The sequence below is a fragment of the Oncorhynchus masou genome, chromosome 22, assembly GCF_036934945.1.
Source record: "Oncorhynchus masou masou isolate Uvic2021 chromosome 22, UVic_Omas_1.1, whole genome shotgun sequence".
NCBI classification, from domain to species: Eukaryota; Metazoa; Chordata; class Actinopteri; order Salmoniformes; family Salmonidae; genus Oncorhynchus; species Oncorhynchus masou.
In genome coordinates, this window is record NC_088233.1 from 18,150,586 (window position 1) to 18,211,533 (window position 60,948).

Sequence of the window (60,948 nt, forward strand, 5' to 3'; positions counted from 1 at the left end):
GCTTCTTTAGAAAAAGGTCATCCCAGGATGAGCCTTTTTAACCACTAGGAGATTGCACATAATCTTAGAACATCATTTATTTGAATCTCCTAGTATGTTATACTAAAAGTATTAATTTATTTCAGGCTGCAGTTATGGCTAGGCTGAGTGTACAGCGTCTCACTGTGGAGCCCCAGTACTACAGAGCTGCACATTATCCCAGCCTGCATGACCAGGCCCACAGTTCCTCGGCCTGTAGTAGCACTTTTCCTGCTGACCTCAGGTCAAAAAGTGCTCCAGTTGATTTCCGCCTAACTATACCCTTCCAACGCCTCTCAAGTCCACCGACAACCTCTACCAGTAGTCCTGGCTCTAATCAGAAAGGCGGCACCCCTTGTGCTGGTCCTGCTCAGGGGGGACCAAGATTAGTCTGCCCCCAATGGCTCTGACACCCAGAGAGAAGTTTCCCATAGCCCCATTGGAAAGTTCCAAGGTGTAAAGGGCAGTTAAAAAAAAATCCCAGATAAGATTGAGCTAACTGATTTGCCCAAACCCCAAACTGGAAAGACCAGCAATGCCATTTACCCTATTCCCTTAGCCATTGGTCTCCCCCAGTATGAGACAAATCGCAGTGGCTATTACTCGCATACCACATCTTTCCCCATGTATTATTCAAACCCAACTTCTTCAGTTTACCCTGTTCCAATGTGGTATAGTCCCACTCAGGATGTTAAGTAGTTATAATTATAACCCAGGTCAGGTAACGCCTCCCACTAACTTTGGCAATGGACCATTTCTCCCAAACCAATCACTGCAGCTGGTCCTGCACCGGTTGGCTCAAGTACCCCCTCAGCCTGGAAATGTTCCCAGTGGACATTACCAAGGTCTGAAGAACCCCACTACTACCCAATTTGGGACACCTTAGACTGGAGGAGGACAGGCTGATAAGAAATCCTCTCCTGTCCAGACAGGAAATAAACCTGATTCCTCCAGAATGGAAAGCTCCTAAAACCTGCACTCCAGCGATATACCCCCAGCTATGGCCCTCCTTATAGTGTAGGTCAGTCTAAATATAAACCCCCAACTCCAATCAAACCTGACCCTGTGCCCACCAATGTTGGCTATGGCCAAAATGGAGGAGCTCCTAGTGGTAACTACTAACCGGGTCAGGAAAACCTCTCCCCGGGTCATTTTGGCAAAAAAATGACTGAACAAACTATGCCTCCAAAACCTACTGTTGACCCTGTACCAATACCTCTGATCCTATCCACTATGGAAACTATTTTCTAGTTCAAACTAAACCTTCCATCTCAAATTCAGGAATAGGCCAGGCTGGTAAGAAACCTTCAGTCCAGAAAGGTAGTGAACTTAGTCCACCAAGACCCCAAATAAGACATGCCCCCCCCAGAATTATACCCCAGCTATGGCTCTCCTTACAGTATGGATAGCCAATATACATTCAACCCCCCCCCCCCCCCGTCAGAAAAAAACCTCCACCTCCCATTCAGGAAGAGACCAGGATGGTAAACTCTCTCCAATTTCTGACCTTGTTTCTGCGCTCAATCATTCCATCACAGGAAGTTCAGACAGCAAACCTGCACCGCAGAGTTATACCCCCACCTACAATGCTCCTTATAGTGTTGGTAGCCAATATAACTGCCGAAGGCCAGTCAATCCTGACAAAACAGACTATAATTGAGTCCCTGTGCGCTCCAATGTTGGCTATGGCCAAAATGTAGCTCCGAGTGGCTACTACTCAGGTCAGCATCAACCCTCCACCAACTATTTTAGTCATGGACCGACTTGGCCAACCTATGCTTCCCATATCCATATTTGATGTCGGCCCTGTCCACTATCCTACCCACTATAGAACCTTTTACCCATGGCAGATGCAACTTTCCACCACCAATTCAGGAGGAAGTGGCCAGGTTGGTAAGAATCCCTCTCTAGGTCAGCAAGGTAGTGAACATGGCTCCCCAACCCGCAAATCCAGCAGGCCTGTGCCCCCTACTTATAGCCCCATCTTAAAGCACAGGTGCCCCAAGGCCAGTAACTGCCCAAACAGACTACTACCTTGTGCCATCCAATATTGGCTATAGCCAGAATGGAGGAGTGCCTATTAGCTACTACTACTCAGGTCAGGAAAACCCTGCTACCAGTTAGTTGTATTGAACAAAACATTCCTCCCAAAGCTTTCATTAAAGCAAAACCTTACCCCAGCCAATGTTCCTCTGCACAAAGTATAGATGACCCAAGTAGGAACTCTCAGCCACCTTTTCACAGCACTTGGACCACAAACCTGCTTTGGAAGTCAACACGTTTGCACCTTTTCACAGTGGATTAAACCCAAATGCAGCCAACCAGTTTGCCAAGATTACCAGTGATTCAAGCATGGAGGCTGAGAGTGGTGAAGAGCCTAGTCCTGTCCAACCCACTCCTGAATCAGATGAAGGTGCAGGTCCCAGAGGATTTATGCCACAAATACTTCCTCAGAGAAACTACGCCCAGTCCTAGAGTGGAGGCTCCCGTGGTGATGTCGTTCCAGGAAGACCTGAATTCAGGATGACTTAAGTGCAGGTATGATTGAATTATTGACATCACAATTTTATTGCAGTTTCACGATTAAGTTTATTTGTCTGCGTATTCCATAGATGGAAAGAGGACAAATATTTGTATCTGTGCTATTATGGTGTCTGTGACGGTACCATTGTGGCCATCTCCATTTTAAAGTAGTGAATTTTCATATTGTTTTAAAATAAACAAAACACATGCAATGCTAATAAGGTATACACAGCATGCAGTGCTGGAGTGCTGAGCCAAATATTGTCATTTTATTATGGTCACTAGATTGTGGTAATGCAGCTTAAAGACATTTACAATTCATGGGCAACCCAATTTTTAAAGAATGCTCTGATCATTGGCTAATCACTCCCATCACTCTATAGGAATCACCAACCCAGTTTACTACTTTTAAATTGGTGGAAGCCCTCAATGGCAATGTCATGCTATGACTGGTTGTATCAATCTACAGCCTTTCTACCTCTATGGTCTATTCACATGTAATTCTGGGCACATTCATAAAGCAGAGTAAGAGTGGTGATCTGGGATCGGTTTTAGATTATAATGAATGGACAATGGGGACCTCATCCTAGATAGGCACTCTTACCCGGACACACGTGATGAATATGGGATCTGGTTTCTTATGGTCTAAAGGTATTCCAATTTATGCTGTAGCTTATTGTGTACTATATTAACTGTACTTTGTATCTGACAGGCTCAGTGATCTCCTGACCATGGACTTCAATTCTCTACAGCACTTTGATTACTAATAAATAATTCAATATTTCACTGGAGGTCCTTAGTTAATAGACAATGTGGGCTATTGGCTCTGACCAGTAAGAAACTTGGTCTAAACATGGCTCTTAAATCAAATGGGTTACATTCAACCCAAGCTTGAATGCACTAGGTGTGAGGAAATCCCATTTGATTTTTGTTCAAACATCCCTAACATTTCTGGGATTATAAGTAACTCCACAGGGCCTAAGCTAACACTGCAATTACATTCTGTACATGTCAACTGGAATTCACAGGTTTGTGAAATACAATGGATGTCAAAAGTTGTCATGATGTGCCTTGCTCTATGGTCCATATCAGCTGCTAGAAACCTTTGGCACCATTACAATTGTCTATTCAACCATGTATGATTTTGTCACTCAATGAGTTGTAGCTGTGGGTGGCAGGTGTGGTAATTTGACTTGTCACGTGTATGGCATTTATGTGATAAGATGTCGCACTGCGCAGTTGCCGACATTGTATAGAGGGTGTGTTCAAAAGAACTCCAGATCAAAGAAATGCTCTTTTATTGGGGCGTCTCACAGGAGACACGTTAACTTCAAAGACTAATGAGTTGGAGCTCTTCCTTTGCTTATTGCAATAGGTCTGGGCGGCATCACTGAGGCACATCAGCTGTAAACAAATCCTGCATATTCATAGGAACTGACGTACCATGTCATCATTCTTGTTTAACATGAGCCCCCACCTATTTAGTCCTGCCCCACTTGTTACTGCTCTGGCTGCTAGCTACTGTATGGCAAGTAGTGGTATTTTGACTAAGTGTTTTGTGGACCCCAGGAAGAATTGCTTTGGCAAAAGCTAATGGCGATCTGAATAAAACTCTCTTCTAATTCCTTGTATCTTAAATGGGCTAAAAGTGTAGTTGTGCAAATTATTTATTGGGAATCTACATACCAATCACTATCCATAAAAGTATGACTGACGCCACCTACTGTTCAGAAACTGATGCATAGAGTATACGAGCTAATGGAAAGTAAAATTATTACACATGGTCAAATTTATTTTTTTCCAGTTTCACTTGATAAGACATCTGTCTGCAGCAGGGTTGCCCAGGAAGCAGATGTTAGCAAGAAGAGGAAGGTAACAAGCGTTTGAAAGAGAAAAAGGCTGTCAGTGAGGGGAAGAGACTGGCTGAAGAGAGGAGTATGAAATTAGAATGTGAGGGGGAAGGATGGATTGGGGGGCAAAAGAGAGGTTTTAACACTGTTCAAGAAGCATGGCGTTAACTGGAGTTAAGCTTTGAGCAACAGAAAGAGCATAAAATTAGTCTGAGGAGCATAATCGTGCTGTCTCCATTGTACAGGGCTTTTGGGACCATTGCGGAATATGAGCTTGCCAAGTAACAAGCCTTTTTAAATAGTAAGGGAAAAAAAGTTTTTTTTAAACAAACGATGCAAGCGGTTTCCCCTGCCCTGAATTCAAGATTGGATTGTCCTCCAGTCACAATAAGGTCCTCTCACTTCTCACAACTAGGGTTGGGTGGGCCTAAACTAATGTCCCAGCAGGGTTAAACAGGAAGGTATGTGCAGTGTCTGCATGAGAGTTTGTATGCAACTCAACCAAAAAAGCACTTAAAGGGATGCTTCTGGATTTTGGAAATGAGGCCTTTATCTACTTCCCCAGAGTCAGATGAACTCGTGGATACAATTTTTATGTGTGTCCAGTATGAAGGAAGTTAGGGGTAGTTTTGCGAGCCAATGCTAACTAGCATTAGCGCAATGACTGAAAGTCTATAGTTATCTGCTTGCATGCTTATAATTCTTAAATGGTGTCCGGGTTCATCTGACTCTGGGGAAGTAGATAAAGGGCTTCCTTGTCAAAATCCCAAAGTATCCCTTTAAAAAAACGATTGTTTAAAAAAGAAAATCCACTCAATGTTCTTCGTGCCTACAGTATTTTCAAAGACTAAAAACGATATAAGCACAAAGGTGCTCCTATATGAGTGGTGAGCAGTCTTCAATCAGTCCTTTAAGTTTGTGGTTGGTTGGGGTGTTTGCATCTCCATCCGTGGGTGAAGGCTTGACGCAGTGCCCTGCCTCAGAGGTCAAAGTTTGTCACAGCACCAACTTCCTGTCTCTGTGATTGGCACGGCTTGAGTGCTGGTGGCGCACCTCCAGGTGTTTGCTCTTTGTAATCCATGTAAGCGTATGCCGGAAGCTTGATGCTAACAGACTTAGACTCAATGTACTTCGAATTATCCCTGAAACCAAAAACATGGGGATGAAATAAATAACTGTATAGGGAATAATATTGTAGTGGCAGTGGCCATGGGAATGAAATGCTGCACACTGTAGGCACACCAAATTAACACAATCATTAGTGCTACTCACACTGTCCTCATGAGCTCTGGGTTAGGCATACAGTGCAGGTGGTGAGAGAGAAGCTGCAAGGCTCTGAAGCAGTAGCATCATCAGCAGGCCGTACAGGGCCTTGATCAGGTACGGATTGTTCTCCACCTCCAGCAGCTGAAGATGTAAGTCTAGACAAACACAGAAAGATGAGAGACAGGTGTGTGTGTAGTGCTGTGTGATGCCGTTCAGTGTGTGTGTTCAGGTCTAATATTGGTGCTGTGAGACTCACAGGTAACGATGGAGCTCTTGATCAACTGAACAAGCTTGTCCACTTCCATGAGAAATTCCACAGTCCCCTCCAAGTCACCACTACATGGCTAACATAAAGGAAATATAGTATAATATACACACCAATATAAATACACTATGAGGTGTAATGATACTGATATGCAAAATGTATATCAAAGACAAGCAGAAAGGATGCAACTTCTGGATGAGGTCGTAGGCATGGCGATAGTTCTTTGTCAAGAAGCAGTGGGACAAGTTGGCCACATGGTTGTAACACCAGGAGCAGTACAGGATGCAGAACAGGGCATTGCTCTCCTGCAGGGGGTGCCAGACACACACAAGGGCACCAGACACACATTACAACTCAGTCCATTCAATAAGTTCATTGAAATTCAAGTCCTCTGTCACTTTTTCCCAATTCTTAATTTGTTTTATTTGGAAACTTCCTGAATTGAAAATGACCCAGATCCAGGTGGCCAGCCATACAGCATCATCCACTCAGATATTACAGCTCTGCTTTCAACACCATAGTGCCCTCAAAGCTCATCCCTAAGGTAAGGACTATGGCTCGAAACACCTCCCTCTGCAACTTGATCCTGGACTTCCTGACGGGCCGCCCCCAGGTGGTAAGGGGAGGTAATACATCTGCCACGCTGATCCTCAACCCTGGGGCCCCTCATGTGCTCAGTCCCGTCCTCTAATCCCTGTTCACCCATAACTGCATGACCAAACACGACTTCAACACCATCATTAAGTTTGCCGATGACACAACAGTGGTAGGCCTGATCACCGACAACGATGAGACGGCCTATAGGGAGGAGGTCAGAGACCTGGCCATGTGGTGCTAGGACAACAACCTCTCCCTCAACGTGATCAAGACAAAGGAGATTATCGTGGACTACAGGAAAAGGAGGGCCGAGCATGCCCCCATTCTCATCGACGGGACTGTATTTTGTATTTGTATTTATGGATCCCCATTAGCTGCTGCCAAAGCAGAAGCTACTCTTCCTGGGGTCCAGCAAAATTAAGGAAGTTTAAAAACATTACAATACATTCACAGATTTCACAACACACTGTGTGCCCTCAGACCCCTACTCCACCACTACCACATATCTACAGTACTAAATCCATGTGTATGTATAGTGTGTATGTTATCGTGTGTGTGTGTGTGTGTGTGTGTGTGTGTGTGTGTGTGTGTGTGTGTATGCCTGTGTCTGTGCCAATGTTCGTGTTGCTTCACACTCCCCGCTGTTCCAGAAGGTGTTTTTTAATCTTTTTTTTTTAATTCTAATTTTATTGCTTGCGTCAGTTACTTCATGTGGAATAGAGTTCCATGTAGTCATGGCTCAATGTAGTACTGTGTGCCTCCCATAGTCTGTTCTGGACTTGGGAACTGTGAAGAGACCTCTTGCGGCATGTCTTGTGGGGTATGCATGGGTGTCCGAGCTGTGTGGCAGTAGTTTAGACAGAGTTTGCATTCAACAAACTCTCATAAATAAAAGTAGTGATGAAGTCAATCTCTCCTCCACTTTCAGCCAGGAAAGATTGACATGCATATTATTAATATTAGCTCGCTGTGTACATCCAAGGGCCAGCCGTGCTGCCCTGTTCTGAGCCAATTGCAATTTTCCAAGTGATTTTTGAGCCAAGTGATTTTTCGTGGTACCTGACCACGCGACTGAACAGTAGGTGCGACAGTAGGTGCGACAAAACTAGGACCTGTAGGACCTGCCTTGTTGATAGTGTTGTTAAGAAGGCAGAGCATCGCTTTATTATAGACAGCCTTCTCCCATCTTAGCTACTACTGCATCAATATGTTTTGACCATGACAGTTTACAATCTAGGGTTACTCCAAGCAGTTTAGTCAGCTCAACTTATATGATTTTGTTGAGGTTTAGGGTTGCGTGAGGGTTTTGTTCCAAATACAATGCTTTTAGTTTTAGAAATATTTAGGGCTAACTTATTCCTTGCCACCCACGCTGAAACTAACTGCAGCTCTTTGTTGAGGTTTGCAGTCATTTCAGTCGCTGTAGTAGCTTACGTGTATAGTGTTGAGTCAAACGAAATACATAGAAACTCTGGCTTTACTCAAAGTCAGTGGCGTGTCATTAGTAAAAATAGGAAAAAGCAAGGGGCCTAAACAGCTACCCTGGGGAATTCCTGATTCTAACTGGATAATATTTGAGAGGCTTCCATTAAAGAACACCCTCTGTGATCTGCTAGACAAGTAACTCTTTATCCACATTATAGCAGGGGGTGTAAAGCCATAACACATATGTTTTTCCAGCAGCAGACTATGATCAATAATGTCAGAAGCTGCACTGAAGTCTAACAAGACAGCCCCACAATAATTTTATCATCAATTTCTCTCCGCCAATCGTCAGTTATTTGTGTAAATGCTGTGCTTGTCGGGTGTTCCTCCCTATAAGCATGCTGAAATTCTTTTGACAATTTGTTTACTGTGAAATAGGATTGTATCTGGAGTGGAGCAGGTTAAGAGCTTCAAGATCCTTGGTGTCCACATCACCAACGAACTGTCATAGTCCAAACACACCAAGACAGTCGTGAAGAGGGCATGACAACGCCTATTCCCCCTCAGGAGATTAAAAATACTTGGCATGGGTCCTCAGATCCTCCAAATGTTCTACAGTTGCACCATTAAGAGCATCCTGACTGGTTGCATCACCGACTGGTATGGCAACTGCTCGGACTCCGACTGCAAGGTACTACAGAGGTTAGTGCGTACGGCCCAGTACACCACTCGGGACAAGCTTCATGCCATCCAGGACCTCTATACCAGGTGGTGTCAGAGGAAGGTCCTAAAAATTGCAAAAGACTCCAGCCACCCTAGTTTGTAAGTAACCATTTCACTGTAAGGTCTACACCTATTGTATTCGGCGCATGTGACAAATACAATTTGATTTTACATGAGTGCGCAGGTGTTTGAGCTGGTTGCGCAGCTGAAAGAGCTATGCAGAGATGAGCAGGATGGTGTTGAGCCTCTGCACCATGGTGGAGGCAAACTTCAGGTCCTCCTCCTTCAGCGGGATGTCTGCCATGGAGTGGAAGATGTTCTTCGTGTGCAGGAGCAGACAGAGCTGCCTGGAGGGATGGAGATCAAGGAGAGAGCAGTAACGTGAAACAAACTACAAATAATCCCAGAAGAGAGAGAGAGGTAATGGATAATAAACTACAAACAATCCCAGTGGCGAGAAAGGTAAGGCGTAACAAATTACAAACAATCCCAAAGTAATAGGTAACAAACTAACAACAATCCCAAGGGGTGGAACATTTGTGTGTCTTTTGTTGAAAGTTTATTACATTTTAGATATGTCTGTAATGTCTATGTTGTTTTTAAATGTATGTTAATTGTAAAGTATTTTTGTCTGTAATGTCTTTTTCAGAAAATCTGGACCCTCTCTTTATAAAATTATCCGCTGCCATTGTTGCAACCCCTATTACTAGTCTGTTCAACCTCTCCTTCGTATCGTCCGAGATTCCTAAAGACTGGAAAGCGGCCGCGGTCATCCCCCTCTTCAAACGGGGGAGACACTCTAGACCCAAACTGTTACAGACCTATATCCATCCTGCCCTGCCTTTCTAAAGTCTTCGAAAGCCAAGTTAACAAACAGATCACTGACCATTTAGAATCCTACCGTACCATCTCCACTGTGCAATTCGGTTTCTGAGCTGGTCACGGGTGCACCTCAGCCACGCTCAAGGTACTAAACGGTATCATAACCACCATCGATAAAAGACATTACTGTGCAGCCGTCTTCATCGACCTGGCCAAGGCTTTCGACTCTGTCAATCACCGTATTCTTATCGGCAGACTCAACAGCCTTGGCTTCTCAAATGACTGCCCCACATGGTTCACTAACTACTTCTCAGATAGAGTTCAGTGTGTCAAATTGGAGGGCCTGTTGTCCGGACCTCTGGCAGTCTCTATGGGGGTGCAACAGGGTTCAATTCTCGGGCCGACACTTTTCTCTGTATATATCAATCATGTCTCTCTTGCTGCGGGTGATTCCTTGATCCACCTCTATGCAGACGACACCATTCTGTATACATCAGGCCCTTCTTTGGACAACGTGTTAACAAACCTCCAAACAAGCTTCAATGCCATACAACACTCCTTCCGTGGCCTCCAACTGCTCTTAAATGCTAGTAAAACTAAATGCATGCTCTTCAACCGATCGCTGCCTACACCCGCCCGCCTGACTAGCATCACTACTCTGGACGGTTCTGACTTAGAATATGTGGACAACTACAAATACCTAGGTGTCTGGTTAGACTGTACACTTTCCTTCCAGACTCACATTAAGCATCTCCAATCCAAAATTAAATCTAGAATCGGCTTCCCATTTCGCAGCAAAGCATCCTTCACTCACGCTGCCAAACATACCCACGTAAAACGGACTCTCCTACCGATCCTTGACTTTGGCGATGTAATTTACAAAATAGCCTCCAACACTCTACTCAGCAAACTGGATGCAGTCTATCACAGTGCCATCTGTTTTGTCACCAAAGTCCCTTATACCACCCACCACTGTGACCTGTATGCTCTCGTCGGCTAGCCCTCGCTACATATTCGTCACCAGACCCACTGGCTCCAGGTCATCTACAAGTCTTTTCTCGGTAAAGCTCCACCTTATCTCGGCTGGTCACCATAACAAAACCCACCCGTAGCATGTGCTCCAGCAGGCATATCTCACTGGTCATACCAAAAGCCAACACCCACTTTGGCCGCGTTTCCTTCCAGTTCTCTGCAGCCAATGACTGGAACGAATTACAAAAATTGCTGAAGTTGGAGACTTATATCTCCCTCACTAACTTTAAGCATCAGCTATCTGAGCAGCTTACCGATCGCTTCAGCTGTACGTAGCCCATCTGTAAATAGCCCACCCAACTACCTACCTCATCCCCATATTGTTTTTATTTACTTTCTTGCTCTTTTTGCACACCAGTATTTGTACTTGCAGATCATCATCTGCACATCTATCACTTCAGTGTTAATTTGCTAAATTGTAATTACTTCGCTACTACGGCCTATTTATTGCCTTACCTCCTTACTCCATTTGCACACACTGTATTTAGATTTTTCTATTGTGTTATTGACTGTACTTTTGTTTATCCTATGTGTAACTCTGTGTTGTTTTTTGTCACACTGCTTTGCTTTATCTTGGCCAGGTCGCAGTTGTAAATGAGAACTTGTTCTCAAGTGGCCTACCTGGTTAAATAAAGGTGAAATAAAAAATATTTAAAAATATTAAAAAATTATGTGTCGTACCCCAGGAAGACTAAATGTTGCCATTAGCGCCGGCTAATGGGGAACCTAACAAAATCATAGGTTCCAAGACTATTTATCAGTGTTCTCTTGAGAAGCTTGAAACTTATTCAAAAGCCTTTTCAAAATCAGCTATGAAAACCAGGCCTGGTGTCCCCGGTATTTCATAGTATTCCATTGTTTACAGTACTTGTCTTAAATTATCTTCAATGTATTGTCCATATCACAATACTTTTTAAATTCTATGAGCCAAGCATTTTTCTAGGATTTTTGCATCACAACACTGAAGTTTTTTAAATTGACTGGATCTTTATATATACCATTTGGGTCCTGTTTCGGTAATAATGATATCAGACCTTCTTGTTGCGTGTCTGATAATCTACCGTTTATATAGGAGTGGTAAAAACATGCTAATAATGGTCCTCTGAGCATCTCAAAAAAAAAAAAGTTTTGTATGCTTCCACTGGTATGCCATCCAGCCCTGGAGTTTTCCCATCCTTAAAGGCCCCAATTGCATCAAGAATTTCCTCTGTAATTTGGCCTTCACATGACTCTTTCTGTACAGATGTTAATTTTACATTATTATTAGGAGAAAAAAACATACAATTAATTTCAGTTAGTGGAGATGGAGGAGATTGAAACGAAAACATGTTCTTAAAGTACTTTACTTCCTCTTTCAAAATATCATTTGATGAATCATGCGTGACTCCATCAATACATTTTTTTTGGTTGTCACGCTCGTCATAATGATTGGACCAAGACGCGCGTGCGTAGAGTTCCACATATTTTAATTAATCGAAACTCACCAAACAAAACAAACAAGCACAAACAAAACGTGAAGCTACTTGTGTGCACACAGGTAACTATCCGTAGATAAGATCCCACAAAGCACAATGAGGAAATGGCTACCTAAATATGATCCCCAATCAGAGACAACAATAAACAGCTGTCTCTGACTGGGAACCATACCAGGCCAACATAAATCATTAATCACCTAGATGACCCACCCTAGTCACTATCATGCCCCAACCAACAGAGAATAAACAGCTCTCTATGGTCAGGGCGTGACATTGGTAGCACTTCTATGTTGATGATTGAGAAAGAATTTGGTGCATTTTTCCCCATTTCCCATCCAGTTTGCTGAGAACTCAGATGGCTGTACGGAGGACAAGTAGTTTGAGAAACAGACACGTCATAAGTCCTCAACTTTTAAATAGTACCCGCAAAACAACAACATCAACAGCAAAGAGGCAACTCTGGGATGCTGGCCTTCTAGGCAATGTCTGTGTTCTTTTACCCATCTTAAAATGGCCAGAAACAAAGAACTTTCTTCTGAAACTCGTCAGTTTCTTTTTGTTCTGAGAAATTAAGGCAATTCCATGCGATAAATTGCCAAGAAACTGAAGATCTCGTACAACACTGTATACTGCTCCCTTCACCGAACAGCGCAAACTGCCGCTGTTCTGCCAGAATAGAAAGAGGAGGGAACATCTTGGCCATGTTCTGTTATAATCTCCACCCGACACAGCTATAAGAGGACTGGCCACCCCTCATAGCCTGGTTTCTCTCTAGGTTTCTTCCTAGGTTTTGGCCTTTCTAGGGAGTTTTTCCTAGCCACCGTGCTTCTGCACCTGCATTGCTTGCTGTTTGGGGTTTTAGGCTGGGTTTCTGTATAGCACTTTGATATATCAGCTGATGTAAGAAGGGCTATATAAATAAATACATTTGACTTGATTTTGAGTGGGAGGCCCCAGGGCACAACTAAGCAAGAAGACAAGTTCATTAGAGTGTCTAGTTTGAGAAACAGACGCCTCACAAGTCCTCATCTGGTCGCAAAACACCAGTCTCAACGTCAGCAGTGAAGAGGCAACTCCGGGATGCTGGCAGAGTTCCTCTGTCCAGTGTCTGTGTTATTTTGCCCGTCTTAATCTTTTATTTTAATTGGTCAGTCTGAGGTATGGCTTTTTCTTTGCAACTGTGCTTAAAAGGCCAGTATCCCAGGGTCACCTCCTCACTGTTGACATTGAGACTGGTGTTTTGCAGGTACTATTTAATGAAGCTGCCAATTGAGGACTTGTGAGGTGTCTGTTTCTCAAACTAGACACTCGAATGTACTTGTCCTCTTGCTCAGTTTTGCACCGGGGCCTCCCACTCCTCATTCTAGTCTAGTTGGAGCCAGTTTACACTGTTCTGTGAAGGGAGTAGTACACAGCGTTGTACAAGATCTTCAGTTTCTTGGCAATTTGGAATAGCCTTAATTTCTCAGAACAAGAACAGACTGATGAGTTTCAGAAGAAAGTTATTTGTTTCTAGCCATTTTGAGCCTGTAATCGAACCCGCAAATAGTGATGCTGCAGATACACAACTAGTCTAAAGAAGGCCAGTTTTATTGCTTCTTTAATCCGAACAACAGTTTTCAGCTGTGCTAACATAATTGCAAAAGGGTTTTCTAATGATCAATTAGCCTTTTAAAATGATACACTTGGGTTAGCTAACACAACGTGTCATTGGAACAATTGAGTGATGGTTGCTGATAATGGTCCTCTGTATGCCTATGTAGATATTCTACTAAAAATCAGCTGTTTTCAGCTACAATAGTCATTTACAGCATTAACAATGTCTACACTGTATTTCTGATCAATTGTATGTTATTTTAATGGGAAAATGTGCTTTTCTTTAAAAAAAAGGGACATTTCTAAGTGACCCCAAACTTTCGAATGGTAGTGTATGTAATAACTCAAACCATTCTCTGGGCTAATAATGTAAGAAATAACAGACAAAGAAAAAAACGCAAAGTTGCCATCATACCATTACCATAAGGACAACTCTGAGTATGCTATTCTGTTCTTCTGAAATAGACTACATTGTCTTCATATCATGTTTCTTTAGACCTGTCTAAAATAAATAATGGATTTATTGTGAAGGTGTAGGCTATACTAAATTGATTTATTAGACTTTTTAAAATGTAGATTTTCCAAAGGTTAGGCTGTGGACAATCAAACAGCACTTTAATTTATATCTTGTTTTTTTGTTTCTTAATGAAACTGATCTAATGACTAAATGCACCATTCAAAATCACTTAGCACTTACCTTGTGGGAGTGAGAAGCAGATGTTGCTGAAACCCAGACTCCTGTGATGCAGAGCAAATCTGAAATCAAAACAGAGGTTGTTTATAATCAGAGCTATCAGAAAACTCTTTCAAGCAAAATAGTAGCTAATGTTAGAGCTGGGTGCACCTCTAGGTGTAAATGATGAATTGATTATTGCCAGTGATCTCATTGAATGAAACAGAGCAATGTGATTACTGGAAATATTGTGTACTGGAAAACCACCAGAGGACAATAAACTAAAATATAACATTTTTGGGGGGGGATACAGTAGAAACCTTTATTGAATCTGTTCATGGTACAAGACACAGCAATGCCAAATGTGTAATCCATGTACACAAATCCAGTACCAGAGCAAAAGGTGTGCATGTGTAACGGATGTGAAACGTTAGCTTAGTTAGCCGTGGCTCGCGCGAAATAGCGTTTCAATCGGTGACGTCACTTGTTCTGAGACCTTGAAGTAGTAGTTCCCTTTGCTCTGCAAGAGCCGCGGTTCTTGTGGAGTGATGGGGAACGATGCTTCGTGGGTGTCAGTTGTTGATGTGTGCAGAGGGTCCCTGGTTCGCGCCCGGGAATGGGCGAGTGTACGGTCTAAGACTATACTGTCACACATGCATTGGCCGTGACTCAAACCCTGGCCTCACGTGGGGATTATTTTGCTAAACCGCCTTGAACAGTTTCCAATGCATTGTCAATGTGGTTTGTAAACCAACCCGAATGTAATATAATTCTGGGCACATGTTGACTCATTGGCGCTTCTCCATGCAGCACATGAGAGGGGAGAGGGACGCACACTCTGTAAACAGGAATAGGTGATTCACTGGTCACTGAGCTGGCAAGCTAAAGTTAGCTAGTTAGTCACAGAAATGTACGTTCAGCCTGTTAATTATTTCAGTCCGATTTGATTTATTTTACGAAGTCAGCGTGGCATAGTTTCTTTCGTTTTTGACCTTGACATAGTTGCTGGATATATACTTTCATTTCTGACATACTGGCGCTGTTAGCTAGCTAATGCTAACGACACCAGCTGACCTCATATCTGGATGCCTCACTCTAGTCCCTGAGAGAGCAGCATACTGGTAAGTCAACTTTGCTTTCAAACTTTGTAGTCATCTCTAAAGTTGTTTTACATGCAATCTTACAAGCTAGATATATATCTTGTTTAAAAGCCTGTTGTCATTCATTCGTTCTTTCTTTGGAGCTAGCTATGCTATCACGAGCTAGGTGGGTAATAATGTGATGTACAGTAAGTTAAGCTACAGTAACGTTAATACTGAATGACAACAATATAGCCTTGTCACTACTATTTGGCAAGTTGGTTGATTATGGGGTGCAGTAGTAGGCTAGCGTCGTTATTATTCGTTGGGTCCCTTGATAAAACGTTATTTTTGACTTGTTAAAATAAGCTAAAGGTTGTGTGCACAATCAAATCAAATCGAATTTTATTTGTCACATACACATGGTTAGCAGATGTTCATGCGAGTGTAGCGAAATGCTTGTGCTTCTAGTTCCGACAATGCAGTAATAACCAACAAGTAATCTAACTAACAATTCCAAAACTACTGTCTTATACACACAAGTGTCAGGGGATAAAGAATATGTACATAAAGATATATATTTTTTTTTACCTTTATTTAACCAGGCAAGTCAGTTAAGAACAAATTCTTATTTTCAATGGTGGCCTGGGAACAGTGGGTTAACTGCCTGTTCAGGGGCAGAACGACAGATTTGTACCTTGTCAGCTCGGGAGTCTGTGTTGGCAGCAACCACTCAACCACTCAATTTGTAAGTCGCTCTGGATAAGAGCGTCTGCTAAATGACTTAAATGTAACAGTCTGATGGACTTGAGATAGAAGCTGTTTTTCAGTCTCTCGGTCCCAGCTTTGATGCACCTGTACTGACCTCGCCTTCTGGATGATAGCGGGGTGAACAGGCAGTGGCTCGGGTGGTTGTTGTCCTTGATGATCTTTATGGCCTTCCTGTAACATCGGGTGGTGTAGGTGTCCTGGAGGGCAGGTAGTTTGCCCCCGGTGATGCGTTGTGCAGACCTCACTACCCTCTGGAGAGCCTTACGGTTGTGGGCGGAGCAGTTGCCGTACCAGGCGGTGATACAGCCCGCCAGGATGCTCTCGATTGTACATCTGTAGAAATTTGTGAGTGCTTTTGGTGACAAGCCAAATTTCTTCAGCCTTCTGGGGTTGAAGAGGCGCTGCTGCGCCTTCTTCACGATGCTGTCTGTGTGGGTGGACCAATTCAGTTTGTCTGTGATGTGTATGCCGAGGAACTTAAAACTTACTACCCTCTCCACTACTGTTCCATTGATGTGGATAGGGGGGTGTTCCCTCTGCTGTTTCCTGAAGTCTACAATCATCTCCTTAGTTTTGTTGACGTTGAGTGTGAGGTTATTTTCCTGACACCACACTCCGAGGGCCCTCACCTCCTCCCTGTAGGCCGTCTCGTCGTTGTTGGTAATCAAGCCTACCACTGTTGTGTCGTCCGCAAACTTGATGATTGAGTTGGAGGTGTGTGTGGCCACGCAGTCGTGGGTGAACAGGGAGTACAGGAGAGGGCTCAGAACGCACCCTTGTGGGGCCCCAGTGTTGAGGATCAGCGGGGTGGAGATGTTGTTGCCTACCCTCGCCACCTGGGGGCGGCCCGTCAGGAAGTCAAAAAAGTTATTTAGTCTGCCTGGGAGCAAGACATCCTGGTCCGTGGCTGGGCTGGTTTTCTTTTTGTAATCAGTGATTGACTGTAGACCCTGCCACATATCTCTTGTGTCTGAGCCATTGAATTGAGATTCTACTTTGTCTCTATACTGACGCTTAGCTTGTTTGATTGCCTTGCGGAGGGAATAGCTGCACTGTTTGTATTTGGTCATGTTTCCAGTCACCTTGCCCTGATTAAAAGCAGTGGTTCGCGCTTTCAGTTTCACGCGAATGCTGCCATCAATCCACGGTTTCTGGTTAGGGAATGTTTTAATCGTTGCTATGGGAACGACATCTTCAACGCACGTTCTAATGAACTCGCACACCGAATCAGCGTATTCGTCAATGTTGTTGTCTGACGCAATACGAAACATATCCCAGTCCACGTGATGGAAGCAGTCTTGGAGTGTGGAATCAGATTGGTCGGACCAGCGTTGGACAGACCTCAGCGTGGGAGCTTCTTGTTTTAGTTTCTGTCTGTAGGCAGGGATCAACAAAATGGAGTCGTGGTCAGCTTTTCCGAAAGGAGGGCGGGGCAGGGCCTTATATGCGTCGCGGAAGTTAGAATAACAATGATCCAAGGTTTTGCCAGCCCTGGTTGCGCAATCGATATGCTGATACAATTTAGGAAGTCTTGTTTTCAGATTAGCCTTGTTAAAATCCCCAGCTACAATGAATGCAGCCTCAGGATGTATGTATTCCAGTTTGCAAAGAGTCAAATAAAGTTCATTCAGAGCCATCGATGTGTCTGCTTGGGGGGGAATATATACAGTTGTGATTATAATCGAAGTGAATTCTCTTGGTAGATAATGCGGTCGACATTTGATTGTGAGGAATTCTAAATCAGGTGAACAGAAGGATTTGAGTTCCTGTATGTTTCTGTGATCACACCACGTCTCGTTAGCCATAAGGCATACGCCCCCGCCCCTCTTCTTACCAGAAAGATGTTTGTTTCTGTCGGCACTAGACAGAATTGCGTGATTTGTTGTCAGATTTTCAAAAGAAAATAGACATGCAGTATATCAGTGTTAAAGGAATTTCATTCCTATATGTTCATCAACCAATTCAATTAAAACACTCTGCCCATTCTAAGAATTTGTAAGAAACGTATTTGCATAAAATAGACAGAGACCAGTCTCAAAATCAACCAATAGCGTTTATTCTCAGGAGTACTCATCATAGTACAATTTACATCAGGTTATATACTAAAAATGACGCCATAGGTTTTAAAAGGTCCTTCCTCCACTCCGATACAATGGCAGTATAGTTCACAAGCCTTCACACATTGTCTACCACCTGTTAAATAATCTACTACTAGCCCAAGGTCTCTCCCCTCCCTGGGTAGAGACAGGATGTCCTGTAAGGAACACAGCATTCCAGCCAGTCTGATAATAGCTCCATTCGTTTCCAACAAGGAACAGAAAGTCCTTCTACTTCTTGACGAAAACTACACACATTACATTCAGTATTATAATAAGATTCATACATCCATACAGTAACATAGTAGTATTCTGTTTAGTTATAGTTCTGATTTAAATGTATACATAATTTAGTCATTATTCATAAAAATCCCTTAACAATCAGCTATTCTCAATCAGATGAGATACAATATGAGTTAGCTGTGTATTTAATTCATTCATAAATGTGGACACTAATTATTGTTAATATTCCAATTCTCTAGGCCCTCCATTCCCAAACCTGAAGCCCCCTGTCCCCAGCAGGAAAGACCAGTAAAAAGTGTTGGCTTAAGGTACAACTTCCAATTGAGGAAATGTAAGACAGCTCACTGTCATATTTAGATTGCTTGTATGCTTCTATTCATGTCAGTAACTCAATCTATCAAATGTATTTTATAAAGCCCTTTTTACATCAGCAGCTGTCACAAAGTGCTTATACAGATACCCAGCCTAAAACCCCAAAGAGCAAGCAATGCAGATAAAGAAGCACAGTGGCTAGGAAAGCCTCCCTAGGAAGAAACCTAGAGGAACCAGGCTCTGAGAGGTGGCCAGTCCTCGTCTGGCTGTGCTGGTGGAGATTATAAAAGAGTACAACCATTTTGCCAGATTATTCTTCAAGACGTTTAAACATTCATAGATGACCAGCAGTGTCAAATTATAGAGGGTGCAATAGTTCAGTACCTCAAGAGTAAATACCAGTTAGCTCTTCATAGCTGAGCATGTTGAGGTTGAGACAGTAGGTCCGGTAGAGAGAGAGGTTCAAACAGCAGGTCTGGGACGAGTTTGTACCTCCAGTGAGCCTTGAGCAGGTCAGGGTTCCAGAGCTGCAGACAGAAACAGCAGAGACTGGATAAGCAGCACAACTAGGTGGACTAGAGACAGGGACAGTCAGGAGTCATCATGCCAGGTAGTCTTGAGGCATGGTCCTAGAGCTCATTTCTTGCATCCTTTATTTAACTTGAGTGTAGACTAATCCCTAGAGGTTTATAACTTCACATGATTTAGCCAAGTTGTCAATCCAGATTTGAATATTTTATATCCTTTTTACTGAACACTGTTGGTAGTAATTTTTCCCTAGCTAATCACTGATTTCCTTCTACAGGGATGTGGTCAAGTTGACACTTCTAAGTCATAATAACACAACACACACACACACATCAGATTGCAAGGGCAAGTACAATGAGCAGTTGGGAAAATTAAGTCTGCTACGTGGGTTGCCAGATACACACACACTTAATTAATTTGTTGTATTTATTATGGATCCCCATTAGCTTCTGCCAAGACAGCAGTTTGTGTACAGTGTGTATGTTATTGTGTGTATGCATGTCTTCATAGTCCCTGCTGTTCCATAAGGTGTATTTTTATCTTTTTTTTTTTTTTCTAATTTTACTGCTTGCATGAGTTACTTGATGTGGAACAGAGTTCCATCTAGTCATGGCTCTATATACTACTATGCGCCTCCCATAGTTTGTTCTGTTTAGGTTCGTGTGTCGTCAAGGCTTTGTCATTAAAATTATATTGTGCCTATTTTTCAGATCTTCCAACCTGATCGGTGGGTGACTGGTAACCGTCTTTACACCAAGCTGTTCCAGGCCTGGAGTGGCACGCTGGAACTTCCAGATGCTTGTAGACCTGAAGCAGTGTGATGTATTCCAGGTATTTATCAAACACACATACACACTCAATCACTCAATCTGTTTTGTATAATTATTTTAATTTAAGAAAATTGTTCTTCTTTTAAATCTGACAACCACAGTCTTCACAGCTGTAGTCGTTTGCCCCTGCATCTGCTACACCGGCATGTATACACACATGCACACTCTCCCTTACTTGGGGCTCTATTCAATCACGTCCGCTTTAGCCGACATCCACATAGAAGTCGTTTTGGCGGTGTCTGAGGTGGAACTGTGTTAGAGCTGTCAAATTCACAAGCGGCTCCTGGCATTATACCTAACAGTCGCATTAACAGAAATCTGATGCAGCCCTGTTTACAATTTAGAACACTGGAATTTGAGATGTAATCTACACCTCAATTAGGCTGATTGAAATCCTCATCATTTAGTTTAATGATTTTGAATTTGAGCGTCATTGTTTCTATATAACCTATACTTTCTAGTTTTGAACTTAATGCGAGTAGGACTGGTGTAGTTTTGTGACAATGATCAAGAACTACCGATTTGACAGATCCAACGCAGTTACACCTCAGACACCGCCAAAACATCAGTTATGCGGGTGTTGGTTATCGCCGGTTAACGCTAGATCTGATTGAATCTAGGCCTTCCACTCATTCAGTCTATTTAGTTGTATGATTATTGTCAGTTAAGAAAATTGTGCCTCTCTATTTTAGATCTGCCACCCCCAGCAGTTCAGCTGCAGACACAGCAGTCCACTGGTGTGGTATTTAGTTTACCAGCTGCACCAGTTCCTACTACACTGGCCGTGAAGGGAGAAACTTTTAAGGATTACCAGGTGGATACAGGTGCTCACCCACATATGCTCACCCACACCAACAGACATGTTGTTGAGCTGTATACTTACTGTCACTTTGTGCCTCTGTCTTTCAGATCTGCCATGCCCTCCACCACTGCCTGACAGCTTCACCCAGAAGTGCATACACTGGGCCTATCAAGACTGACAATGCAGAGATGGGTGGCTGACAAGGAAAAATAAAAAAACATGTACACACATTATCCACAATGTAAATAAGTTGTAATTACTTGTTTGTTTAATATTTGCTCCATTTTATTTTAGGATTGGAGATATCTACTCCTATATATCCATTATCAATATCTGCTCTAAATATCTATCAAATCAATGTGTGATTGATAATATTGTAAAAGATTGAGTGTACAGTTTTAGGAAATTCTGTGTACTTTTTTTCTGAGTTGAAAAACATGCTTCCCTCTCTCACACACACACACACAAGACCCAATGTAAATAAATTGTAATAACTTATTTTACGTATGCTTCATTTTATTAGAGGAAAATATCTTCAATAAAGTACATTTACAGCTAAAGCATTGTATTTGTATTAGGAGAAATATCCAATAAACCAATGTGTGACCAGTAGGAAGTCGGCAGACCTGCAACCCTTGGGCCGTGTGTGCAGGTTTTGTCATTTGGAGCTTAAAAATAGTGGTGAGGAGAGATTGCAGTTTAAAGGTTTATCATTAAAAACTGACACAATTCTATAATTAATACATGTTATAATTGGCCAAAAGTCACTATATTGTGATTGTTTAGTGTTTTAGTTACTCAATCAAGTAGTGCCCCAAGGAGGGATCTAAACGTGTCTCAAAAGCTGTTGTTGATTGATTCCGTCTTACCCGCTCCCCTCTGAACAGTAGTCAAGGTGCGACAAAACTGTTGGACCTGCCTTGTTGTTAAGAAGGTAGAGCATCGCTTTGTTATAGACAGACTTCTCCCTGTTTTAGCCAAAGGAATTTGGCTTCCGCTCACGCCCTATGACTCTTTTACAAGTAACAGTCAGTGCCGAGGTCTGAAAACACTACCTGCCGCCCTAAAATGGAGCATGCATTGGCCGGGAATCGAACCCGGGCCTCCCGCGTGGCAGGCGAGAATTCTACCACTGAACCACCAATGCTTACAATGAGCCTGAAAGGGGGTTCCCACAAGGAATTTCTCAAACTCCGTTGTGCCCGATTTTCCGGTCAAACGGTACCAGTCAAACAGTAGTCAAGGTGCTACAAAACTGTAGGACCTGCCTTGTTGATAATGTTGTTAAGAAGGTAGAGCATCGCTTTGTTATAGACAGACTTCTCCCTGTCTTAGCTACGACTGCGTCAATATGTTTTGACCATGACAGTTTACAATCTAGGGTTACTCCAAGCAGTTTAGTCATCTCAACTTGCTCAATTTCCACGTGACTTATTACAAGATTTAGTTGAGCTTTAGGGTTTAGTCAAGGTGCGACAAAACTGTAGGACCTGCCTTGTTTACTCAAAGTGGACTCCAATGAAGTTGTAGAAACATCAAGGACGATCAATGGAAACAGAGCTCAATTTTTAGTCTCAAAACAAAGGGTAAATGATGTAAATAAGTATCTGTTAAATGTATTATACATCTGCAAAAATGTCTAAAAACCTGTTTTCGCTTTGTCATTATGGGGTATTGTGTGTAGATTGCTGAGGAAATATTTTTATTTAACCCATTTAGATTAAGGCTGTTACGTAACAAAATGTGGAGAAAGTCAAGGGGTCTGAATACATTGAAAATCCCACAAGACACCATAATGCTCCCACACTATGCTTAGTGCAGTCGTTCCCAAACTTCCGTTCCGTACCTCTTTAAACATTCAACCTCCAGCTGCATACCCCCTCTTGCACTGATTTAGTTGAGCTTTAGGGTTTAGTGAGTGTTTTGTTCCAAATACAATGCTTTTAGGTTTATAAATATTTAGGGCTAACTGACTCCTTGCGACCCACTCTGAAACTAACTGCAGCTCTTTGTTGAGTGTTGCAGTCATTTCAGTCGCTGTAGTAGATGACATGTACAGTGGAGAGTCATCCGCATACACATGGCTTTACTCAAAGTCGGTGGCATGTCGTTAGTAAAAATGTACACAAGGTCCAAAAGGAATTTGGCTTCCGCTCACGCCCTATGACTCTTTTACAAGTAACAGTCAGTGCCGAGGTCTGAAAACACTACCTGCCGCCCTAAAATGGAGCATGCGTTGGCCGGGAATCGAACCCGGGCCTCCCGCGTGGCAGGCGAGAATTCTACCACTGAACCACCAATGCTTACAATGAGCCTGAAAGGGGGTTCCCACAAGGAATTTCTCAAACTCCGTTGTGCCCGATTTTCCGGTCAAACGGTACCAGTCAAACAGTAGTCAAGGTGCTACAAAACTGTAGGACCTGCCTTGTTGATAATGTTGTTAAGAAGGTAGAGCATCGCTTTGTTATAGACAGACTTCTCCCTGTCTTAGCTACGACTGCGTCAATATGTTTTGACCATGACAGTTTACAATCTAGGGTTACTCCAAGCAGTTTAGTCATCTCAACTTGCTCAATTTCCACGTGACTTATTACAAGATTTAGTTGAGCTTTAGGGTTTAGTCAAGGTGCGACAAAACTGTAGGACCTGCCTTGTTTACTCAAAGTGGACTCCAATGAAGTTGTAGAAACATCAAGGACGATCAATGGAAACAGAGCTCAATTTTTAGTCTCAAAACAAAGGGTAAATGATGTAAATAAGTATCTGTTAAATGTATTATACATCTGCAAAAATGTCTAAAAACCTGTTTTCGCTTTGTCATTATGGGGTATTGTGTGTAGATTGCTGAGGAAATATTTTTATTTAACCCATTTAGATTAAGGCTGTTACGTAACAAAATGTGGAGAAAGTCAAGGGGTCTGAATACATTGAAAATCCCACAAGACACCATAATGCTCCCACACTATGCTTAGTGCAGTCGTTCCCAAACTTCCGTTCCGTACCTCTTTAAACATTCAACCTCCAGCTGCATACCCCCTCTTGCACTGATTTAGTTGAGCTTTAGGGTTTAGTGAGTGTTTTGTTCCAAATACAATGCTTTTAGGTTTATAAATATTTAGGGCTAACTGACTCCTTGCGACCCACTCTGAAACTAACTGCAGCTCTTTGTTGAGTGTTGCAGTCATTTCAGTCGCTGTAGTAGATGACATGTACAGTGGAGAGTCATCCGCATACACATGGCTTTACTCAAAGTCGGTGGCATGTCGTTAGTAAAAATGTACACAAGGTCCAAAAGGAATTTGGCTTCCGCTCACGCCCTATGACTCTTTTACAAGTAACAGTCAGTGCCGAGGTCTGAAAACACTACCTGCCGCCCTAAAATGGAGCATGCATTGGCCGGGAATCGAACCCGGGCCTCCCGCGTGGCAGGCGAGAATTCTACCACTGAACCACCAATGCTTACAATGAGCCTGAAAGGGGGTTCCCACAAGGAATTTCTCAAACTCCGTTGTGCCCGATTTTCCGGTCAAACGGTACCAGTCAAACAGTAGTCAAGGTGCTACAAAACTGTAGGACCTGCCTTGTTGATAATGTTGTTAAGAAGGTAGAGCATCGCTTTGTTATAGACAGACTTCTCCCTGTCTTAGCTACGACTGCGTCAATATGTTTTGACCATGACAGTTTACAATCTAGGGTTACTCCAAGCAGTTTAGTCATCTCAACTTGCTCAATTTCCACGTGACTTATTACAAGATTTAGTTGAGCTTTAGGGTTTAGTCAAGGTGCGACAAAACTGTAGGACCTGCCTTGTTTACTCAAAGTGGACTCCAATGAAGTTGTAGAAACATCAAGGACGATCAATGGAAACAGAGCTCAATTTTTAGTCTCAAAACAAAGGGTAAATGATGTAAATAAGTATCTGTTAAATGTATTATACATCTGCAAAAATGTCTAAAAACCTGTTTTCGCTTTGTCATTATGGGGTATTGTGTGTAGATTGCTGAGGAAATATTTTTATTTAACCCATTTAGATTAAGGCTGTTACGTAACAAAATGTGGAGAAAGTCAAGGGGTCTGAATACATTGAAAATCCCACAAGACACCATAATGCTCCCACACTATGCTTAGTGCAGTCGTTCCCAAACTTCCGTTCCGTACCTCTTTAAACATTCAACCTCCAGCTGCATACCCCCTCTTGCACTGATTTAGTTGAGCTTTAGGGTTTAGTGAGTGTTTTGTTCCAAATACAATGCTTTTAGGTTTATAAATATTTAGGGCTAACTGACTCCTTGCGACCCACTCTGAAACTAACTGCAGCTCTTTGTTGAGTGTTGCAGTCATTTCAGTCGCTGTAGTAGATGACATGTACAGTGGAGAGTCATCCGCATACACATGGCTTTACTCAAAGTCGGTGGCATGTCGTTAGTAAAAATGTACACAAGGTCCAAAAGGAATTTGGCTTCCGCTCACGCCCTATGACTCTTTTACAAGTAACAGTCAGTGCCGAGGTCTGAAAACACTACCTGCCGCCCTAAAATGGAGCATGCATTGGCCGGGAATCGAACCCGGGCCTCCCGCGTGGCAGGCGAGAATTCTACCACTGAACCACCAATGCTTACAATGAGCCTGAAAGGGGTTCCCACAAGGAATTTCTCAAACTCCGTTGTGCCCGATTTTCCGGTCAAACGGTACCAGTCAAACAGTAGTCAAGGTGCTACAAAACTGTAGGACCTGCCTTGTTGATAATGTTGTTAAGAAGGTAGAGCATCGCTTTGTTATAGACAGACTTCTCCCTGTCTTAGCTACGACTGCGTCAATATGTTTTGACCATGACAGTTTACAATCTAGGGTTACTCCAAGCAGTTTAGTCATCTCAACTTGCTCAATTTCCACGTGACTTATTACAAGATTTAGTTGAGCTTTAGGGTTTAGTCAAGGTGCGACAAAACTGTAGGACCTGCCTTGTTTACTCAAAGTGGACTCCAATGAAGTTGTAGAAACATCAAGGACGATCAATGGAAACAGAGCTCAATTTTTAGTCTCAAAACAAAGGGTAAATGATGTAAATAAGTATCTGTTAAATGTATTATACATCTGCAAAAATGTCTAAAAACCTGTTTTCGCTTTGTCATTATGGGGTATTGTGTGTAGATTGCTGAGGAAATATTTTTATTTAACCCATTTAGATTAAGGCTGTTACGTAACAAAATGTGGAGAAAGTCAAGGGGTCTGAATACATTGAAAATCCCACAAGACACCATAATGCTCCCACACTATGCTTAGTGCAGTCGTTCCCAAACTTCCGTTCCGTACCTCTTTAAACATTCAACCTCCAGCTGCATACCCCCTCTTGCACTGATTTAGTTGAGCTTTAGGGTTTAGTGAGTGTTTTGTTCCAAATACAATGCTTTTAGGTTTATAAATATTTAGGGCTAACTGACTCCTTGCGACCCACTCTGAAACTAACTGCAGCTCTTTGTTGAGTGTTGCAGTCATTTCAGTCGCTGTAGTAGATGACATGTACAGTGGAGAGTCATCCGCATACACATGGCTTTACTCAAAGTCGGTGGCATGTCGTTAGTAAAAATGTACACAAGGTCCAAAAGGAATTTGGCTTCCGCTCACGCCCTATGACTCTTTTACAAGTAACAGTCAGTGCCGAGGTCTGAAAACACTACCTGCCGCCCTAAAATGGAGCATGCGTTGGCCGGGAATCGAACCCGGGCCTCCCGCGTGGCAGGCGAGAATTCTACCACTGAACCACCAATGCTTACAATGAGCCTGAAAGGGGGTTCCCACAAGGAATTTCTCAAACTCCGTTGTGCCCGATTTTCCGGTCAAACGGTACCAGTCAAACAGTAGTCAAGGTGCTACAAAACTGTAGGACCTGCCTTGTTGATAATGTTGTTAAGAAGGTAGAGCATCGCTTTGTTATAGACAGACTTCTCCCTGTCTTAGCTACGACTGCGTCAATATGTTTTGACCATGACAGTTTACAATCTAGGGTTACTCCAAGCAGTTTAGTCATCTCAACTTGCTCAATTTCCACGTGACTTATTACAAGATTTAGTTGAGCTTTAGGGTTTAGTCAAGGTGCGACAAAACTGTAGGACCTGCCTTGTTTACTCAAAGTGGACTCCAATGAAGTTGTAGAAACATCAAGGACGATCAATGGAAACAGAGCTCAATTTTTAGTCTCAAAACAAAGGGTAAATGATGTAAATAAGTATCTGTTAAATGTATTATACATCTGCAAAAATGTCTAAAAACCTGTTTTCGCTTTGTCATTATGGGGTATTGTGTGTAGATTGCTGAGGAAATATTTTTATTTAACCCATTTAGATTAAGGCTGTTACGTAACAAAATGTGGAGAAAGTCAAGGGGTCTGAATACATTGAAAATCCCACAAGACACCATAATGCTCCCACACTATGCTTAGTGCAGTCGTTCCCAAACTTCCGTTCCGTACCTCTTTAAACATTCAACCTCCAGCTGCATACCCCCTCTTGCACTGATTTAGTTGAGCTTTAGGGTTTAGTGAGTGTTTTGTTCCAAATACAATGCTTTTAGGTTTATAAATATTTAGGGCTAACTGACTCCTTGCGACCCACTCTGAAACTAACTGCAGCTCTTTGTTGAGTGTTGCAGTCATTTCAGTCGCTGTAGTAGATGACATGTACAGTGGAGAGTCATCCGCATACACATGGCTTTACTCAAAGTCGGTGGCATGTCGTTAGTAAAAATGTACACAAGGTCCAAAAGGAATTTGGCTTCCGCTCACGCCCTATGACTCTTTTACAAGTAACAGTCAGTGCCGAGGTCTGAAAACACTACCTGCCGCCCTAAAATGGAGCATGCATTGGCCGGGAATCGAACCCGGGCCTCCCGCGTGGCAGGCGAGAATTCTACCACTGAACCACCAATGCTTACAATGAGCCTGAAAGGGGTTCCCACAAGGAATTTCTCAAACTCCGTTGTGCCCGATTTTCCGGTCAAACGGTACCAGTCAAACAGTAGTCAAGGTGCTACAAAACTGTAGGACCTGCCTTGTTGATAATGTTGTTAAGAAGGTAGAGCATCGCTTTGTTATAGACAGACTTCTCCCTGTCTTAGCTACGACTGCGTCAATATGTTTTGACCATGACAGTTTACAATCTAGGGTTACTCCAAGCAGTTTAGTCATCTCAACTTGCTCAATTTCCACGTGACTTATTACAAGATTTAGTTGAGCTTTAGGGTTTAGTCAAGGTGCGACAAAACTGTAGGACCTGCCTTGTTTACTCAAAGTGGACTCCAATGAAGTTGTAGAAACATCAAGGACGATCAATGGAAACAGAGCTCAATTTTTAGTCTCAAAACAAAGGGTAAATGATGTAAATAAGTATCTGTTAAATGTATTATACATCTGCAAAAATGTCTAAAAACCTGTTTTCGCTTTGTCATTATGGGGTATTGTGTGTAGATTGCTGAGGAAATATTTTTATTTAACCCATTTAGATTAAGGCTGTTACGTAACAAAATGTGGAGAAAGTCAAGGGGTCTGAATACATTGAAAATCCCACAAGACACCATAATGCTCCCACACTATGCTTAGTGCAGTCGTTCCCAAACTTCCGTTCCGTACCTCTTTAAACATTCAACCTCCAGCTGCATACCCCCTCTTGCACTGATTTAGTTGAGCTTTAGGGTTTAGTGAGTGTTTTGTTCCAAATACAATGCTTTTAGGTTTATAAATATTTAGGGCTAACTGACTCCTTGCGACCCACTCTGAAACTAACTGCAGCTCTTTGTTGAGTGTTGCAGTCATTTCAGTCGCTGTAGTAGATGACATGTACAGTGGAGAGTCATCCGCATACACATGGCTTTACTCAAAGTCGGTGGCATGTCGTTAGTAAAAATGTACACAAGGTCCAAAAGGAATTTGGCTTCCGCTCACGCCCTATGACTCTTTTACAAGTAACAGTCAGTGCCGAGGTCTGAAAACACTACCTGCCGCCCTAAAATGGAGCATGCATTGGCCGGGAATCGAACCCGGGCCTCCCGCGTGGCAGGCGAGAATTCTACCACTGAACCACCAATGCTTACAATGAGCCTGAAAGGGGGTTCCCACAAGGAATTTCTCAAACTCCGTTGTGCCCGATTTTCCGGTCAAACGGTACCAGTCAAACAGTAGTCAAGGTGCTACAAAACTGTAGGACCTGCCTTGTTGATAATGTTGTTAAGAAGGTAGAGCATCGCTTTGTTATAGACAGACTTCTCCCTGTCTTAGCTACGACTGCGTCAATATGTTTTGACCATGACAGTTTACAATCTAGGGTTACTCCAAGCAGTTTAGTCATCTCAACTTGCTCAATTTCCACGTGACTTATTACAAGATTTAGTTGAGCTTTAGGGTTTAGTCAAGGTGCGACAAAACTGTAGGACCTGCCTTGTTTACTCAAAGTGGACTCCAATGAAGTTGTAGAAACATCAAGGACGATCAATGGAAACAGAGCTCAATTTTTAGTCTCAAAACAAAGGGTAAATGATGTAAATAAGTATCTGTTAAATGTATTATACATCTGCAAAAATGTCTAAAAACCTGTTTTCGCTTTGTCATTATGGGGTATTGTGTGTAGATTGCTGAGGAAATATTTTTATTTAACCCATTTAGATTAAGGCTGTTACGTAACAAAATGTGGAGAAAGTCAAGGGGTCTGAATACATTGAAAATCCCACAAGACACCATAATGCTCCCACACTATGCTTAGTGCAGTCGTTCCCAAACTTCCGTTCCGTACCTCTTTAAACATTCAACCTCCAGCTGCATACCCCCTCTTGCACTGATTTAGTTGAGCTTTAGGGTTTAGTGAGTGTTTTGTTCCAAATACAATGCTTTTAGGTTTATAAATATTTAGGGCTAACTGACTCCTTGCGACCCACTCTGAAACTAACTGCAGCTCTTTGTTGAGTGTTGCAGTCATTTCAGTCGCTGTAGTAGATGACATGTACAGTGGAGAGTCATCCGCATACACATGGCTTTACTCAAAGTCGGTGGCATGTCGTTAGTAAAAATGTACACAAGGTCCAAAAGGAATTTGGCTTCCGCTCACGCCCTATGACTCTTTTACAAGTAACAGTCAGTGCCGAGGTCTGAAAACACTACCTGCCGCCCTAAAATGGAGCATGCATTGGCCGGGAATCGAACCCGGGCCTCCCGCGTGGCAGGCGAGAATTCTACCACTGAACCACCAATGCTTACAATGAGCCTGAAAGGGGTTCCCACAAGGAATTTCTCAAACTCCGTTGTGCCCGATTTTCCGGTCAAACGGTACCAGTCAAACAGTAGTCAAGGTGCTACAAAACTGTAGGACCTGCCTTGTTGATAATGTTGTTAAGAAGGTAGAGCATCGCTTTGTTATAGACAGACTTCTCCCTGTCTTAGCTACGACTGCGTCAATATGTTTTGACCATGACAGTTTACAATCTAGGGTTACTCCAAGCAGTTTAGTCATCTCAACTTGCTCAATTTCCACGTGACTTATTACAAGATTTAGTTGAGCTTTAGGGTTTAGTCAAGGTGCGACAAAACTGTAGGACCTGCCTTGTTTACTCAAAGTGGACTCCAATGAAGTTGTAGAAACATCAAGGACGATGAATGGAAACAGAGCTCAATTTTTAGTCTCAAAACAAAGGGTAAATGATGTAAATAAGTATCTGTTAAATGTATTATACATCTGCAAAAATGTCTAAAAACCTGTTTTCGCTTTGTCATTATGGGGTATTGTGTGTAGATTGCTGAGGAAATATTTTTATTTAACCCATTTAGATTAAGGCTGTTACGTAACAAAATGTGGAGAAAGTCAAGGGGTCTGAATACATTGAAAATCCCACAAGACACCATAATGCTCCCACACTATGCTTAGTGCAGTCGTTCCCAAACTTCCGTTCCGTACCTCTTTAAACATTCAACCTCCAGCTGCATACCCCCTCTTGCACTGATTTAGTTGAGCTTTAGGGTTTAGTGAGTGTTTTGTTCCAAATACAATGCTTTTAGGTTTATAAATATTTAGGGCTAACTGACTCCTTGCGACCCACTCTGAAACTAACTGCAGCTCTTTGTTGAGTGTTGCAGTCATTTCAGTCGCTGTAGTAGATGACATGTACAGTGGAGAGTCATCCGCATACACATGGCTTTACTCAAAGTCGGTGGCATGTCGTTAGTAAAAATGTACACAAGGTCCAAAAGGAATTTGGCTTCCGCTCACGCCCTATGACTCTTTTACAAGTAACAGTCAGTGCCGAGGTCTGAAAACACTACCTGCCGCCCTAAAATGGAGCATGCATTGGCCGGGAATCGAACCCGGGCCTCCCGCGTGGCAGTCAAACAGTAGTCAAGGTGCTACAAAACTGTAGGACCTGCCTTGTTGATAATGTTGTTAAGAAGGTAGAGCATCGCTTTGTTATAGACAGACTTCTCCCTGTCTTAGCTACGACTGCGTCAATATGTTTTGACCATGACAGTTTACAATCTAGGGTTACTCCAAGCAGTTTAGTCATCTCAACTTGCTCAATTTCCACGTGACTTATTACAAGATTTAGTTGAGCTTTAGGGTTTAGTCAAGGTGCGACAAAACTGTAGGACCTGCCTTGTTTACTCAAAGTGGACTCCAATGAAGTTGTAGAAACATCAAGGACGATCAATGGAAACAGAGCTCAATTTTTAGTCTCAAAACAAAGGGTAAATGATGTAAATAAGTATCTGTTAAATGTATTATACATCTGCAAAAATGTCTAAAAACCTGTTTTCGCTTTGTCATTATGGGGTATTGTGTGTAGATTGCTGAGGAAATATTTTTATTTAACCCATTTAGATTAAGGCTGTTACGTAACAAAATGTGGAGAAAGTCAAGGGGTCTGAATACATTGAAAATCCCACAAGACACCATAATGCTCCCACACTATGCTTAGTGCAGTCGTTCCCAAACTTCCGTTCCGTACCTCTTTAAACATTCAACCTCCAGCTGCATACCCCCTCTTGCACTGATTTAGTTGAGCTTTAGGGTTTAGTGAGTGTTTTGTTCCAAATACAATGCTTTTAGGTTTATAAATATTTAGGGCTAACTGACTCCTTGCGACCCACTCTGAAACTAACTGCAGCTCTTTGTTGAGTGTTGCAGTCATTTCAGTCGCTGTAGTAGATGACATGTACAGTGGAGAGTCATCCGCATACACATGGCTTTACTCAAAGTCGGTGGCATGTCGTTAGTAAAAATGTACACAAGGTCCAAAAGGAATTTGGCTTCCGCTCACGCCCTATGACTCTTTTACAAGTAACAGTCAGTGCCGAGGTCTGAAAACACTACCTGCCGCCCTAAAATGGAGCATGCATTGGCCGGGAATCGAACCCGGGCCTCCCGCGTGGCAGGCGAGAATTCTACCACTGAACCACCAATGCTTACAATGAGCCTGAAAGGGGTTCCCACAAGGAATTTCTCAAACTCCGTTGTGCCCGATTTTCCGGTCAAACGGTACCAGTCAAACAGTAGTCAAGGTGCTACAAAACTGTAGGACCTGCCTTGTTGATAATGTTGTTAAGAAGGTAGAGCATCGCTTTGTTATAGACAGACTTCTCCCTGTCTTAGCTACGACTGCGTCAATATGTTTTGACCATGACAGTTTACAATCTAGGGTTACTCCAAGCAGTTTAGTCATCTCAACTTGCTCAATTTCCACGTGACTTATTACAAGATTTAGTTGAGCTTTAGGGTTTAGTCAAGGTGCGACAAAACTGTAGGACCTGCCTTGTTTACTCAAAGTGGACTCCAATGAAGTTGTAGAAACATCAAGGACGATCAATGGAAACAGAGCTCAATTTTTAGTCTCAAAACAAAGGGTAAATGATGTAAATAAGTATCTGTTAAATGTATTATACATCTGCAAAAATGTCTAAAAACCTGTTTTCGCTTTGTCATTATGGGGTATTGTGTGTAGATTGCTGAGGAAATATTTTTATTTAACCCATTTAGATTAAGGCTGTTACGTAACAAAATGTGGAGAAAGTCAAGGGGTCTGAATACATTGAAAATCCCACAAGACACCATAATGCTCCCACACTATGCTTAGTGCAGTCGTTCCCAAACTTCCGTTCCGTACCTCTTTAAACATTCAACCTCCAGCTGCATACCCCCTCTTGCACTGATTTAGTTGAGCTTTAGGGTTTAGTGAGTGTTTTGTTCCAAATACAATGCTTTTAGGTTTATAAATATTTAGGGCTAACTGACTCCTTGCGACCCACTCTGAAACTAACTGCAGCTCTTTGTTGAGTGTTGCAGTCATTTCAGTCGCTGTAGTAGATGACATGTACAGTGGAGAGTCATCCGCATACACATGGCTTTACTCAAAGTCGGTGGCATGTCGTTAGTAAAAATGTACACAAGGTCCAAAAGGAATTTGGCTTCCGCTCACGCCCTATGACTCTTTTACAAGTAACAGTCAGTGCCGAGGTCTGAAAACACTACCTGCCGCCCTAAAATGGAGCATGCATTGGCCGGGAATCGAACCCGGGCCTCCCGCGTGGCAGGCGAGAATTCTACCACTGAACCACCAATGCTTACAATGAGCCTGAAAGGGGGTTCCCACAAGGAATTTCTCAAACTCCGTTGTGCCCGATTTTCCGGTCAAACGGTACCAGTCAAACAGTAGTCAAGGTGCTACAAAACTGTAGGACCTGCCTTGTTGATAATGTTGTTAAGAAGGTAGAGCATCGCTTTGTTATAGACAGACTTCTCCCTGTCTTAGCTACGACTGCGTCAATATGTTTTGACCATGACAGTTTACAATCTAGGGTTACTCCAAGCAGTTTAGTCATCTCAACTTGCTCAATTTCCACGTGACTTATTACAAGATTTAGTTGAGCTTTAGGGTTTAGTCAAGGTGCGACAAAACTGTAGGACCTGCCTTGTTTACTCAAAGTGGACTCCAATGAAGTTGTAGAAACATCAAGGACGATCAATGGAAACAGAGCTCAATTTTTAGTCTCAAAACAAAGGGTAAATGATGTAAATAAGTATCTGTTAAATGTATTATACATCTGCAAAAATGTCTAAAAACCTGTTTTCGCTTTGTCATTATGGGGTATTGTGTGTAGATTGCTGAGGAAATATTTTTATTTAACCCATTTAGATTAAGGCTGTTACGTAACAAAATGTGGAGAAAGTCAAGGGGTCTGAATACATTGAAAATCCCACAAGACACCATAATGCTCCCACACTATGCTTAGTGCAGTCAAAACTTCCGCAAACATTCAACCTCCAGCTGCATACCCCCTCTTGCACTCGTTCCCAAACTTCCGTTCCTGCAGCTCTTTGTTGACAGTCTTTCTTTAAACATTCAACCTCCAGCTACATGGCTTTACTCAAAGTCGGTGGCATGTCGTTAGTAAAAATGTACACAAGGTCCAAAAGGAATTTGGCTTCCGCTCACGCCCTATGACTCTTTTACAAGTAACAGTCAGTGCCGAGGTCTGAAAACACTACCTGCCGCCCTAAAATGGAGCATGCATTGGCCGGGAATCGAACCCGGGCCTCCCGCGTGGCAGGCGAGAATTCTACCACTGAACCACCAATGCTTACAATGAGCCTGAAAGGGGGTTCCCACAAGGAATTTCTCAAACTCCGTTGTGCCCGATTTTCCGGTCAAACGGTACCAGTCAAACAGTAGTCAAGGTGCTACAAAACTGTAGGACCTGCCTTGTTGATAATGTTGTTAAGAAGGTAGAGCATCGCTTTGTTATAGACAGACTTCTCCCTGTCTTAGCTACGACTGCGTCAATATGTTTTGACCATGACAGTTTACAATCTAGGGTTACTCCAAGCAGTTTAGTCATCTCAACTTGCTCAATTTCCACGTGACTTATTACAAGATTTAGTTGAGCTTTAGGGTTTAGTCAAGGTGCGACAAAACTGTAGGACCTGCCTTGTTTACTCAAAGTGGACTCCAATGAAGTTGTAGAAACATCAAGGACGATCAATGGAAACAGAGCTCAATTTTTAGTCTCAAAACAAAGGGTAAATGATGTAAATAAGTATCTGTTAAATGTATTATACATCTGCAAAAATGTCTAAAAACCTGTTTTCGCTTTGTCATTATGGGGTATTGTGTGTAGATTGCTGAGGAAATATTTTTATTTAACCCATTTAGATTAAGGCTGTTACGTAACAAAATGTGGAGAAAGTCAAGGGGTCTGAATACATTGAAAATCCCACAAGACACCATAATGCTCCCACACTATGCTTAGTGCAGTCGTTCCCAAACTTCCGTTCCGTACCTCTTTAAACATTCAACCTCCAGCTGCATACCCCCTCTTGCACTGATTTAGTTGAGCTTTAGGGTTTAGTGAGTGTTTTGTTCCAAATACAATGCTTTTAGGTTTATAAATATTTAGGGCTAACTGACTCCTTGCGACCCACTCTGAAACTAACTGCAGCTCTTTGTTGAGTGTTGCAGTCATTTCAGTCGCTGTAGTAGATGACATGTACAGTGGAGAGTCATCCGCATACACATGGCTTTACTCAAAGTCGGTGGCATGTCGTTAGTAAAAATGTACACAAGGTCCAAAAGGAATTTGGCTTCCGCTCACGCCCTATGACTCTTTTACAAGTAACAGTCAGTGCCGAGGTCTGAAAACACTACCTGCCGCCCTAAAATGGAGCATGCATTGGCCGGGAATCGAACCCGGGCCTCCCGCGTGGCAGGCGAGAATTCTACCACTGAACCACCAATGCTTACAATGAGCCTGAAAGGGGGTTCCCACAAGGAATTTCTCAAACTCCGTTGTGCCCGATTTTCCGGTCAAACGGTACCAGTCAAACAGTAGTCAAGGTGCTACAAAACTGTAGGACCTGCCTTGTTGATAATGTTGTTAAGAAGGTAGAGCATCGCTTTGTTATAGACAGACTTCTCCCTGTCTTAGCTACGACTGCGTCAATATGTTTTGACCATGACAGTTTACAATCTAGGGTTACTCCAAGCAGTTTAGTCATCTCAACTTGCTCAATTTCCACGTGACTTATTACAAGATTTAGTTGAGCTTTAGGGTTTAGTCAAGGTGCGACAAAACTGTAGGACCTGCCTTGTTTACTCAAAGTGGACTCCAATGAAGTTGTAGAAACATCAAGGACGATCAATGGAAACAGAGCTCAATTTTTAGTCTCAAAACAAAGGGTAAATGATGTAAATAAGTATCTGTTAAATGTATTATACATCTGCAAAAATGTCTAAAAACCTGTTTTCGCTTTGTCATTATGGGGTATTGTGTGTAGATTGCTGAGGAAATATTTTTATTTAACCCATTTAGATTAAGGCTGTTACGTAACAAAATGTGGAGAAAGTCAAGGGGTCTGAATACATTGAAAATCCCACAAGACACCATAATGCTCCCACACTATGCTTAGTGCAGTCGTTCCCAAACTTCCGTTCCGTACCTCTTTAAACATTCAACCTCCAGCTGCATACCCCCTCTTGCACTGATTTAGTTGAGCTTTAGGGTTTAGTGAGTGTTTTGTTCCAAATACAATGCTTTTAGGTTTATAAATATTTAGGGCTAACTGACTCCTTGCGACCCACTCTGAAACTAACTGCAGCTCTTTGTTGAGTGTTGCAGTCATTTCAGTCGCTGTAGTAGATGACATGTACAGTGGAGAGTCATCCGCATACACATGGCTTTACTCAAAGTCGGTGGCATGTCGTTAGTAAAAATGTACACAAGGTCCAAAAGGAATTTGGCTTCCGCTCACGCCCTATGACTCTTTTACAAGTAACAGTCAGTGCCGAGGTCTGAAAACACTACCTGCCGCCCTAAAATGGAGCATGCATTGGCCGGGAATCGAACCCGGGCCTCCCGCGTGGCAGGCGAGAATTCTACCACTGAACCACCAATGCTTACAATGAGCCTGAAAGGGGTTCCCACAAGGAATTTCTCAAACTCCGTTGTGCCCGATTTTCCGGTCAAACGGTACCAGTCAAACAGTAGTCAAGGTGCTACAAAACTGTAGGACCTGCCTTGTTGATAATGTTGTTAAGAAGGTAGAGCATCGCTTTGTTATAGACAGACTTCTCCCTGTCTTAGCTACGACTGCGTCAATATGTTTTGACCATGACAGTTTACAATCTAGGGTTACTCCAAGCAGTTTAGTCATCTCAACTTGCTCAATTTCCACGTGACTTATTACAAGATTTAGTTGAGCTTTAGGGTTTAGTCAAGGTGCGACAAAACTGTAGGACCTGCCTTGTTTACTCAAAGTGGACTCCAATGAAGTTGTAGAAACATCAAGGACGATCAATGGAAACAGAGCTCAATTTTTAGTCTCAAAACAAAGGGTAAATGATGTAAATAAGTATCTGTTAAATGTATTATACATCTGCAAAAATGTCTAAAAACCTGTTTTCGCTTTGTCATTATGGGGTATTGTGTGTAGATTGCTGAGGAAATATTTTTATTTAACCCATTTAGATTAAGGCTGTTACGTAACAAAATGTGGAGAAAGTCAAGGGGTCTGAATACATTGAAAATCCCACAAGACACCATAATGCTCCCACACTATGCTTAGTGCAGTCGTTCCCAAACTTCCGTTCCGTACCTCTTTAAACATTCAACCTCCAGCTGCATACCCCCTCTTGCACTGATTTAGTTGAGCTTTAGGGTTTAGTGAGTGTTTTGTTCCAAATACAATGCTTTTAGGTTTATAAATATTTAGGGCTAACTGACTCCTTGCGACCCACTCTGAAACTAACTGCAGCTCTTTGTTGAGTGTTGCAGTCATTTCAGTCGCTGTAGTAGATGACATGTACAGTGGAGAGTCATCCGCATACACATGGCTTTACTCAAAGTCGGTGGCATGTCGTTAGTAAAAATGTACACAAGGTCCAAAAGGAATTTGGCTTCCGCTCACGCCCTATGACTCTTTTACAAGTAACAGTCAGTGCCGAGGTCTGAAAACACTACCTGCCGCCCTAAAATGGAGCATGCATTGGCCGGGAATCGAACCCGGGCCTCCCGCGTGGCAGGCGAGAATTCTACCACTGAACCACCAATGCTTACAATGAGCCTGAAAGGGGTTCCCACAAGGAATTTCTCAAACTCCGTTGTGCCCGATTTTCCGGTCAAACGGTACCAGTCAAACAGTAGTCAAGGTGCTACAAAACTGTAGGACCTGCCTTGTTGATAATGTTGTTAAGAAGGTAGAGCATCGCTTTGTTATAGACAGACTTCTCCCTGTCTTAGCTACGACTGCGTCAATATGTTTTGACCATGACAGTTTACAATCTAGGGTTACTCCAAGCAGTTTAGTCATCTCAACTTGCTCAATTTCCACGTGACTTATTACAAGATTTAGTTGAGCTTTAGGGTTTAGTCAAGGTGCGACAAAACTGTAGGACCTGCCTTGTTTACTCAAAGTGGACTCCAATGAAGTTGTAGAAACATCAAGGACGATCAATGGAAACAGAGCTCAATTTTTAGTCTCAAAACAAAGGGTAAATGATGTAAATAAGTATCTGTTAAATGTATTATACATCTGCAAAAATGTCTAAAAACCTGTTTTCGCTTTGTCATTATGGGGTATTGTGTGTAGATTGCTGAGGAAATATTTTTATTTAACCCATTTAGATTAAGGCTGTTACGTAACAAAATGTGGAGAAAGTCAAGGGGTCTGAATACATTGAAAATCCCACAAGACACCATAATGCTCCCACACTATGCTTAGTGCAGTCGTTCCCAAACTTCCGTTCCGTACCTCTTTAAACATTCAACCTCCAGCTGCATACCCCTCTTGCACTGATTTAGTTGAGCTTTAGGGTTTAGTGAGTGTTTTGTTCCAAATACAATGCTTTTAGGTTTATAAATATTTAGGGCTAACTGACTCCTTGCGACCCACTCTGAAACTAACTGCAGCTCTTTGTTGAGTGTTGCAGTCATTTCAGTCGCTGTAGTAGATGACATGTACAGTGGAGAGTCATCCGCATACACATGGCTTTACTCAAAGTCGGTGGCATGTCGTTAGTAAAAATGTACACAAGGTCCAAAAGGAATTTGGCTTCCGCTCACGCCCTATGACTCTTTTACAAGTAACAGTCAGTGCCGAGGTCTGAAAACACTACCTGCCGCCCTAAAATGGAGCATGCATTGGCCGGGAATCGAACCCGGGCCTCCCGCGTGGCAGGCGAGAATTCTACCACTGAACCACAAGGAATTTCTCAAACTCCGTTGTGCCCGATTTTCCGGTCAAACAGTACCAGTCAAACAGTAGTCAAGGTGCTACAAAACTGTAGGACCTGCCTTGTTGATAATGTTGTTAAGAAGGTAGAGCATCGCTTTGTTATAGACAGACTTCTCCCTGTCTTAGCTACGACTGCGTCAATATGTTCTGACCATGACAGTTTACAATCTAGGGTTAATCCAAGCAGTTTAGTCATCTCAACTTGCTCAATTTCCACGTGACTTATTACAAGATTTAGTTGAGCTTTAGGGTTTAGTCAAGGTGCGACAAAACTGTAGGACCTGCCTTGTTTACTCAAAGTGGACTCCAATGAAGTTGTAGAAACATCAAGGACGATCAATGGAAACAGAGCTCAATTTTTAGTCTCAAAACAAAGGGTAAATGATGTAAATAAGTATCTGTTAAATGTATTATACATCTGCAAAAATGTCTAAAAACCTGTTTTCGCTTTGTCATTATGGGGTATTGTGTGTAGATTGCTGAGGAAATATTTTTATTTAACCCATTTAGATTAAGGCTGTTACGTAACAAAATGTGGAGAAAGTCAAGGGGTCTGAATACATTGAAAATCCCACAAGACACCATAATGCTCCCACACTATGCTTAGTGCAGTCGTTCCCAAACTTCCGTTCCGTACCTCTTTAAACATTCAACCTCCAGCTGCATACCCCCTCTTGCACTGATTTAGTTGAGCTTTAGGGTTTAGTGAGTGTTTTGTTCCAAATACAATGCTTTTAGGTTTATAAATATTTAGGGCTAACTGACTCCTTGCGACCCACTCTGAAACTAACTGCAGCTCTTTGTTGAGTGTTGCAGTCATTTCAGTCGCTGTAGTAGATGACATGTACAGTGGAGAGTCATCCGCATACACATGGCTTTACTCAAAGTCGGTGGCATGTCGTTAGTAAAAATGTACACAAGGTCCAAAAGGAATTTGGCTTCCGCTCACGCCCTATGACTCTCTTTTTTTTTCTCTTTTTTTCTACCACTGAACCACCAATGCTTACAATGAGCCTGAAAGGGGTTCCCACAAGGAATTTCTCAAACTCCGTTGTGCCCGATTTTCCGGTCAAACGGTACCAGTCAAACAGTAGTCAAGGTGCTACAAAACTGTAGGACCTGCCTTGTTGATAATGTTGTTAAGAAGGTAGAGCATCGCTTTGTTATAGACAGACTTCTCCCTGTCTTAGCTACGACTGCGTCAATATGTTTTGACCATGACAGTTTACAATCTAGGGTTACTCCAAGCAGTTTAGTCATCTCAACTTGCTCAATTTCCACGTGACTTATTACAAGATTTAGTTGAGCTTTAGGGTTTAGTCAAGGTGCGACAAAACTGTAGGACCTGCCTTGTTTACTCAAAGTGGACTCCAATGAAGTTGTAGAAACATCAAGGACGATCAATGGAAACAGAGCTCAATTTTTAGTCTCAAAACAAAGGGTAAATGATGTAAATAAGTATCTGTTAAATGTATTATACATCTGCAAAAATGTCTAAAAACCTGTTTTCGCTTTGTCATTATGGGGTATTGTGTGTAGATTGCTGAGGAAATATTTTTATTTAACCCATTTAGATTAAGGCTGTTACGTAACAAAATGTGGAGAAAGTCAAGGGGTCTGAATACATTGAAAATCCCACAAGACACCATAATGCTCCCACACTATGCTTAGTGCAGTCGTTCCCAAACTTCCGTTCCGTACCTCTTTAAACATTCAACCTCCAGCTGCATACCCCCTCTTGCACTGATTTAGTTGAGCTTTAGGGTTTAGTGAGTGTTTTGTTCCAAATACAATGCTTTTAGGTTTATAAATATTTAGGGCTAACTGACTCCTTGCGACCCACTCTGAAACTAACTGCAGCTCTTTGTTGAGTGTTGCAGTCATTTCAGTCGCTGTAGTAGATGACATGTACAGTGGAGAGTCATCCGCATACACATGGCTTTACTCAAAGTCGGTGGCATGTCGTTAGTAAAAATGTACACAAGGTCCAAAAGGAATTTGGCTTCCGCTCACGCCCTATGACTCTTTTACAAGTAACAGTCAGTGCCGAGGTCTGAAAACACTACCTGCCGCCCTAAAATGGAGCATGCATTGGCCGGGAATCGAACCCGGGCCTCCCGTGGCAGGCAGGCGAGAATTTCTCAAACTCCGTTGTGCCCGATTTTCCGGTCAAACAGTACCAGTCAAACAGTAGTCAAGGTGCTACAAAACTGTAGGACCTGCCTTGTTGATAATGTTGTTAAGAAGGTAGAGCATCGCTTTGTTATAGACAGACTTCTCCCTGTCTTAGCTACGACTGCGTCAATATGTTTTGACCATGACAGTTTACAATCTAGGGTTACTCCAAGCAGTTTAGTCATCTCAACTTGCTCAATTTCCACGTGACTTATTACAAGATTTAGTTGAGCTTTAGGGTTTAGTCAAGGTGCGACAAAACTGTAGGACCTGCCTTGTTTACTCAAAGTGGACTCCAATGAAGTTGTAGAAACATCAAGGACGATCAATGGAAACAGAGCTCAATTTTTAGTCTCAAAACAAAGGGTAAATGATGTAAATAAGTATCTGTTAAATGTATTATACATCTGCAAAAATGTCTAAAAACCTGTTTTCGCTTTGTCATTATGGGGTATTGTGTGTAGATTGCTGAGGAAATATTTTTATTTAACCCATTTAGATTAAGGCTGTTACGTAACAAAATGTGGAGAAAGTCAAGGGGTCTGAATACATTGAAAATCCCACAAGACACCATAATGCTCCCACACTATGCTTAGTGCAGTCGTTCCCAAACTTCCGTTCCGTACCTCTTTAAACATTCAACCTCCAGCTGCATACCCCCTCTTGCACTGATTTAGTTGAGCTTTAGGGTTTAGTGAGTGTTTTGTTCCAAATACAATGCTTTTAGGTTTATAAATATTTAGGGCTAACTGACTCCTTGCGACCCACTCTGAAACTAACTGCAGCTCTTTGTTGAGTGTTGCAGTCATTTCAGTCGCTGTAGTAGATGACATGTACAGTGGAGAGTCATCCGCATACACATGGCTTTACTCAAAGTCGGTGGCATGTCGTTAGTAAAAATGTACACAAGGTCCAAAAGGAATTTGGCTTCCGCTCACGCCCTATGACTCTCTTTTTTTTTTCTCTTTTTTCTACCACTGAACCACCAATGCTTACAATGAGCCTGAAAGGGGGTTCCCACAAGGAATTTCTCAAACTCCGTTGTGCCCGATTTTCCGGTCAAACGGTACCAGTCAAACAGTAGTCAAGGTGCTACAAAACTGTAGGACCTGCCTTGTTGATAATGTTGTTAAGAAGGTAGAGCATCGCTTTGTTATAGACAGACTTCTCCCTGTCTTAGCTACGACTGCGTCAATATGTTTTGACCATGACAGTTTACAATCTAGGGTTACTCCAAGCAGTTTAGTCATCTCAACTTGCTCAATTTCCACGTGACTTATTACAAGATTTAGTTGAGCTTTAGGGTTTAGTCAAGGTGCGACAAAACTGTAGGACCTGCCTTGTTTACTCAAAGTGGACTCCAATGAAGTTGTAGAAACATCAAGGACGATCAATGGAAACAGAGCTCAATTTTTAGTCTCAAAACAAAGGGTAAATGATGTAAATAAGTATCTGTTAAATGTATTATACATCTGCAAAAATGTCTAAAAACCTGTTTTCGCTTTGTCATTATGGGGTATTGTGTGTAGATTGCTGAGGAAATATTTTTATTTAACCCATTTAGATTAAGGCTGTTACGTAACAAAATGTGGAGAAAGTCAAGGGGTCTGAATACATTGAAAATCCCACAAGACACCATAATGCTCCCACACTATGCTTAGTGCAGTCGTTCCCAAACTTCCGTTCCGTACCTCTTTAAACATTCAACCTCCAGCTGCATACCCCCTCTTGCACTGATTTAGTTGAGCTTTAGGGTTTAGTGAGTGTTTTGTTCCAAATACAATGCTTTTAGGTTTATAAATATTTAGGGCTAACTGACTCCTTGCGACCCACTCTGAAACTAACTGCAGCTCTTTGTTGAGTGTTGCAGTCATTTCAGTCGCTGTAGTAGATGACATGTACAGTGGAGAGTCATCCGCATACACATGGCTTTACTCAAAGTCGGTGGCATGTCGTTAGTAAAAATGTACACAAGGTCCAAAAGGAATTTGGCTTCCGCTCACGCCCTATGACTCTTTTACAAGTAACAGTCAGTGCCGAGGTCTGAAAACACTACCTGCCGCCCTAAAATGGAGCATGCATTGGCCGGGAATCGAACCCGGGCCTCCCGCGTGGCAGGCGAGAATTTCTCAAACTCCGTTGTGCCCGATTTTCCGGTCAAACAGTACCAGTCAAACAGTAGTCAAGGTGCTACAAAACTGTAGGACCTGCCTTGTTGATAATGTTGTTAAGAAGGTAGAGCATCGCTTTGTTATAGACAGACTTCTCCCTGTCTTAGCTACGACTGCGTCAATATGTTTTGACCATGACAGTTTACAATCTAGGGTTACTCCAAGCAGTTTAGTCATCTCAACTTGCTCAATTTCCACGTGACTTATTACAAGATTTAGTTGAGCTTTAGGGTTTAGTCAAGGTGCGACAAAACTGTAGGACCTGCCTTGTTTACTCAAAGTGGACTCCAATGAAGTTGTAGAAACATCAAGGACGATCAATGGAAACAGAGCTCAATTTTTAGTCTCAAAACAAAGGGTAAATGATGTAAATAAGTATCTGTTAAATGTATTATACATCTGCAAAAATGTCTAAAAACCTGTTTTCGCTTTGTCATTATGGGGTATTGTGTGTAGATTGCTGAGGAAATATTTTTATTTAACCCATTTAGATTAAGGCTGTTACGTAACAAAATGTGGAGAAAGTCAAGGGGTCTGAATACATTGAAAATCCCACAAGACACCATAATGCTCCCACACTATGCTTAGTGCAGTCGTTCCCAAACTTCCGTTCCGTACCTCTTTAAACATTCAACCTCCAGCTGCATACCCCCTCTTGCACTGATTTAGTTGAGCTTTAGGGTTTAGTGAGTGTTTTGTTCCAAATACAATGCTTTTAGGTTTATAAATATTTAGGGCTAACTGACTCCTTGCGACCCACTCTGAAACTAACTGCAGCTCTTTGTTGAGTGTTGCAGTCATTTCAGTCGCTGTAGTAGATGACATGTACAGTGGAGAGTCATCCGCATACACATGGCTTTACTCAAAGTCGGTGGCATGTCGTTAGTAAAAATGTACACAAGGTCCAAAAGGAATTTGGCTTCCGCTCACGCCCTATGACTCTTTTACAAGTAACAGTCAGTGCCGAGGTCTGAAAACACTACCTGCCGGCCCTAAAATGGAGCATGCATTGGCCGGGAATCGAACCCGGGCCTCCCGCGTGGCAGGCGAGAATTCTACCACTGAACCACCAATGCTTACAATGAGCCTGAAAGGGGTTCCCACAAGGAATTTCTCAAACTCCGTTGTGCCCGATTTTCCGGTCAAACAGTACCAGTCAAACAGTAGTCAAGGTGCTACAAAACTGTAGGACCTGCCTTGTTGATAATGTTGTTAAGAAGGTAGAGCATCGCTTTGTTATAGACAGACTTCTCCCTGTCTTAGCTACGACTGCGTCAATATGTTCTGACCATGACAGTTTACAATCTAGGGTTACTCCAAGCAGTTTAGTCATCTCAACTTGCTCAATTTCCACGTGACTTATTACAAGATTTAGTTGAGCTTTAGGGTTTAGTCAAGGTGCGACAAAACTGTAGGACCTGCCTTGTTTACTCAAAGTGGACTCCAATGAAGTTGTAGAAACATCAAGGACGATCAATGGAAACAGAGCTCAATTTTTAGTCTCAAAACAAAGGGTAAATGATGTAAATAAGTATCTGTTAAATGTATTATACATCTGCAAAAATGTCTAAAAACCTGTTTTCGCTTTGTCATTATGGGGTATTGTGTGTAGATTGCTGAGGAAATATTTTTATTTAACCCATTTAGATTAAGGCTGTTACGTAACAAAATGTGGAGAAAGTCAAGGGGTCTGAATACATTGAAAATCCCACAAGACACCATAATGCTCCCACACTATGCTTAGTGCAGTCGTTCCCAAACTTCCGTTCCGTACCTCTTTAAACATTCAACCTCCAGCTGCATACCCCCTCTTGCACTGATTTAGTTGAGCTTTAGGGTTTAGTGAGTGTTTTGTTCCAAATACAATGCTTTTAGGTTTATAAATATTTAGGGCTAACTGACTCCTTGCGACCCACTCTGAAACTAACTGCAGCTCTTTGTTGAGTGTTGCAGTCATTTCAGTCGCTGTAGTAGATGACATGTACAGTGGAGAGTCATCCGCATACACATGGCTTTACTCAAAGTCGGTGGCATGTCGTTAGTAAAAATGTACACAAGGTCCAAAAGGAATTTGGCTTCCGCTCACGCCCTATGACTCTTTTACAAGTAACAGTCAGTGCCGAGGTCTGAAAACACTACCTGCCGCCCTAAAATGGAGCATGCATTGGCCGGGAATCGAACCCGGGCCTCCCGCGTGGCAGGCGAGAATTCTACCACTGAACCACCAATGCTTACAATGAGCCTGAAAGGGGGTTCCCACAAGGAATTTCTCAAACTCCGTTGTGCCCGATTTTCCGGTCAAACAGTACCAGTCAAACAGTAGTCAAGGTGCTACAAAACTGTAGGACCTGCCTTGTTGATAATGTTGTTAAGAAGGTAGAGCATCGCTTTGTTATAGACAGACTTCTCCCTGTCTTAGCTACGACTGCGTCAATATGTTTTGACCATGACAGTTTACAATCTAGGGTTACTCCAAGCAGTTTAGTCATCTCAACTTGCTCAATTTCCACGTGACTTATTACAAGATTTAGTTGAGCTTTAGGGTTTAGTCAAGGTGCGACAAAACTGTAGGACCTGCCTTGTTTACTCAAAGTGGACTCCAATGAAGTTGTAGAAACATCAAGGACGATCAATGGAAACAGAGCTCAATTTTTAGTCTCAAAACAAAGGGTAAATGATGTAAATAAGTATCTGTTAAATGTATTATACATCTGCAAAAATGTCTAAAAACCTGTTTTCGCTTTGTCATTATGGGGTATTGTGTGTAGATTGCTGAGGAAATATTTTTATTTAACCCATTTAGATTAAGGCTGTTACGTAACAAAATGTGGAGAAAGTCAAGGGGTCTGAATACATTGAAAATCCCACAAGACACCATAATGCTCCCACACTATGCTTAGTGCAGTCGTTCCCAAACTTCCGTTCCGTACCTCTTTAAACATTCAACCTCCAGCTGCATACCCCCTCTTGCACTGATTTAGTTGAGCTTTAGGGTTTAGTGAGTGTTTTGTTCCAAATACAATGCTTTTAGGTTTATAAATATTTAGGGCTAACTGACTCCTTGCGACCCACTCTGAAACTAACTGCAGCTCTTTGTTGAGTGTTGCAGTCATTTCAGTCGCTGTAGTAGATGACATGTACAGTGGAGAGTCATCCGCATACACATGGCTTTACTCAAAGTCGGTGGCATGTCGTTAGTAAAAATGTACACAAGGTCCAAAAGGAATTTGGCTTCCGCTCACGCCCTATGACTCTTTTACAAGTAACAGTCAGTGCCGAGGTCTGAAAACACTACCTGCCGCCCTAAAATGGAGCATGCATTGGCCGGGAATCGAACCCGGGCCTCCCGCGTGGCAGGCGAGAATTCTACCACTGAACCACCAATGCTTACAATGAGCCTGAAAGGGGTTCCCACAAGGAATTTCTCAAACTCCGTTGTGCCCGATTTTCCGGTCAAACGGTACCAGTCAAACAGTAGTCAAGGTGCTACAAAACTGTAGGACCTGCCTTGTTGATAATGTTGTTAAGAAGGTAGAGCATCGCTTTGTTATAGACAGACTTCTCCCTGTCTTAGCTACGACTGCGTCAATATGTTTTGACCATGACAGTTTACAATCTAGGGTTACTCCAAGCAGTTTAGTCATCTCAACTTGCTCAATTTCCACGTGACTTATTACAAGATTTAGTTGAGCTTTAGGGTTTAGTCAAGGTGCGACAAAACTGTAGGACCTGCCTTGTTTACTCAAAGTGGACTCCAATGAAGTTGTAGAAACATCAAGGACGATCAATGGAAACAGAGCTCAATTTTTAGTCTCAAAACAAAGGGTAAATGATGTAAATAAGTATCTGTTAAATGTATTATACATCTGCAAAAATGTCTAAAAACCTGTTTTCGCTTTGTCATTATGGGGTATTGTGTGTAGATTGCTGAGGAAATATTTTTATTTAACCCATTTAGATTAAGGCTGTTACGTAACAAAATGTGGAGAAAGTCAAGGGGTCTGAATACATTGAAAATCCCACAAGACACCATAATGCTCCCACACTATGCTTAGTGCAGTCGTTCCCAAACTTCCGTTCCGTACCTCTTTAAACATTCAACCTCCAGCTGCATACCCCCTCTTGCACTGATTTAGTTGAGCTTTAGGGTTTAGTGAGTGTTTTGTTCCAAATACAATGCTTTTAGGTTTATAAATATTTAGGGCTAACTGACTCCTTGCGACCCACTCTGAAACTAACTGCAGCTCTTTGTTGAGTGTTGCAGTCATTTCAGTCGCTGTAGTAGATGACATGTACAGTGGAGAGTCATCCGCATACACATGGCTTTACTCAAAGTCGGTGGCATGTCGTTAGTAAAAATGTACACAAGGTCCAGACTTCTCCCTGTCTTAGCTACGACTGCGTCAATATGTTCTGACCATGACAGTTTACAATCTAGGGTTACTCCAAGCAGTTTAGTCATCTCAACTTGCTCAATTTCCACGTGACTTATTACAAGATTTAGTTGAGCTTTAGGGTTTAGTCAAGGTGCGACAAAACTGTAGGACCTGCCTTGTTTACTCAAAGTGGACTCCAATGAAGTTGTAGAAACATCAAGGACGGGTAAAGGGTAAATGATGTAAATAAGTATCTGTTAAATGTATTATACATCTGCAAAAATGTCTAAAAACCTGTTTTCGCTTTGTCATTATGGGGTATTGTGTGTAGATTGCTGAGGAAATATTTTTATTTAACCCATTTAGATTAAGGCTGTTACGTAACAAAATGTGGAGAAAGTCAAGGGGTCTGAATACATTGAAAATCCCACAAGACACCATAATGCTCCCACACTATGCTTAGTGCAGTCGTTCCCAAACTTCCGTTCCGTACCTCTTTAAACATTCAACCTCCAGCTGCATACCCCCTCTTGCACTGATTTAGTTGAGCTTTAGGGTTTAGTGAGTGTTTTGTTCCAAATACAATGCTTTTAGGTTTATAAATATTTAGGGCTAACTGACTCCTTGCGACCCACTCTGAAACTAACTGCAGCTCTTTGTTGAGTGTTGCAGTCATTTCAGTCGCTGTAGTAGATGACATGTACAGTGGAGAGTCATCCGCATACACATGGCTTTACTCAAAGTCGGTGGCATGTCGTTAGTAAAAATGTACACAAGGTCCAGACTTCTCCCTGTCTTAGCTACGACTGCGTCAATATGTTCTGACCATGACAGTTTACAATCTAGGGTTACTCCAAGCAGTTTAGTCATCTCAACTTGCTCAATTTCCACGTGACTTATTACAAGATTTAGTTGAGCTTTAGGGTTTAGTCAAGGTGCGACAAAACTGTAGGACCTGCCTTGTTTACTCAAAGTGGACTCCAATGAAGTTGTAGAAACATCAAGGACGGGTAAAGGGTAAATGATGTAAATAAGTATCTGTTAAATGTATTATACATCTGCAAAAATGTCTAAAAACCTGTTTTCGCTTTGTCATTATGGGGTATTGTGTGTAGATTGCTGAGGAAATATTTTTATTTAACCCATTTAGATTAAGGCTGTTACGTAACAAAATGTGGAGAAAGTCAAGGGGTCTGAATACATTGAAAATCCCACAAGACACCATAATGCTCCCACACTATGCTTAGTGCAGTCGTTCCCAAACTTCCGTTCCGTACCTCTTTAAACATTCAACCTCCAGCTGCATACCCCCTCTTGCACTGATTTAGTTGAGCTTTAGGGTTTAGTGAGTGTTTTGTTCCAAATACAATGCTTTTAGGTTTATAAATATTTAGGGCTAACTGACTCCTTGCGACCCACTCTGAAACTAACTGCAGCTCTTTGTTGAGTGTTGCAGTCATTTCAGTCGCTGTAGTAGATGACATGTACAGTGGAGAGTCATCCGCATACACATGGCTTTACTCAAAGTCGGTGGCATGTCGTTAGTAAAAATGTACACAAGGTCCAGACTTCTCCCTGTCTTAGCTACGACTGCGTCAATATGTTCTGACCATGACAGTTTACAATCTAGGGTTACTCCAAGCAGTTTAGTCATCTCAACTTGCTCAATTTCCACGTGACTTATTACAAGATTTAGTTGAGCTTTAGGGTTTAGTCAAGGTGCGACAAAACTGTAGGACCTGCCTTGTTTACTCAAAGTGGACTCCAATGAAGTTGTAGAAACATCAAGGACGGGTAAAGGGTAAATGATGTAAATAAGTATCTGTTAAATGTATTATACATCTGCAAAAATGTCTAAAAACCTGTTTTCGCTTTGTCATTATGGGGTATTGTGTGTAGATTGCTGAGGAAATATTTTTATTTAACCCATTTAGATTAAGGCTGTTACGTAACAAAATGTGGAGAAAGTCAAGGGGTCTGAATACATTGAAAATCCCACAAGACACCATAATGCTCCCACACTATGCTTAGTGCAGTCGTTCCCAAACTTCCGTTCCGTACCTCTTTAAACATTCAACCTCCAGCTGCATACCCCCTTTGCACTGATTTAGTTGAGCTTTAGGGTTTAGTGAGTGTTTTGTTCCAAATACAATGCTTTTAGGTTTATAAATATTTAGGGCTAACTGACTCCTTGCGACCCACTCTGAAACTAACTGCAGCTCTTTGTTGAGTGTTGCAGTCATTTCAGTCGCTGTAGTAGATGACATGTACAGTGGAGAGTCATCCGCATACACATGGCTTTACTCAAAGTCGGTGGCATGTCGTTAGTAAAAATGTACACAAGGTCCAAAAGGAATTTGGCTTCCGCTCACGCCCTATGACTCTTTTACAAGTAACAGTCAGTGCCGAGGTCTGAAAACACTACCTGCCGCCCTAAAATGGAGCATGCATTGGCCGGGAATCGAACCCGGGCCTCCCGCGTGGCAGGCGAGAATTCTACCACTGAACCACCAATGCTTACAATGAGCCTGAAAGGGGTTCCCACAAGGAATTTCTCAAACTCCGTTGTGCCCGATTTTCCGGTCAAACAGTACCAGTCAAACAGTAGTCAAGGTGCTACAAAACTGTAGGACCTGCCTTGTTGATAATGTTGTTAAGAAGGTAGAGCATCGCTTTGTTATAGACAGACTTCTCCCTGTCTTAGCTACGACTGCGTCAATATGTTCTGACCATGACAGTTTACAATCTAGGGTTACTCCAAGCAGTTTAGTCATCTCAACTTGCTCAATTTCCACGTGACTTATTACAAGATTTAGTTGAGCTTTAGGGTTTAGTCAAGGTGCGACAAAACTGTAGGACCTGCCTTGTTTACTCAAAGTGGACTCCAATGAAGTTGTAGAAACATCAAGGACGATCAATGGAAACAGAGCTCAATTTTTAGTCTCAAAACAAAATGTACACAAGGTCCAAAAGGAATTTGGCTTCCGCTCACGCCCTATGACTCTTTTACAAGTAACAGTCAGTGCCGAGGTCTGAAAACACTACCTGCCGCCCTAAAATGGAGCATGCATTGGCCGGGAATCGAACCCGGGCCTCCCGCGTGGCAGGCGAGAATTCTACCACTGAACCACCAATGCTTACAATGAGCCTGAAAGGGGTTCCCACAAGGAATTTCTCAAACTCCGTTGTGCCCGATTTTCCGGTCAAACAGTACCAGTCAAACAGTAGTCAAGGTGCTACAAAACTGTAGGACCTGCCTTGTTGATAATGTTGTTAAGAAGGTAGAGCATCGCTTTGTTATAGACAGACTTCTCCCTGTCTTAGCTACGACTGCGTCAATATGTTTTGACCATGACAGTTTACAATCTAGGGTTACTCCAAGCAGTTTAGTCATCTCAACTTGCTCAATTTCCACGTGACTTATTACAAGATTTAGTTGAGCTTTAGGGTTTAGTCAAGGTGCGACAAAACTGTAGGACCTGCCTTGTTTACTCAAAGTGGACTCCAATGAAGTTGTAGAAACATCAAGGACGATCAATGGAAACAGAGCTCAATTTTTAGTCTCAAAACAAAGGGTAAATGATGTAAATAAGTATCTGTTAAATGTATTATACATCTGCAAAAATGTCTAAAAACCTGTTTTCGCTTTGTCATTATGGGGTATTGTGTGTAGATTGCTGAGGAAATATTTTTATTTAACCCATTTAGATTAAGGCTGTTACGTAACAAAATGTGGAGAAAGTCAAGGGGTCTGAATACATTGAAAATCCCACAAGACACCATAATGCTCCCACACTATGCTTAGTGCAGTCGTTCCCAAACTTCCGTTCCGTACCTCTTTAAACATTCAACCTCCAGCTGCATACCCCCTCTTGCACTGATTTAGTTGAGCTTTAGGGTTTAGTGAGTGTTTTGTTCCAAATACAATGCTTTTAGGTTTATAAATATTTAGGGCTAACTGACTCCTTGCGACCCACTCTGAAACTAACTGCAGCTCTTTGTTGAGTGTTGCAGTCATTTCAGTCGCTGTAGTAGATGACATGTACAGTGGAGAGTCATCCGCATACACATGGCTTTACTCAAAGTCGGTGGCATGTCGTTAGTAAAAATGTACACAAGGTCCAAAAGGAATTTGGCTTCCGCTCACGCCCTATGACTCTTTTACAAGTAACAGTCAGTGCCGAGGTCTGAAAACACTACCTGCCGCCCTAAAATGGAGCATGCATTGGCCGGGAATCGAACAGTACCAGTCAAACAGTAGTGTGGTTAAATTCCCATTTTACGTTTGAAAAATACAAGTTAAATGGGTTTCCATCGGTGGTTTTGTCACAAAATCTGTTATATAGCAAATGGGGTCTTGGCACGTGTGCTCCAGACAACAGCTGGCAAATACAGTTCAGACAGGCTAACTGCATTATGAAATGACATATAAGAGCAATATCCATTACACAATGCAGATAGCCCGGTTAGCTAATGTGCGGGAGCACTGGTTGGTCGGCCCAGTTGAGGTAGTATGTACATGAATGTATAGTTAAAGTGGTTGGATCCTGTGTTTTACATTATAGCCATTACCATATATATGATTGATTACTATCTGCTGTTGTCTTGTGTGGATGTATGTATGTGTTATGCAACATAGCTGACTTGAAACATTGTTAAAAGTATCAGGGCTATGGGACTTTCTCATGATGGAAAAATACAGAAAAGCATGAAGACAGGAACTGTTCAAATTAGTTGGGAGGGGGGCACATTCAGAGGGGGTGTTGCGAGAACAAGCGGTCTTTTGTTAGATAACAGGAGCCAGGTGCGAGATAATGGTATGGAGCATGAGAACCTGGATGTTCTTCACAAGCAAGTTACATCTATCAACGGAAGCGCCAAGAGGCGGGGACCCGCCTGAGCGCCTGCAATAGGCTGGACAAGTTTAAACCACGCCCAGTCTCTACTGTGATAGGCCAACAGACTGATTGGAACTGTCTATCACAGTATAAAGAATATTGTTTTACATAGTCTTGTCAGTTCTCTGTTCTGCCCTGCATGGTATTACAGAGAGCCCGTATATACGAAAGTTGCATTTGCCATTTATTACTTAGCTAATAAAAAATACATAGTATAAAATCGGTGACTCATTGTTATATTTATCCTGATACCAGATTTGAATTTACGCAACTCTAACAAAGTGACTATGCATATATGATAAACAGAGTAACAGCAGCCTAACAAGAGGGGTTGGTGGAGGCACACAAGGCAAATAGTCCGAGTAGCCATTTGATTACCTGTTCAGGAGTCTTATGGCTTGGGGGTAAAAACTGTTGAGAAGCCTTTTTGTCCTAGACTTGGCACTCCGGTACCGCTTGCCATGCGTTAGTAGAGAGAACAGTCTATGTCTTGGGTGGCTGGGGTCTTTGACAATTTTTATAGCCTTCCTCTGACACCGACTGGTGTAGAGGTCCTGGATGGCAGGCAGCTTAGCCCCAGTGATGTACTGGGCCGTATGCACTACCCTCTGTAGTGCCTTGTGGTCGGAGGTTGAGCAGTAGTCAGGATGCTCTCGATGTTACAACTGTAGAACCTTTTGAGGATCTCAGGACCCATGCCAAATCCTTTTAGTTTCCTGAGGGGGAATAGGCTTTGTCGTGCCCTCTTCACAACTGTCTTGGTGTGTTTGGACCATTCTAGTTTGTTGTTGATGTGGACACCAAAGAACTTGAAGCTCTCAACCTGCTCCACTACAGCCCCGTCGATGAGAATGGGGGCGTGCTCGGTCCTCCTTTTCCTGTAATCCACAATCATCTCCTTAGTCTTGGTTACGTTGAGGGTTAGGTTGTTATTCTGGCACCACCCGGCCAGGTCTCTGACCTCCTCCCTATATGCTGTTTCGTTGTTGTCGGTGATCAGGCCTACCACTGTTGTGTCATCTGCAAACTTAATGATGGTATTGGAGTTGTGCCTGGCCATGCAGTCATGGGTGAACATGGAGTACAGGAGGGGACTGAGCACACACCCCTGTGGAGCTATGTTGAGGATCAGCATGGCAGATGTGTTGCTACCTACCCTCACCAACTGGGGGTGGCCCGTCAGGAAGTCCAGGATCCAGTTGCAGAGGGAGGTGTTTAGTCCCAGGGTCCTTAGCTTAGTGATGAGCTTTTAGAGTACTATGGTGTTGAAAGCTGAGCTGTAGTTAATAAATAGCATTCTCACATAAGTGTTCCTTTTGTCCTGGTGAGAAAGGGCAGTGTGGAGTGCAATAGAGATTCCATCAGCTGTGGATCTGTTGGTATTTATAAAATTGTACCAGCATTTCCTGTTTCCATCAGCCCAGCATTACTTTTATTTTTTTTAAATGTGTCAGGTAATTCAGCCACCTGAAATGGTTGGATGGAAACTTGGTTAGTGTTGCAAAAATGCATAGGCCATCTTCAGGAGTGTGGCGTATGCTATCCGCTGGTGATGACTAGGCCTATAGCCCGCCCCACAAAGATTCAGGAAAGGAAAGATTGGGGGGTACCCTAGCAAAATTCCCTAAATTATCAACCTCTCTATTAAGCCATGTCTCTCCCTGCAATGTTGTTTTTCTGAATAGGAGGGGTTCTGCAATTGACTGGTGCAATTAGGTTGCTGATAGGCTGGGAAAGATGGGGTGACTTCATTTCTGTGCTTGGCCAATGAGGTTACTCGATGGAAGTTGGGGCGCTCCGAGGAAATTAAAGTGTGTGACTGGGAGTAGGCTTATTGCTCAGATACAAATAAACAGGTGTTTTACATTCAGGTAATCACCTAGGTCTGGTAATTACAGCTCCAGGACTTTCGATCTGTTGAGTATATAAGGCTCCGGTTTTTTTTTGTATTCTTCAGACAGGGCTATGTTACTATGACCTTCCAGTAATTCAAGTCAGTACAAAAATAAATATATATTTTGGAAACAGATTGCAAATAACCAATGGCGCTCAAATTCAACTTGAAGGTGTGTAGATACTGTTATGCTTGTATTGAAACGAAAGGACACGTTTAGAAACTACACTGTAGAAAATGAATTAAACCTGTTAAATGTCATGTAGGTTAATTGCTGTGGAATTTACCAGGTATTTTTGGTCCTCGTCATTTTCTGCTGTGACTGTGTCCTTGGTGAGAAACACATTTGTCTGATTTCTATAGCTTGCGAGTATTTACTTGATCATTTCATGAGTGGCCTCCATTGATGTCATGTTTTCTCTCAGGAATATGCACTGTCACACACTGCACTGACACAACCAAGTGTTTGCTATCCCTCGACAAAAGCAACTGCAAATGTGCTGTTGGCTACTATGGAGACCTGTGTGACAAAGGTTTAAACATTTTGGTAGACCAGAATAACTACAATAGTTCTATTGGAATTTGTTCTAAAACTGTTTTAATTTATTTTAGTTGCTACCATCAATGTCATGTGTGGCAAAGACTACATTACTATCATGGTGAATGAGGACTTTTTCCAGTACTACAAAGTACCTATGGAATCTCTGCACTTGAAGAATGAGTCTTGTCGTGCCCAAAAGGAGGTTATGTCTAACGTCCCATACTACATTGTGCGGATATCAAAGGATCAGTACATTTCCTGTGGTGGTAAACCACTGGAGGTAAGTATGATTCATCCCACACTTCATATTATCCTTTGATAATCCTGTCTCAGAAAAGGCCTAATCTCAAAGCTCAACACACTGCTCTATAGTTGTCATGCGCCGATTTGAGGGCAGAGGTTTTTACCCTTGTTATCGCAGCAAGTCCAAGTGGTGACTTATTTATGAAGCTGGAAGTTTGTTTTTACTGGCATTGTGCTCTCTCTTTTTACAACAGAAAAACATCACTCACATTGCATACGCCTTAACTCTCATGTCGGCCCCTCAAGTCTATGGAAATATAATAAGAGACCCAATGATAAAAATTGAGTACACGTGTATCTACCCATACATCCGCACTGTCAGTTTGCCGTACCCCATCATCCCCTTCTCTAGGTAAGGCCCACTCTCTAAAAATTGACTTGATCACAACTTAATGTACTTAAAGTTTGTCTTGCTCTATTACTGGCACGACCTAACAAGTAGACTCACTTGAGATGCAATTTGTCACATTGCCTTATTATTTGATACTCGGGTTTCCTCTCCAGGAACAATTCTGGGCTCTAGTTTGAGCCTGTACAATAGGTCCAGGAGTTATTCTTGCTAGTCTGACATTACTGATGTTCCAGCTGTTGATGGTGTTAAGGGTAAATGTTATACTAATCTTGGTTATTATTTCTCAATTCTCTTCGTGAAAGCCACCACTGTCTTGTAACCCCCCATGGCTAGTTGTAGGTGGTTGGTTGGAATTTAGAAAATGCTGTTTATTTCACTTTTGCCATGTGACGCAATCTTGATTTCAATTATTCTCATTGATTGAGACAGGTGGGTGTCCACACAAGTGCTGCATGTCATGAGTGTGACTCAGAAATAAAGCTTTGTGTTGAATGACACTTGTCTGTCTCAATGGGAGAAGATTTGAAATGGGGAAGATGGTGGCATACACCGTTGTTGCATTACTTCCTTGAGGATAATGTATTGACTTTAACTGGGCATTTTCTAAATTCAAACAAACCACCTGCACCTAGCCGTGAACTTTTAGAAGACAGTTGTGGCTTTCAAGTGGGCCATTGAGGAATATTCACTTAGTGAGTGTTGGTAGAATATTTAGCTTACCCTTAATTTTTTACCTTTTTATTAATACTACCTAGGTAGCAACCGCCATCTGGGACAGCGAGTAATGTCGAACTAACCACTGATTTATAAGCAGGAGTTCTTCCGGTTCAGGTAATGTGGATATGACAAGCATTTCTCTCACAGTAATCCTGTGCTGTTTTGGTTCAGTGAGACTGTGATGCGGATGGGTGAGTTGGATGCCAAGGTGGAGATGGCCCTCTTCACAGATCACACCTACACAGAGGCGTTCCAAAGCTCACCGCTGATCCACCTCCGGGACAGGGTGTATGTGGAGATCAAGGTCGTGGAGCTGGAGGACGTCTTCCACTTGAGGGTGAATGAATGCTGGGCCACACAGTCCCCCAAACCCAACCAGTCAGACGGCTCCGTTCACACCCTGCTGCGCAATGGGTGAGTGGACAATCAACATTTATCCCCGGGAACATGTACGCCTACTTCTGCTCTTGAAACATGGCATGAAGAATTAATTTAGCATGCTGTGAGCAATTCAGTTGAGCTGAGGTCAATTTGGCATGTCCGACTAATTGTGGCAGATCAGTGTTAAATTTGATGAAGGTCTTGGATTTATTCAACCCAAGACACTCCCCTCACAGGTGTGTGAATGACGAAACTGTCACCTTTCTCAATACGACAATGGGCGCCAATGGAGAGGCCTCAACCATCCGGTACAGCTTTGACATGTTCCGCTTTGTTGTGGAGCCTCATGACCTGTACCTGCACTGCACAGTGCGCTTGTGCTCCCTGGATGATGACGAACCCTGCATTCCTGTAAGTTCACTGGCCCTTGGTGCAGCGGGCTAAGGCACTGCATAGCGGTGCTAGCTGTGTCACTACAGATCCTGGTTCGATTCCAGGTTTTGTTGCCGCGAACGGGAGACCCATGAGGCGGCGCACAATTGGCCCAGTGTTGTCTGGGTTAGGGGAGGGTTTGGCTGGCCGGGTTGTCCTTGTCCCATCGTGCTCTAGCGACTCCTGTGGCAGGCCAGGCGCAATGCACACTGACACGGTCGCCAGGTGTACGGTGTTTCCTTCGACACGTTGGTGCGGCTGACTTCCGGGTTAAGTAAGCATTGTCAAGAAGCAGTGCGGCTCGGCGGGGTTGTGTTTCGGAGGATGCACAGCTCTCGCCCTTCGCCTCTCCCCAGTCCGTACGGGAGTCGCAGCAATGGGACTAGACTGTAACTACCACTTGAATACAATGAAATTGGGATGACAAAAGGGGTTAAAAAGGCTCAAATATTATTTATATTCATGAAGAAAATGCATTTTCAGGTGGCATGGCATACAAGATTGTCTTTTATTAATGCTTTACTGCTACAGGAGTGCAAATCTATAACCAAGAGGGCTGCAGTGCGTGGAGACCCAACTCAAGGTCTACTGTCATATGGACCAATCAGGATTGACATACCAGACCGACCCCAATCTAGTAAGGATTTGTTTCGTTATCTACGCAAGATTAAAATATATTTTCTTGCCGGGCTCAAATGTTGCCCTTGCTCACTCTACTTGCCTGCATTTTTTTTTTGTATGATTGTGACGTAGACCAGAGGGCTATACTACAAAAGCTCAACATGGGTATATGTTTTTGGTTGAGTCATTCTTTCAATTTTCAAAATAAATGGTTATGTAAGACTGTTACCATTGATCCTGTTACTGTTATCATTGATCCTACATTGTAGTATACCCCTCTGGGCTCATGTTGCAGCTAGAGGCAGGGTGGTGTGAAGTGTTTTCAACAGTCTTGACTTTGTTCCAGATCTGCTGCTGCTGATGATTCCTGTGGCTGGCATCTGGGTCCTGGGCCTCTTCCTCCTCGCCCTAATCACCATCGCTAAGGCAGGAAACCGACGACTGTCACAGCTAGCAAACCGCTGAAATCCAACTTGAATAAAAATAATAATTTCTATGACAATTAAATGAGTCCCTCTCTGCAGAAATGTTGTGCCTTTGACATTTTATAAACATGACTTACCACAGAGCTCTGAGCATTCAGCCCTGTAGTTCAATGTGGCTGTGGGTTACAAACAAGTTCAAACATGAGTTACTGGTTTAAATCATGACTGGGCTCATCAAACACCAACTCCTATTATAGTGTAGTGATTCTTAGCTGTCAGCAGATGGCAGTAGGAGCCAACTGGGTGGTCGGTCTATAATTCATCCCCAGGGGGAGGGGAGTTTATTTTCAAGAAATTGCTTTGTCTAATAGACTTCTTCCCACAGTATGTAGGCTACATTAACTTTCCTCCCGATTTCTCTAGCAGAGTCACTGCTCTGTTTGTCTTCTCAGAAGGCAGTGAGTTTATTGGACTCAATGTAATCCAGGATCGCCTGCAAGAGGAATGCGGTGGTTTAACTCAAATCTAACAGACCTTCTGGATAATTGGAAGTAACTTGTAAGACAATTGTATTTTGAGGGTATCCTCCACAATTACCTTCTTAGTATAGTACGGCTGTACCTTTTTCTCTACTCGTCCCTCATCGTGCAGGAAAGCTATTGACTGAAGGGGAAGTAGGTAACAATATGCCAGAAGAAATGCTGTTCTTACCTTTAGCTCATGTGGGCCATTAAGAACTGGGCATGAATGGAAAACTGACTCACGCCTTAAATAACCCATGATCACATATATTGGGATAATTTCTACCAGTTCTAACCCGAACTGTTTCGCAAACGATCCGATTTCAGCGCGCCACGACCCAATGCCCAGTGGTTGAACTGCGGAGAGACCTTGAACACAAACTGGATTTTGAACTCAACCAAAGAGTTTGACTATGCAGTCACATAGCAGATCACTTGACGGCAATTTTCAATCACATCTGAATGACAGTCCATTGCACGGGCGAACGAGGCTGCATAAAAATGGCATCTCTCTGGAGAAGCGCTTCTCCGAGGCTGTGGAAACAAATAATGGCCTTAATCGTCTTGCTCTTGCGCAACAGGCTTGTTACCAATGCGGACGAAGACCATTTCAACGCAGAGGTACAGTATGTTGTATACGTGTGTCCTTTAATGTCAAAATATGGACGTTTTTATGGTGCGTAAATATGTAGAATTGTGGCCAATGAACTTAGTTTCCTTTAACTGAAACGTTGCATGACCATCTCTTATCCTGGTCAGGTAATCTAAACTGATCTTGCATTTTATGTGATCTAATGACTTCTCATGCGCTGATTCATGGACATATTTGATGCACACATGTATGACCCTTGACCTTTCCAATAATGGATATTGGGCAACATTCCCACTTCATGCATGGCAGGCAGATTATTAAGACTAATCGTGTGTTGTGTAAAAGTTTGACCTCTAGGGTTAACCCCTATTTACATGCTTGTAAACCACAATGTGTTCCTCATCTACTGTACTGCTTATCCTGCAGGCATGTTGTGCAAGATATCCAGAATGAGCACCCTGAGTCACCATTTTGGTGGCCTGAAGCTGCTTTTATTTCTCTCTCTTTGCCCTCTCTCTGTTTGTGTGTGTGTGTATGGGTCTATGTGTGCAGGCGTGCAGTGCATGCTTGTTTACAGAGAAAGTATGAGCTCTCTGGTTGTGCTCAGTGGGCCCATTTGTTTTTAAATTCCCCTGTCAAGGCTTTTGCAAGGCAAGCTCTATGCTGTATTGGCTGGGTCTCTTGTTTCCATTGGATTATCAGTGGTATATTAATATTGTACGCCAGACTTTACAGCCAGACACACGTCTGCTTGTGGCTATATTAATCAGTAGCGTGCCGTGGTTCTGGGGCCTGGGCCTTCAGTGAAGTCCTACACAGTCCCACCTGAATTAATCCACCTCTTATTACCATCATTATGATGCCATGGCTCTAGACACTATATATTTAGACAAACGCAGTATAACCAGGCGTTGCGTCACCTTGAAATTGACATTTTTATTCAGAGAATTGCAGGGGAAGAGTACAATACCTTTTCATTGTGCAGCTTCGTTGCCCTGCGCGCTTGTTCGTTGAGCTGTAGATCCACTCGGGTGTCCCCAAAAGTTTTCAAAAGCACCATTGCTTGTAAGTGCCCAGCCGTACTTTGGTGTCTCGTTGCTGCCTTGGTTAGACAACTCAGGTTTGCAAAGCCAGTGTGGCTCCAAACACTAAATCGATCACTTGCAAATAATAGGCATTCCCAGCAGTACAGTTTGCAGTGCTTCTCGGAGCCTGTGAGTCATTGATAGCACCCATAGTTGAAAGTGGCGAACGAACCCCTTTCCCGCCTGTGACAGGCTTTGTAGCGTCGGCATCTACCTCTCCTGACAATGTCCAACTTTTCTTGAAAAGTTTGTCTTGAGAAGGGCGTTATAATTATATCCTC

The 60,948-nt window shown here is 42.5% G+C and overlaps 1 protein-coding gene, 1 long non-coding RNA gene, 19 other non-coding genes and 1 pseudogene across 23 annotated transcripts; 2 read left to right on the top strand and 20 right to left on the bottom strand.

Moving 5' to 3' along the window:
- Positions 1-5,370: 5,370 nt before the first annotated feature.
- LOC135508788 (protein VAC14 homolog) lies at positions 5,371-14,920 on the bottom strand (annotated as a pseudogene).
- A 130-nt stretch (positions 14,921-15,050) lies between these two features.
- On the top strand, positions 15,051-21,486 carry LOC135509117 (uncharacterized). Of its 3 annotated transcripts, none has more exons than XR_010450893.1 (5): positions 15,051-15,386; positions 18,694-18,762; positions 20,005-20,125; positions 20,817-20,948; positions 21,034-21,486. It is a non-coding gene; the product is annotated as an uncharacterized LOC135509117 (long non-coding RNA). The 3 variants fall into 3 exon arrangements; XR_010450894.1 differs by having other exon boundaries at positions 15,052-15,386; positions 18,694-18,785; positions 20,817-20,938; XR_010450892.1 differs by having other exon boundaries at positions 15,053-15,386; positions 20,817-20,938.
- Positions 21,487-22,002: 516 nt separating this feature from the next.
- Positions 22,003-22,073, bottom strand: trnag-gcc (transfer RNA glycine (anticodon GCC)). Its single transcript has one exon. It is a non-coding gene; the product is annotated as a tRNA-Gly (tRNA).
- A 1,085-nt stretch (positions 22,074-23,158) lies between these two features.
- Positions 23,159-23,229, bottom strand: trnag-gcc (transfer RNA glycine (anticodon GCC)). Its single transcript has one exon. It is a non-coding gene; the product is annotated as a tRNA-Gly (tRNA).
- A 1,085-nt stretch (positions 23,230-24,314) lies between these two features.
- trnag-gcc (transfer RNA glycine (anticodon GCC)) lies at positions 24,315-24,385 on the bottom strand. Its single transcript has one exon. It is a non-coding gene; the product is annotated as a tRNA-Gly (tRNA).
- A 1,085-nt stretch (positions 24,386-25,470) lies between these two features.
- Positions 25,471-25,541, bottom strand: trnag-gcc (transfer RNA glycine (anticodon GCC)). The gene has a single exon. It is a non-coding gene; the product is annotated as a tRNA-Gly (tRNA).
- Positions 25,542-26,625: 1,084 nt separating this feature from the next.
- Positions 26,626-26,696, bottom strand: trnag-gcc (transfer RNA glycine (anticodon GCC)). Its single transcript has one exon. It is a non-coding gene; the product is annotated as a tRNA-Gly (tRNA).
- Positions 26,697-27,781: 1,085 nt separating this feature from the next.
- On the bottom strand, positions 27,782-27,852 carry trnag-gcc (transfer RNA glycine (anticodon GCC)). The gene has a single exon. It is a non-coding gene; the product is annotated as a tRNA-Gly (tRNA).
- Positions 27,853-28,936: 1,084 nt separating this feature from the next.
- Positions 28,937-29,007, bottom strand: trnag-gcc (transfer RNA glycine (anticodon GCC)). Its single transcript has one exon. It is a non-coding gene; the product is annotated as a tRNA-Gly (tRNA).
- Positions 29,008-30,092: 1,085 nt separating this feature from the next.
- Positions 30,093-30,163, bottom strand: trnag-gcc (transfer RNA glycine (anticodon GCC)). The gene has a single exon. It is a non-coding gene; the product is annotated as a tRNA-Gly (tRNA).
- Positions 30,164-32,292: 2,129 nt separating this feature from the next.
- trnag-gcc (transfer RNA glycine (anticodon GCC)) lies at positions 32,293-32,363 on the bottom strand. The gene has a single exon. It is a non-coding gene; the product is annotated as a tRNA-Gly (tRNA).
- Positions 32,364-33,447: 1,084 nt separating this feature from the next.
- Positions 33,448-33,518, bottom strand: trnag-gcc (transfer RNA glycine (anticodon GCC)). The gene has a single exon. It is a non-coding gene; the product is annotated as a tRNA-Gly (tRNA).
- Positions 33,519-34,464: 946 nt separating this feature from the next.
- trnag-gcc (transfer RNA glycine (anticodon GCC)) lies at positions 34,465-34,535 on the bottom strand. Its single transcript has one exon. It is a non-coding gene; the product is annotated as a tRNA-Gly (tRNA).
- Positions 34,536-35,620: 1,085 nt separating this feature from the next.
- trnag-gcc (transfer RNA glycine (anticodon GCC)) lies at positions 35,621-35,691 on the bottom strand. Its single transcript has one exon. It is a non-coding gene; the product is annotated as a tRNA-Gly (tRNA).
- A 1,085-nt stretch (positions 35,692-36,776) lies between these two features.
- On the bottom strand, positions 36,777-36,847 carry trnag-gcc (transfer RNA glycine (anticodon GCC)). The gene has a single exon. It is a non-coding gene; the product is annotated as a tRNA-Gly (tRNA).
- Positions 36,848-37,931: 1,084 nt separating this feature from the next.
- trnag-gcc (transfer RNA glycine (anticodon GCC)) lies at positions 37,932-38,002 on the bottom strand. Its single transcript has one exon. It is a non-coding gene; the product is annotated as a tRNA-Gly (tRNA).
- Positions 38,003-44,534: 6,532 nt separating this feature from the next.
- Positions 44,535-44,605, bottom strand: trnag-gcc (transfer RNA glycine (anticodon GCC)). The gene has a single exon. It is a non-coding gene; the product is annotated as a tRNA-Gly (tRNA).
- Positions 44,606-45,689: 1,084 nt separating this feature from the next.
- On the bottom strand, positions 45,690-45,760 carry trnag-gcc (transfer RNA glycine (anticodon GCC)). The gene has a single exon. It is a non-coding gene; the product is annotated as a tRNA-Gly (tRNA).
- A 1,085-nt stretch (positions 45,761-46,845) lies between these two features.
- trnag-gcc (transfer RNA glycine (anticodon GCC)) lies at positions 46,846-46,916 on the bottom strand. Its single transcript has one exon. It is a non-coding gene; the product is annotated as a tRNA-Gly (tRNA).
- Positions 46,917-50,351: 3,435 nt separating this feature from the next.
- trnag-gcc (transfer RNA glycine (anticodon GCC)) lies at positions 50,352-50,422 on the bottom strand. Its single transcript has one exon. It is a non-coding gene; the product is annotated as a tRNA-Gly (tRNA).
- Positions 50,423-50,971: 549 nt separating this feature from the next.
- Positions 50,972-51,042, bottom strand: trnag-gcc (transfer RNA glycine (anticodon GCC)). The gene has a single exon. It is a non-coding gene; the product is annotated as a tRNA-Gly (tRNA).
- Positions 51,043-55,239: 4,197 nt separating this feature from the next.
- On the top strand, positions 55,240-58,782 carry LOC135509120 (uromodulin-like). The gene is made up of 6 exons (XM_064929481.1): positions 55,240-55,518; positions 55,736-55,893; positions 56,782-57,024; positions 57,228-57,402; positions 57,955-58,060; positions 58,391-58,782. Exons 1-6 carry the CDS (start codon positions 55,327-55,329, stop codon positions 58,507-58,509), a joined length of 993 nt encoding a protein of 330 aa, XP_064785553.1. The 5' UTR covers positions 55,240-55,326; the 3' UTR covers positions 58,510-58,782.
- Positions 58,783-60,948: the final 2,166 nt, after the last annotated feature.

Coding starts and splice junctions, on each gene's coding strand:
- LOC135509120 (XM_064929481.1), top strand. CDS start 55,327: ATGTGTGGCAAAGACTACATTACTATCATGGTGAATGAGGACTTTTTC. Junction 55,519..55,735: donor GTGGTGGTAAACCACTGGAG/GTAAGTATGATT, acceptor TTTTTACAACAG/AAAAACATCACTCACATTGC. Junction 57,025..57,227: donor CACACCCTGCTGCGCAATGG/GTGAGTGGACAA, acceptor CTCCCCTCACAG/GTGTGTGAATGACGAAACTG.